General features: G+C 35.5%; 1 protein-coding gene across 1 annotated transcript; it reads left to right on the top strand.

Annotated features, from left to right (window-relative positions):
- The first annotated feature begins 13,947 nt into the window (after positions 1–13,947).
- On the top strand, positions 13,948–70,984 carry ASZ1 (ankyrin repeat, SAM and basic leucine zipper domain containing 1). Its single transcript, XM_019418039.2, has 13 exons — positions 13,948–14,101; positions 14,500–14,599; positions 18,639–18,761; positions 21,596–21,707; positions 56,761–56,872; positions 57,402–57,536; positions 58,691–58,815; positions 59,563–59,638; positions 60,891–60,947; positions 61,922–62,031; positions 66,223–66,328; positions 67,166–67,279; positions 70,532–70,984. Exons 1-13 carry the CDS (start codon positions 13,997–13,999, stop codon positions 70,682–70,684), a joined length of 1,428 nt encoding a protein of 475 aa, XP_019273584.1. The 5' UTR covers positions 13,948–13,996; the 3' UTR covers positions 70,685–70,984.
- Positions 70,985–72,089: the final 1,105 nt, after the last annotated feature.

The following is a 72,089-nucleotide window of genomic DNA, read 5'->3' as shown; positions in this document are numbered from 1 at the left end:
CTGCTTTAATTCAGGAGCCTGTTATATTTGTTGAGCTCCTCTTACAGTTCATCAATATATTATTATTTTAAAAGTGCTCTTTAGTCAAGTAAGTTTTGGAAATGATGCTCTAGAATTTCATAATTAGCTAACTACCTTTTAATCCCTTTTTAAAAACTAGTCGTTTTTTTTGCAATGTTTCTAACACAAACTACTCAGGAATTTATGACCTGCTATTATGACCTACAGAAGCTTAATATCCATAATGTTTTATTGGAAGTAAGAGTTAGCATATTCATAAGACACTCTCTTACATGATTCCTATCTCCAATGCAGTAGCTTTATGTTATACATTAAAAATCTAGGGAAGAAAAAATAAAATAAAATAAAACTACACAGAAAAATTTATTTAAATATATAAAGGGTGCCTTTACAAGTGAAGCATAGCTGCGTAAATTCCTAGCTAATACAAGTAAGAAACAGATATAAAATTGAAGACAATTATTCCAGGAAACTAATAATTCAGCTGCAAATCTGTATCTCTCTATAATACCCCATTTTAGAGTTGATTAACACTCTCTACATTACGAAGTACAAACTGATACTCTTGATTTCAGTAGCCACCCAAACCTATGATACACACATCCAGGCTCTTCCACCCATTTTCTCCCATTGTAGTAAATTCAACCATCATTCACTCAGTTTTTCAGGACTAAGTTTTATATTGTCCCTGATCCTCTCTTTCCTTCTCATCTCACTTTCCATCTACCTGATGTCCCCACAAAATATATATAGCCTAAATCTGACATCTAGCCACCTTCAAGATAACTGCTCCAGACACAGCCTCCTATATTTTTCTACAATCATTTCCTTTTTTTATGTTAATTTATTATTATTTGGGGGGGGGGGGGTAGAGGGAGGGAGGGAGGGAGAGAGAGAGCGCACACACAAGCAGGAAGGGGCAGACAGAGAGGGAGATGCAGAATCCGAAGCACGCTCCAGGCTCTGATCTGTCAGTGCAGGGCCCAACATGGGGCTTGAACCCATGAACTGTGAGATCATGACATGAGCCGAAGTCAGATGCTCAACCGAATGAGCCACCCAGGCGTCCCTACAATCATTTTCAAACCTGGACTACATATCAGAATATTTGAAGAAATAAACATGATACAAACAAACATTTTCATTAATCATTACTTCTTGTATTATACTGGTTAATGCTTGTTAACCAATACCCATTTTCATCATTTCCTGATGATTATTTTCCTCTTTGTTTAAGGATATGTTTTGTTATTCCATCTAATCATATTCCTTAAGGAAGAAAATAGATCCAGATAAGGATCCATTCCTGTTTTAATAGCTTAACTTAAACATTCTGATTTTTTTACTTTTCCTACTGGATATAGATAATTACTCTCTAGACCTGGCCCCTGACATCTTTTTTTCACAACTTTTTTCAACCCCAGCTACATATTAAAATGATCAGAAGAGCCTTGAGAAATATCATCTATTATATCTTATCCCCAGAGATTTTTATATAATTGGTTTAGATTGGGACTGGCTAGAATCACCTCCAGAGGATTCCAATATACAGGTAGGGCTGAGGACCTAGAATGTTGTAACAACTCTTAACTGGTATTCCTGATTCTACTCTTGTTCTCCTACTCTTGTTCTTCTAGTCTTTTCTCCTTGCAGCCAGAATGACCTTTTAAAATGAAAAATCAAATCTTTGTTAACTTCCTGTCACAATAAGAATACTTCAGAGAGGTCTTCCCTGACTGTCTTGTGAATTTTAATAATGAAACATGATTTTTAATAATGAAAAAAATGTGGTTACCACTTGTATGCCTCCAAAATTATCCCTAAAAGAGGCAGTTAACCCAAATGCATCAGACAGGATTAAGAATTAAGGATCCCAACAGAATATTTCAAATTATTGAAAGTGATACCACACATATCACCATAGAAAATAAGCAAGGATTATAAAAAATGTGATAGCATTAAATTTAAAACAAGTTCCTCACAAAATACAGCATCATCATGAGTAATGATGAAATGAATTGTATTAGCTAATCATCACTAATATCTAAGGCAAGACTCAAAAGTTAAAAAACAAACCAAAGACACCCAGGAACTAAGAAGAACCTAAATTTGAGTAACATTTATTTCTCGGATCTTGCCCTCTTTGTTTTACCAGTCTCCTGTCATCAGTGAACCGAGCAGAACACTGCAGTCATTAACAACATGGGTAGGTGGCTTTCTGACCCACTCCAGGAAGTCACCATGGGGGAATTCCCAAGTCACTTCAGACAAAACCAAATCACCGATTTCTTATCTGTCCAGGAATGAGACCTGTGATTAACCTGTAAATGAATCAACGTTTACTCTGAGCCTGATTTACTAGTCAGAAGATGAAATCAGCTTGGGAAAGGAGCCCTAAAGTGTGAAAATGAAAACCCACAGGTGAAACAGATACCCCTCAGCTAAGGAGAGAGTGCTTTTGAGGGAACGCATTCCCACTCTGGAGCCAGAGAGCGTGTTGTGAATTCTCACCATCCCACTTAGCAGTTGTATGATCTTGGGTGGTTTATATAACTTTTCTGTACTTCAGTTTCCTCATCTGTAAAACAGACATATTTTATAATGTATAAAGTCTTTACAATACCACTTACCTCAAAAAGCTACAGTGAGGATTCTATGAATTAATAACTATAAAAGGCTTAGATCAGTGTCAGAGGACAGCAAAGTGCAACATCAGTGTTAGACAGACAGTAATTAAGGACTAAAAGCATAGACTGCAGTGCTGTTTCCTGAGTTAGAATCCCAGCCCTGGTAGATGACCCTGAGAAGATGACTCTACATCTTTGTGCCTCCACTTCCCTTTCTGTAAAATTGAGATAGTATTTACCTCAATGGGGCTGTGAGAGTATTAACTGACTTTGTATAGGTAAAGCCCTTAGAATGGTGACTGGCATATAGGAAGTACTATAAAATGAATTTATTGTCATTACTGCTATCATCATTATATCTCAGGCATATGTCAGTGCAAGATTTTTAAGACACTGATTTCTTCTTAGTCTCCTGCTTCTAAGATTACTATCTCTCAGGCCCCTTTGTTGCTTTTTTTTTTTTTTTTCTTTTTTTGGTGGCTTCCTAAAAAGAATAGTCATTCCCTAAGGATATATTCCTGGCCCTCTGACCATCTCATTCTATCCTTTCTCCTGTAACAATATCATTGCTCTGATATGTCCATTATTGCCTGTTAGGAAGATGAATTCTAAAGCTTAACTGATGGCCCAGGCCTCTCTGGGGAGTTCTCAACCTTATGTGGACATGGATTTTCTTCAGGCATTTCAAACTGCTTCTGTGCAGAATAAAACTTACCTCTGTTTCCTCAAAACATTGTCTTCTTCCTGTGGTTTTACCACATCAACTTTGACTCCTCTCTCCCCCTCAACCTTCACATACAGTCACCAAATCCTATTGATTCTAATTCATGATAAATTTTTAATGCATCCTCTCCTCACTGAATCTTCCCTGTCCTTCTCCAGTTCACAATTATAGTAACTTCTAATGGATCCTGCCATCTTCTGAAATCATCTTCTGAAATCAATAACACACATTATTCAATGTAAAAAGAAATGAAATATAGAACATGCTACAATGTAGACCTGGAAAACATTATGCTAAGTGATATGTATAGTGTACTGGATTAAATAGTGCCCCCCCCCAAATTTATGTCCACTCAGAATGTGTGAATGTCATCTTATTTGGAAATAGGGTTTTTGCAGATGTATCAAGTTAAGATGAGGTCACAATGAATTAGAGAGAGCCCTAAATCCAACATGACTTACAAGAAGAAAAAAATTTAGACAACACAGGCATGCAGAGATTCAGACATACAGAAAAGAATGCCTTGTAAATACAGAGGCAAAGATTAAAGTGATGCATCTAGGAACCAAGAAATGCCGAAGAGTGCCAACAGGCAATCACCAGAAGCTATGAAGAGGGGAGGAGGGATCTTATCCTAGAATCATCATAGAAAGCATGGTGATGTTGACACCTTGATTTCAGACTTCTAGCCTCAAGAATGGTAAGAAAATATATTTCTCTTGTTATACGCCACCTAGTTTATGCTAATTTGTTATTGTAGTTCTAGGAAACTAATATATATGGTACAGATATCACATTTTCTTTATCCACTCATCAGTCGGTGGACATTTGAGTTGTTTACACTTTTTGGCTACTAGGAATAATGCTGCTATGAACATTTGTATATACCTATCATCCATTTTGAGTTAATTTTAATAGAAGACATGAGGGTCAGATAGGTTCCTTTTTTTACCCATGGATATTCAGTTGATCTAGCATCATTTGTTGAAGATAATCCTTCCTCCACTGAATTGTTCTTGCACCTTTGTCGAAAATCAGTTGGCCTAACTGTGTGGGCCTATTTTTTAGCTCCTCTATTCTGTTCCATTCATATATATATATATATATATATATACATATATATATATATATATATATACACACACACACACACACATATATATATATATCCCTTTTCCAATACCACACAGTCCTGATTACTATAGCTACACAATAAGACTTAAAATCAAGTTGAGAAATTCTTCCTACCTTATTCCTCTTTCTCATAATTGTTTTAGCTATCTAATTCTTTTGCCTTTCCACATAAATTCTACAATAATCTTATCTATTTTCATGGTCTCTTTGGGCTGCTCTAACAGAATACCACAGATTGGATGACTTATAAATAACAGAAATTTATTTCTCACAGTTCTGGAGGCTACAAAGTCCAAAATCAAGCTGGTGGCAGATTCAGTGTTTGGTGAGAGCTCACTTCCTGGTTCATAGGGCATCTGGTTGTGTCTTCACATGGTGGAAGGGGCAAGGGAGTTCTCTGGGGTCTCTTTCATAAGGACACTAATCCTATTCATGAAAGCTCTGCCCTCATGACATAATCACCTCCCAAAGCCCCTCACCTCCAAATTTCATCATTGTGGGTATTAGGTCTCAACATAAAATTTTAAGGGAAAGAACACAAACATTCAGTCTATAGCAACTATATTTATAAAAAAAAAATCTTGCTGCATAAATACCCAACTTTTAATAATCAATTACATGTGGGGAGGAGTCGACAGGCGGAGAAGTAGGGGGACCCAAAATTCCTTCATCCCTCAAACACAGCAGTATTCAGGCCAGAAGACTTAGAATTCCAGGAATCAGGGCTACAGAAAGACAGAAACATTTCTATGGGCCCACGGGGACAACTTGGTGGGCCATGGGTGTGTGATTATGAACTGAGAGAGATAAAACTGGTGGTGTAGGCACAGAGGGGAGGGATTCTCCTCTATGGAGAGATAAAAGGAAGAGAAAGAGAGGCTGTGAAAGTGTAGGACTGAATTTAGACAAGAGAAAAACCATGAACCAGCGAATGGAAAAAGCGGAGAAAAAACGAATTTCTAACTGTGGGGCTTTCCCTGCCGTTAGTATGCCTGGCAATGAGGAGAGCCAGCCCCAGGCTTGGTAGCTAGCTCCCAGGTGCAGTTGGAGAGAGCAATCCTCTCCCCTGAGTGCTGTGGGAAGAAGGAATATAGCTGCTCCAAAGACAAAAGACCCTGCAGCCACCACCCCATTCCCCAACCAGCCAGAGGCCCTTTGTCGGTGGGCTGGGAGGAGTGGCACTTCCCCTAGACCAGGGTGCACGGAACAGGATCCTTAAGACAATGGGGTTTGAATCCCAGGCGAGCACCTGGGCAGCATGGGAGACTGTGGAGTGGAACAAACCAGCCCGCTCATGCCCGTGTGGCACTGTGACAACAGCCTGAAAAGAGTGCTTTAGGACACCCAGTCCGGGGAGGAGAGACTGGAGTGTCGCATTTTTCTCCCCATCACCTACAAGGTGGGGTATCAGAAAATGGACAACAGGGACACAGTGGAGGCAGGAAACCTACACCAAACCACGCACCTCCGTGCCTGGTAACTGCGTATCTACCAGAGCGAGACTGATGCTGGGAGAACCAGAAAGTCCCTCCTCTAGACCAGCACAGCCACCAGTTCCAAGGCACCATCAGATATCTGTCCCATGGTTTTGCATTCTCTGATTTGATTCTTGGTCAATTCTTATTTTATGTGTATATATACATATAATGTATATATATATTATATATATATATATATATTTCCTTCCTTTTCTTCCTCTTATTTCTTCCTTTCTCTAGTCTGGTTATTCTGGTTGTTGGTTTGTTTAAGCAGACACTTTTAATCTATTCTTTTTATACCTCTTCTGTATCTCTTTCTTCTTTCTTTTCCTCTATCTCTCCCTGGACTAAGCTATATAGTTTCTCTGATTCTCTGCCTGGTCAATTTTTTTTCTTTTCCTTTTCACCACTCCCTGTCATTTCTCTGTTTGTATGGGATAAGGCCCTTTCCACCACCCCCCCCAACTTTAAAAAAATTTTTTCCAGGGATACTTCAATGAACAAATCAAAGCACACCTGGTGGAAGATCCAAACACCACTATGAGTAGGGAGATAAAGCAACCAGATTCACAACAATAGAGAGCACAAAACACACTCCAAAAACACCTCCTGAAAGGCCCAGCCCTGGATAGCATATGACCCCTTTGTAATATAGTGCTCAAAGATGCAGGACTCATAACAAGCTATTAAAATACATAAGGGACAGAAAACTAGCCAATATGATGAAATGGAAGAATTCTCCTCAAAAGGAATTCCAGGAAGAAATGACAACTAGAGAATTGCTCAAAATAGATGTAAACAATATAACTAAGCAAGAATTTAGAATAATAATCACAAGATTAATAGCTGGGCTTTAAAAAATCACAAAAGACAGCAGAGAATCTACTGCTGAAGAGATCAAGGAACTAAGAAAAATTCACAATGAATTAAGAAATGCTATAAATGAGGTGCAAAATAAACTAGATGCAGTAATAGCAAGGATGGAGGAGGCAGAAGGGAGATTAAGTGAAACAGAAGATAAAATTACAGAAAATGATGAAGCCAAGAAAAAGAGATAAGAAAATACTAGACCATGAGGGGAGACCTAGAGAACTAAGTGGTTCAATGAAACATAATAATATCTGTATTATAGGAGTACCAGAAGAAGAAGAGAGAGAGAAAGGGGCAGAAGGTTTACTTGAACAAATTATAGCTGAGAATTTTCCTAATCTTGGGGAGGAAGTGGACATCCAAATCCAGGAGGCACAGAGAACTCTCTTCAGGTTTAACAGGAATAGATCTTCTCCGTGGCATATCTTAGTGAACTTGTCAAAATACAAACATAGAAGGAATTCTGAAAGCAGCTAGGGACAAATGGGCCTTAACCTACAAGGGTAGACACGTAAGGGTAGTAGCAGACTTGTCCACTGAAAGTTGGCAGGCCAGAAGGGAGTGGCAGGAAATATTCAATGTGTTGAACAGGAGAAATATGCAGCTAAGAATCCTTTATCCAGCAAGGCTGTCATTTAGAATAGAAGGAAAGATAAAGACTTTCCCAGACAAACAAAAACTGAAGGGGTTCATGACCACCAAACCAGCCCTGCAAGAAATCCTAAGGGGGTCCCTGTGAGAGGAATGCTGCAAAGACTACAAAGGACTAGAGACATCACCACAAGCATGAAACCTACAGATAACACAATGACACTAAATCCTATCTTTCAATAATAACTCTGACTGTAAATGCACTAAATGCTCCAATCAAAAGACATAGGGTATCAGAATGGGAAAAAAAAAAAACAAGATCCATCTATATGCTGTCTACAAGAGACTCATTTTACACTTGAGGACACTTTCAGATTGAAAGTGAGGGGATAGAACCACCTATCATGTTACTGGAAGTCAAAAGAAAGCTGGAGTAGCCATACTTATATCAAACTAGATTTTAAACTAAAGGCTGTAACAAGAGATGAAGAAGGGCATTATATCATAATTACAGGGTCTATCCATCAAGAAAAGCGAACAATTGTAAAGGTTTATGGTCCAAACTTGATAGCACCCAAATACATAAATAAATTAATCACAAGCATAAACAATCTTATTGATAAGAATACTGTAATTGCAGGAGACTTCAATACTCCACTTACAACAATGGACAGATCACCTAGGCAAAAAAACAATAAAGAAACAATGGCCTTGAATGATATACTGGACCAGATGGACTTGACAGATATATTCAGAACTTTTCATCCAAAAGCAGCAAAATACACATTCTTTTTGAGTCCACATGGAACATTCTCCAAGACAGATCACACACTGGGTCACAAAACATCCCTCAATAAATATAAAAGAAATGAGATCATACCATGCATATTTTCTGATCACAACCATATGAAACTTGAAACCAACCACAAGAAAAAATTTGCATGGAGGTTAAAGAACATCCTACTAAAGAATGAATGGGCCAACCAGGCAATTAAAGAAGAATTTAAAAATATATGGAAACAAATGAAAATGAAAACACGACAGTCCAAACCTTTTGAGATGCCACAAAGGCAGTCCTAAGAGGAAAATACATTGCAATCCATGCCTATTTCAAGAAACAAGACAAATCCCAAATACAAAATCTAACAGTATACCTAAAGGAACCAGCAGCAGAACAGCAAAGAAACCCCAAAGCCAGAAGAAGATAAATAGTTAAGATTGGAATAGAAAGAAATAATATAGAATCCAAAAAACCAGTAGAACAGATCAATGAATCTAAGAGCTGATTTTTTTGAAAAAATAAACAAAATTGATAAACCCCTCACCAGACTTTGGAAAAAGAAAAAAGAAGACACAAATAGATAAAATAATGAATGAAAGAGGACAGAACACAAGCAACACCACACAAATACAAACAATTATCAGAGAATACTATGAAAAATTATATGCCAACAAAAGGGACAACCTGGAGGAAATGGACAAATTCTGAGACACCCCCACACCACCAAAACTCAAATGGGAAGAAATAGAAAATTTGAACAGACCCATAACCGGCAAAAAAAATCGAATTAGTCATCAAAAATCTCCAACAAATAAAGAGTCCTGGGCCAGATGGTTCCCCAGGGGAATTCTACCAAACATTTAAAGCAAAGTTAATACCTATCCTACTCAAGCTGTTCCAAAAAATGAAACAGAAGGAAAGCTTCTATACTCATTTTACGAAGCCAGCATTACCCAGATTCCCAAACTAGACACAGATCCTACTAATAAGGAGAATTACAGGCCAATAGCCCTGATGAACATGGATGCAAAAATTCTCAACAAGATAGTAGCAAATCAAATTCAACAGTGTATCAAAAGAATTATTCACCACTATCAAGTAGAATTCATTCCTGGGCTGCAGGGTTGGTTCAATATTCACAAATCAATCAATGTGACATATCACATTAATAAAAGAAAGGATAAGAACCATTTGGTCTTGTCAATAGATATAGAAAAAGCATTTGACAAAGTACAGCATCCCTTCTTAATAAAAACCCTCAAGAAAGTTGGGATAGAAGGAACATACCTTAACATCATAAAAGCATAAAAAGCCCAGAGCTAATATCATCCTCAATGGGGAAAAACTGAGAGCTTGTCTCCTGAGATCAAGAACACAGCAGGGATGTCTACTCTCACCACTGTTGTTTAAACAGTGTTGGAAATCCTAGCTTCAGTAATCAGACAACAAAATGAAATAAAAGGCATCCAAATTGGCAAAGAAGTTGTCAAACTTTCACTTTTCACAGATGACATGATACTCTACATGGAAAACCTGAAAGACTCCACCATAAAGCTGGTAGAACTGATATATGAATTCAGCAAAGTCACAGGATACAAAATGAATGTACAGAAATCAGGTGCATTTCTATACACCAATTATGAAGCAACAGAAAATCATGAAATCCATCCCATTTACAATGGCACCAAAAACCATAAAATCTCTGGAATAAACCTAACCAACGATGTAAAAAATATATATGCTGAAAACCATAAAAAACTTATGAAAGAAATTGAAGAAGACACAAAGAAATGGAAAAACATTCCATGCTCATGGATGGGAAGAACAAATATTGCCAAAATGTCAATACTACCTAAAGCAATCTACATATTCAAGGCAATCCCAATCAAAATTGCACCAGCATTCTTCTCAGAGCTAGAACAAACAATCCTAAAATTTGTATAGAACCACAAAAGACCCTGAATAGACAAAGTTATGTTGAAAAAGAAAACCAAAGTGGGAGGCATCACAGTCCCAGACTTTAGCCTCTACTACAAAGCTGTAATCATCAAGACAGTATGGTACTGACACAAGAACAGACACATAGACCAATGGAACAGAACAGAGAACCTGGAATTGGACCCACAAATGTATGGCCAACTAATCTTTGGCAAAGCAGAAAAGAGTATCCAATGGAAAAAAAAGACAGTCTTTAGCAAATGGTGCTGGGAGAACCGGACAGCAACATGCAGAAGAATGAAACTGGACCACTTTCTCACACCATATGGATGAAAGACCTAAATGTGAGACAGGAAACCATCAAAACCCTAGGGGAGAAAACAGGGAACAAACTCTGACCTCAGCTGCAGCAATTTCTTATTCAACAACACATCTCCAAAGGCAATGCAAATAAAAGCAAAAATGAACTACTGGGACCTCATCAAGATAAAAAGTTTCTGCCCTGCAAAGGAAACAATCAACAAAACTAAAAGGTAACCCACTGAATGGGAGAAGATATTTGCAAATGACATATTGGATAAAGGGTTAGTATCCAAAATCCATAAAGAACTTACCAAACTCAACACCCAAAAAACAAATAATCCAGTGAAGCAATGGGCAAATGACATGAATAGACACTTCTTCAAAGAAGACATCCAGATGGCCAACAGACACGTGAAAAGATGCTCAAAGTCACTCATCATCAGGGAAATAGAAATCAAAACCACACTGAGATACCACCTCACACTGGTCAGAGTGGCTAAAATTAACAACTCCAGAAACAATAGATGTTGGTGAGGATGTAGAAAAAGAAGAACCCTCTTGCAGTATTGGTGGGAATGCAAACTGGTGAAGCCATCCTAGAAAACAGTGTGGAGGTTCCTCAAAAAATTAAAAATAGAACTATCCTACGACCAGCAATGGCACTACTAGGAATTTACCCAAAGGATACAGGAGTGCTGATTCATAAGGGCACATGTACCCCAATGTTTATAGCAGAGCTTTCAACAACAACCAAATTATGGAAAGAGCCCAAACGTCCATCAACTGATGAATGGATAAAGATGATGTATTTATATACACAATGGAATACTCCTTGGCAATGAGAAAGAATTAAAACCTGCCATTTGAACAATGTGGATGGAACAATGTGAAATATGTCAGCCAGAGAAAGACAGCTACCATATGTTTTCACTCATATGTGGAACTTGAGAAACTTAACTGAATACCATGGGGGAAGGGAAAAGAGAAAAAATAGTTTCAAACAGAGAGGGAGGCAAACCATAAGGGACCCTTAAATACAGAGAACAAAATGAGGGTTGATGGGGGGGGCAGGGGAAGAGGGAAATGGGTGATGGGTACTGAGGAGGGCACTTGTTGGGATGCGCACTGGGTGTTGTATGTAAGGGATGAATGATGATTATCTACCCCCGAAACCAAGAGCACACCATATACACTGCATGTTAGCTAACTTGACAATTAATTACACAAAAAATAAAGAAGGACCAATGGAAAAAAGATCTATTATATGTGTATAATTACCAAATTTATATCTTTAAGACAGCCTTTCTCCTGAGCTTCATACCTGAACATCCAACTACCCACTTGATAGCTACACTTGGATGTTTCATTTTGAATATGTTAATTTTGAGATGTTCATTTCATCTTCAAGTTTATCCTCTAGTCTTTCCCCAACTTAGTAAATGATACTACTAATTAGCCATATGTTCAGACAAAAACCTTCTTTACAAAAGAGTTTGAGTATCTTTACATACATACATACACACACACACACACACACACACACATCATACACATCAGAATGTCTTTCATTTGTGAAAAATATTTAATGTTAAATTGCTTTTAAAGTAAAATCCAAACTATTTACTTAAGTCCCATAAGGTCTTCTTATTATACACTCCTTCCTTCATGATGGTCCAGCCTCAGGCCTCCTTTCTGGTCCAATCAGGGCAAGGATGAAGGGGAAGTAAGTGTGGTGTCCAGGGTGCAAAATACAAGGATTGCAAGATCCTTCCCAAGAGGGAGTGCTTATTTAAATTTTGCATGTGATGCAGAACAGTATAGTTACCCTCTATACCACCAGCTTAAAGAAGCCTTACTTGCCACCTCAGTCCCAGGCCTGGGTGCAAGCTTTTTCCTGCCTTCAGGCCTTGGTACTAGCCATTTCCTTTGCCAAGAAAGCTCTGCTCTCTGATTTTTTTATGGCTAACACCTTGTCATTCAGAATTCTACTCAGGTGTCAGTACTTTATATAAAATAATGACAATATTATTAGTAGTTAAAATTTATTTACCTCTTCTGTTGAGACTGAGCCCATTGCTTTATTTACTTTATTCAAACAATATTATATTATGAGTACTATCATTATCTCCATTTTACAGATTAGGAAACTAAAGCAGAAGAAAGAGGCTAAATTGCTCAAGGGCACAGCTAATGGCAATAAATTGTTTGGCTGGGAAACCTAAGTGGTTTGATTCCAGAAACCCAGCACATTTCTCTCCTTTGTGGCACCTATAATTTGCAATAGCCTTATTTATTTGTTTACTTGCTTATTGTCTTTCTTGGTTAATATGTGAGCTCCTTGAGACAGTTTGGTTTATCTTTGATTTTGTCTTCACAATGTGCCTAGTTGTGCTCAACGATCCAGATCCATAACATTTACTGAAGGAAGGCAATTAGAAAACACAGGTATGGCCCCAAAATTACCAAACTGCTTAAAAATACCCACCTATGAAAGTCTCTGAAGTATATAATTTCAAAATCGTACACTGGAGATTCTTTACGAAAAAAACTGTATCACAAAGACTTTTAAAGAACAGTATATGGCTATTTTCCTTTTAAATCATCTCAAGGGTGTCACAAATGTGCCATATTCCTTGATGGATCTACTTTCCTGTGACAAAAATAATTAATGTATTACCATGTCATCTAGAAGTTACATGCAAAAAAGTGAGTTTGAGGTTGGTCAACTTTTACCAGGAGTTGTTTGTATTGTTTACTTGTTTTCTCAATGTCTAAATCATATCTCCTTCCTAGCACTTTTGATTCACTCTCCAACTCTTCCTTTGTTGACTTTTTTCTTTAGGGCATCCACACTGGCTGGGAAAGCGTTTCTATGCGCTGAAGTTCCCATATCTAAACTCAGATCTGAGATCACATGATATATAAAGGAAGAATTCTTCCGTTGGGATGGTATTTCCTCCCGGTTCCTTTGTCACCTCCCGTTTGTCTGATGGCTTCTTGAATGTAAGGACAGTGTTCCTAAGGGTTGTATTCCTGCCAAGAGTTGTCTGTCTCCTACAAGGTCGCATGTTTGACAGTGCGTTTGGCAGGGAGCGGATGGATGGGGTGAGGGAGAAAGCCTAGTCTTACCTGGCTTTATAGCTCCCATTATGCTCCACCGAAAGTACGGCATCCCTTTAAGGGCAAAACTTCATCGACCAAATACCCTAAAAAGAATGAAGAGTTAGTACCTGAAAGGAATTAGAAGCACCAGCTAGGAAGATGGTGTTCAAATCTTACCAGCCGGTTCAGGCACCCAGTTCCAGCTCTACCACGTTGGGCAGCGGGTTCACCCCCAGTGAACACAGGGCTGGTGGGCGGGTCCGAGGAGGCGAGGGGCGCTACGCATGCCCGCGCATCTGCGCCTCAGGGCCCAAAGCCTGTGCGCTCACATGCACGCCTTCCCACGCAACCCTGCGTGTTCCTCCAGTGCGCAGGCGCCCGCTGAGGGGGCGGACACAGCTGTGCGTGTTCGGAGAGGCTGGCGGGCATGGCGGCTGGCACTGTGCGCGGTCTGGCAGTGGCCGGTGGAGGCGAGAGTAGTGAGAGCGAGGATGACGGCTGGGAGATTGGGTATCTCGACCGGTCGGCTCAGGTAGCCCAGGAGGCTTTGTTTTGACTGCACCTGGATCAGCCTTCCCTGGCCCTTGAAGGCCTACCTCGTGAAACCTCTTATTACCTTGCCTGTGTTTCCCCAGTAGAAATAACAGGCTTTTGGACTTACAACAAACCCTCAGTTTTCCCGTTTCCCTACTGTTCTTTCCATCCGATGTGCTTCTTTAGGCTGTCAGTGTAGCTCTTCACTTGGATTTGCACCCATAGCCTTACCCATTTCCCATTTCCTTGAAAGATAATTTTAGTCATGAATTCTTTATGAACGTTGTGTGTTGCATTCCCCACCCCCAAGAAGATGTATGTGAAACCAAACTTCTTCTTGATGTAGTGGAAATGAAAATACGTATAACAATTTTTTTTAACTTTCTCCTTTTTTAGAAATTAAAAGGGCCATTACTCCCTGAGGAAAAGAATGAAACATTTAAGAAAGCATTGACCACAGGAGATATTTCATTGGTCCAGGAGCTCCTAGATTCTGGTGAGAGATAAGGGATAATTTCAATCTAACACAGTTGCCTACCTTCACAAGAGTTCCTTATTTTAAAAGGTTTGAGTTGCTTTTCCAGTGGAAGCACAATGAATGTTAATGTATCAAGTGTTCTGCATATCTTACTTGACTCTGAGTTCTCTTTGCCTTATTTTCTTCCTCTACCCTCAAATTTGGAATGTACCCCCCCCCGCCCCCCCCCCCCCCGGTTTGCTTCCTTCAGTTATTCTACATCCTTCAAGAAGCCCTGTTCTGACCAATCCTACCCCACCCCGGTAGTTCCTACACACTTTTCACAGCATTTACTATGATATGTTTCTCCAGATTTTTTCTAGGTATGTACATTTAGTTATATTTTTCCTTTGTGCTGGGCGTGTATGTGTATAATGGGGCCTGAGGTAGGAATCACAATATGTGGGTATCTGTTCCAGCTTTATTGCCTACTCATTGTGGTTCCTTGGGAAAGTCATTTAAGCTTCCAGAGCATCCGTTTCTCTATGTAAAACATCATAATTCTGTCCAGGGTCCCATAATGTTTTTCTGTGATCAAATTAAGTTTTATTATTTTCTTGAAACATCTGACATAGGAATGTGAGTTGTTGATAATAATGATTGAAATTACTGAAGGAGTAACAGGCATTTCCTATCTACTTGTAGGTACAAAACATTCACACAAAATAGATAAGTGAGCTTTTATATAGCAAAATGTTTTTCTTATATGCTAGTGACATTGCATGGTTTAGTGAAAAGGGAATCATTTTGGAAACAGTGCATTTCTGGGTTTGATTACTAGCCCTGCCATTTGTTGACTCTGTAGTCTTGATCAAGTTATCAAACCTTCCTAAGCTTTAATGTCCCCCTTTTTAAAATGGAGCTGCATAATATGAAAGGGTTTGGGGGGGGTATTAAAATGAAAGAATGCATAAATAAAGATCTTAGAACATACATACATTACATAAATATTAGCTGTTGTAACAAAAAAGCTGTGTGACTTTGTGGACAATAGAACTTGAATTTGTAATTGAAGAATGAAACTGTATAAAATTTGAGTAATAGAAACAGGCCTAATGCTTAATATGAACACAGACAGGAGCATGCATAATGCTGAGGGGAATGGAAAAGGCAGAAATTTGCTTTAGAAAAGAGAGTTGCCTTGGGGCTTCATTTTGTAATGGGACTAAGTGCAGTGAGTCCTTTTAGGTGGAGGCTCCTAAAGGATTAAGACTTAAAAAGACCTACTGGTAAAGTTTTTAGTGAGCTTTTTAAAATTTGTTTTTAGGGGCGCCTGAGTGGCTCAGTCAGTTGAGCATCCAGTGTCGGCTCAGGTCATGATCTCATGGTTCATGGGTTTGAACTCCGCATCAGGCTCTGTGCTGATGGCTCACAGCCTGGAGACTGCTTCAGATTCTGTATCTCCTCTCTTTGCCCCTCCCCAATCCATGCTCTGTCTCTCTCAAAAATAAATGTTAAAAATTTTTTTTTAATTTTGTTTTTAATTAAAAAGATTTTAAAGATTATTTTTCAAAAGCCAGTAACATGTAGGTATAGGTAGAAAGATACCTTTCTTCCTACTTTCACCCCCAGCATTCCTGAAGTCTTACTTCCTCTGGTAACTCTTCTTTTAGTGTTTTCTAGTTTCCTTCCAGATGTCATTATTTCACACTTCTAAAAATATTTTTAGAAAAAAAATAAAAATAAAAAATAAATAAATAAAAATATTTTTAGGTTTTTGCCTTTCAAAGTTATTCTTACTTTTGATACATATTTCTGCAGCAGTTGAAAATTTTAATAAAAAATGAGCATTCCCTTTGAGTCAGCTACTTCTAACAGTTCAAAGATGTCTCCAGTTTTTGTTATTCTGTTAATATGTTCAGTTATCTTTAAATTATAAAATATTTCAGACATTCTAAAAGGTATGGCAATTTCTCTCCTTACTCCTGGAGATACCACTTTCCTGTAGTTGGTATTTATCATTCCTATGCATATCTTTATATTTTTATTGAATGTGTGTGTAGCCCCAAACCAGATGGTGTTACTTTGAATGTTTTTGAGCTACAGTCATGTACTATGTCGATCCTTTTAAACTTACCATTTTACACTATGCCTAGAACATAGTAAGTGCTTAATAATTTACTTTTTTGAGCATTAAAAGGTAATGATGATGGAGAATTTTTATATTAAAGTGCTACATTTAGGGGCGCCTGGGTGGCTCAGTTGGTTGAGCGTCCAACTTTGGCTCAGGTCATGATCTCACAATTTGTGAGTTCAAGCCCCGTGTTGGGCTCTGTGCTGACAGCTCGGAGCCTGGAGCCTGCTTCAGATTCTGTGTCTCCCTCTCTCTGCCCCTTCCCTGCTCATGCTTTGTCTTTCTCTGTCTCTCAAAAATGAATACATGTTAAAAAAAATTATTTTAAAATGCTACATTTATTATCTTCTTCACATCTTTTCCTTTTTACCTTTGGTGTCACAGGTGGAGCAGTAATGTCAACAAGGAAAGAATGAGAATATAAAATGATCTTTTTTCTCATCTCATTCATATGCTTTCAGTTACAGTAGTTGGAAGAGGAAAATTGATTAGAGAAGACTAGTTAGGCTAGCAGTGTATGTATGTACTAAGATGGTTTTATTTTGTTTTCTCCCAGGAATTATCATGCACCTTTTATCAATTAAAGCTAGGCAGTTGGGAATTTGACATATATAATCTTTCAGCAACTTAGTGTTCCTACAGAAAAAAAAGTCAGATTCTCCTCCCCACCCCCAACAAGTTTTCATTCCTTTGTTGAAGACGAAAGTGATGTGACCTTCATCTTTGCAAAGGGAACACTTTATAGCCAGAGACTATAAAACCTGTAAATTATAAGGCATTACAGAGAGGCCTACAGTGTTTTTCACATACAGGTTTTCTTTCTTTGAAGCAGAAAAAAGTGGTTTTTTTTTCCTTAATATTAGCAAATATTTCTTAGTTTGAAGAGAGAGATTTCCACTTAAGACCTTATTATAGAAATGGCTTTACTGGGTTGTCTTCACTGCCTCATTGTATCTTTGTCTTCGTGTCACATTTCCTGTGCTCCTCTTCAGTCCTAGATCCAAACCTAGATCAGTTGAACCATTTTTTTTTCTTCTTTATATGACCATACCAGTCAGTGCTGTTGGAGAAAATCAAAGGACTCCAGGGATTTGTATCATTAATGATTTGAGAATTCTAAGGTCTGCTGGCTCTTGTCCTTTCTTAACAGTTATTGTCTATCTCTTCCTGTCCTGTTTTGGATAGTGGCTATTTAAAACTTCTTCTTGGGGTGTCTGAATGGCTCAGTCAGTTGAGCATACGGCTCTTGATTTCAGCTCAGGTCATAATCTCAGTGTTCATGGGATTAAGCCTTGAGTTGATAGCATGTAGCCTGCTTGGGATTCTCTCTCTCCCATTATCTCTGCCCTGCTCACATGCCCTCTCTCTCTCAAAATAAATAAATAAACTTAAAAAAAAAAAACTCAACTTTTTCTTACTCCTCAGGCCTGATACCTCATCTTTTCTTCTCTTTATTCTAGCTCAGTGCTTGTTTGATTTCTCAAAGGCAGAATCAGAGAGTCATTTTTTAATGCTTTTCCATCACTTCTTAAAGCAGCTTTAAATTCTAATGAATTTTGGAATTTTTGGAATGTCCTTTTGTATCCCTCTCTCTCTGTCTCCACTGCTCTTGCTCTGACTTTTGCATAAACATCTATCCTCATAACTGGTCTCCCTGCCTCCTGTACCACTCTAAACAGTGATACCTGTGTTGTTTTTGTAATACAAATATAATGATGTCAATCCCTGGCTCACACAATGCAGTCTGTATTTTGTAATTTCTTCTGATAAAGTCCAGGTGTAACTATTTTCTATTTTTTTCTGAAACCATTATTACTAAGAAATTCCCTTTAGTTATAAAGTATATGATATATGTCACTATGAGCAATACTTTAAGCATATGAAGGTGGCAATGATTTTTCTTTTGGTGGGGAGGCTGTTAAAAGCTTGTTTTTATATTTACAGGCCTTAGCGTAGATTCCAGCTTTCGGTATGGATGGACTCCCCTTATGTATGCTGCTAGTGTTTCTAACGTAGAGTTGGTTCGAGTCCTGTTGGATAGAGGTGCTAATGCAAGCTTTGATAAGGGTAAGATGTTTTAAACATTTAAAATATGTGAATATTTACTGTGTATGTATCTGTGTAGAAGCCTAATTATAGTCTTTTTAGGGGTGGTGATGTACATTTTCCATGTTCTGTTTTTATATATTCACTTTAAAATAAACCTTTGTCCTTGAAAAAAAAATAAGGTGAGATGTTGCGGTAACTTAACTGATTATGTTTACTGTGATTTTCTTGATTCCTAAGCAGCTCTTACATGAAGTGAAAAAAATTAAAGCAGTTTGAAAAACAAACCTTCGTATTAGTTTTATTATGTAATCAAAATACAAAATCAAATTAAAAATCATAAATATTTTGGAAAAACTCTTTCCAAAGAGGTAGTAGATTTCATTTGTATTATCTTAATAACTGGTTATGTCATTACATACCTCTAACTGTGTTGGAGAGTTTCAGTTATTTTTGAAGGAAAAATGCATTGAAAGAAAATATCAGAAAGCTGATAGTTTTGTCAAAAATTACTTGAAAATCAGTCTTTAGGGGTGCCTGGGTGGCACAGGCAGTTAAGCGTTAGACTCTTGATCTCTGCTCAGGTCATGATCTCACAGTTGGTGTGTTCAAGCCCCTCATCGGGCTTTGTGCTGATGGCATGGAGCCTGCTTGGGATTGTCTCTCTTTCTCTCTGCTCTCCCCTGCTTGTGCTGTCTCTCTCTCCCTGTCTCAAAATAAATAAATAAACTTAAAAAAATGTTTTTATAAAGAAAATCAGTCTTTAGATTTTAAAACTCAACTCTAAATTATATCACTTAAGGTTGTTTGAGAGGTACTTATTAAATCCATATGTGTTTTATTGTTAAATAATTTCTACTCGGTACTACTTTGCTTTTGAAAAAATGAGCATATGTGCAAATCCAGTTAAATTATTTTATTGAATTATTCCAGTAGGCAATTAAATTCATTTCATAATTCAGATATAAATTTCATTTTAGAACTAATTTTCATATTAATTTTGTACCTGTGTTAGATATTTGTAAAACCATTTCTATGCTGTTTTCTTATCTATGTATTTTGTACAAATTCCCATCTTATCATTAGTTTTAATCTGCTGCTATGATAGGTTTTTCTTTTTATTATGTCATTTAAAAATATCACCCCTTGGGGTGACTGGGTGGCTCAGTTGGTTGAGCATCCGACTTCAGCTCAGGTCACGATCTCACGGTCCGTGAGTTCGAGCCCCGCGTCGGGCTCTGGGCTGATGGCTCAGAGCCTGGAGCCTGCTTCCGATTCTGTGTCTCCCTCTCTCTCTGCCCCTCCCCCGTTCATGCTCTGTCTCTCTCTGTCTCAAAAATAAATAAACGTAAAAAAAAAAATTTTTTTTAAATATCACCCAATGAGGGGCACCTGGGTGGTTCAGTTGGTTAAGCATCCCACTCTTGGTTTCAGCTCAGGTCATGATCTCCTGGTTCATGAGTTCGAGCCCCACATTGGGCTCTGCTTGGGATTCTCTCTCTCTCTCTCTCTCTCTCTCTCTCCCTCCCTCCCTCCCTCCCTCTCCCTCTCTCCCTCTCTCCCTCCCTCCCTCCCTCTCCACCCCTCTCTTGCTCGTGCTTATGCTTGCTCTCTCTCAAAATAAATAAACTTAAAAAAAAATTTTTAATAAAAATTAAAAAAATACCACTCAATGAAAGCAGTACTTAGGAATGAGATTTATGAAAGTGTATAAAATACTCTGCTCAAAAAAATTAATAGTTTTCTTACCTACAGAGAACAAACTGATGGTTCCCAGAGGAGAGGTGGATGGGTGGGGGGGAGGGATGAGTTAAATAGGTGATGGGAATTAATGAGGACATTTGTTGTGATGAACATCAGGTGTTTTATGTAAGTGTTGAATCACTAACTTGTACACCCGATACTAATGTTACACTGTATATTAACTGGAATTTAAAAACTTAAACTAAAAAGAAAGAAATAAAAGCTTTCTTTCTCTGCTTCTTGTAATCAGAGGGATACCTTACAGTTATAAAATGTAGTATTTTATATTTTTCACAGCATGTTTACATAAATTCTTTTATATATTCAACAGTAGTCCCACCAGGTAAGGAGGGAAGATTCCTATCTATAAATTAGGTCTTCTGAGATGTTAAGACATCACTGGAGTGACAGTTTATCAGTGGCAGAATTGAGACTAGAATCTTTATGCCTGATCAATATTAAACCACTGATGTAAACCATAGCTGTCATGGCCTATTTTGAATTCCCCTATTCTTACCTGAAAAGTGTTTTTGTTTTTTAATATACTGTGATCTCTGCTTGTGGCATACAGGCCAAGAGAAGAAGATTTTTAGGAAACAGGTGATTTCAGAGAGATCAAGTAGAAAATGACCAAAAAGAAACCAAAGGATATGGCAGTTAGTTCATTTTCAGTAGGATGGTCTGGATAAAAACCAGATTTCACTGAGATGTCAAATGAATGAGAAATAAAGAAGTGAAATCAGATAATATCAATTCCTGTTTTTTAACTGCAAGTTCAGCAAGGCAAATTTTAGTCAGCCAAAAACTATTCACCTCCAGACAGCATCTCTACATAGAGTCCATGTTATTACCCCTTCCCTATTTTCTTGAAGAAAAGGGAATAGGGAATGGAAATTAAGAAATGAATTGTAGATGTATTTTGGAGATTAAGGCAGTTCATCTCTGATGTCATTTTTTGGTGAAGGAAGACAGTTATCTGCTAAGAGTAAGAGATTTGGAAACAAGTTATAAAATGTTAAGAGTATGGTAAGTATTTAGAATCTTTTGAATGGTCAAAGAAGTCTGTTAGATATACTTCTTGATGTTGGGGGGGTCCTCACTTTTCTTTACAGATAAGCAAACTATTTTGATAACTGCATGTTCTGCACGTGGCTCAGAAGAACAGATCTTGAAGTGCGTAGAACTACTGCTCTCAAGAAATGCTGATCCAAATGTTGCTTGTAGGTAAGAGCCTTAATACGTATTCAAAAATTATGGATATTTTTATTTGATTATTAGCCTGTTAAACATTTGATAGCATGATTTTTTAAAAATCATGAACAATTTGTGTTTACTTGGCCATTTAGTTGAATGAAAATAGGTCATACAGTCATGGTTCCAACTGTATAAGATTATCACAGGAAGGGCATATCATGAAGGTAGTATTTCAGATTTTAATTTTTAGAGGAATGTTCTAAGAATTTGAAGTAAGAAGGAAATGAAGACAATGAACTATATCATTTCCTATGAATCATATACTCCAAGGAACAGTTAAGCTATAATATTTAAACCTTTAGTATTCTCTCTGTATAACAGTTACCTGCTAACCAATTCTACACAAATATTAAAAATTTCAAATAATACATTGAAATGTTTTAATTTTCCTAAGAATTTTCCAATTATGTTATTTCATATAGGTAACAGTGCCCAGATGTGTAGAAAACAAGCTGTAACTGTATCTTGGATCTGTTGAAATGTCAGTAATTTAAAAAATAAATCAGAAAGCTTAAAATTTCTGTTACTAACTTCTTTCTTAACCTGGCTTTATCTTCGTGTTAAATCTCTTTCTGTTTTATTTATTCTTCAAAATTAATAGAGTAGGAAGTAGGCTTTCTAACAGAAATATGTCTAGCATGAATAGAATTATTATTCATAATTCATTAATTCAAATAATAGTGATCTAGTGCCTAATATACAGAGGTAACTTTACTTGATTATAGAAGTTTTTGTTTACCTGCTTTAGTTTCTTTGACACCTAGACAGAAAGTGTCTGTTTTGTCTCCCAGTGGACACTTGGTAATATCTGGAAACATTTTTGATTGTCACATCTGGGAGATTCTGCTGGTGTAGAGTGTACCACTGACATACTGGGTAGAGGCCAAGGATGCTGCCAAACATCCTACAGTACATTGGACAGTACATTTGTTCTCAAAACAAAGAAGTATCCATCTCAAAGTGTCCTGGTGCCAAGGTTGAGAAACTAGTGTGAGAAAAGTCAGGCTTATAGAGTGGATAATCAGTATTTAATGAGTAAAGATTTTTTAAAGATCTGGAAAGAAGCTACCTGCAAATTTTTAGCAAATTGATTCACAAGAACTTTTATTCTGTCATATATGGTAAAATCCCTAGTTAGATATAAATTTTGAATTTGACTGTACTTTGGAATATGTCCAAGATACCTAGCCAAAGTAAGCCTCAATGGGTTCTATAGTTTTAATTTTTACATTTAGAAGTGGGTTTTGATAAGAATTGCCTTTCTGGGTTCAATGGGAAATTGGGGTTTTTTTTGGCTGGTGCTCTTCAATTTTTATTTTATTTTATTTTATTTTTTACTGCTTCTGCACTGTATTATAGAGAGTAAAGCCTTTACCCTCCCAGTCACTCACTGTCTTGAAACACACTGAAGGAAGGTCAAGCAAGCCATTGTTATAGGTTCTAGACTTTGCTGCTTCCAGAAGAACTAGAAGGTATTTTTTTTTTTGATACACAGGATATATTTGGGAAAAAAAATATTTCATTTGAATTAAAATAATATAACATTCGCATCTCAAGCTAAAACTACAGGGCAGCCACATAATTTCAAAACTGAAAACTGAAATTTCAAAACTGAATCTGAAAGAATATAAAATTTGGATAGATCTGTACTCAACTAAAATGGAGAGTTATACAGCATGGTTGAAGAAAAGAACAATCTGCATTTAATTAACAAATATGAGAAATACCTGAAAAACTTTTCAATTGCTTTTATTTTCATGCTCAAATCATAAAGCAGTGAAATAATTGTATTGTGTTTTCTTGCATAAAATGAGGATCTTAATAGAGCTGAAAAGAATAAATCATGAGAAATAGTGCTTTTAGGCTGCAGATTTTATAAGGATAGCATTAGTGAACAGATGGGGATAGTGTGGTGACAGCATACAAGAAAAAAATCTCAGGACACGGGAAGTGCAATAAGATTTGGTGGAATTAAAAAAAATTTTTTTAAATGTTTGTTTATTTTTGACAGAGAGAGAGAGAGAGACAGAGCATGAGCGGGGGAGGGGCAGAGAGAGAGGGAGACACAGAATCCAAAGCAGGCTCCAGGCTCCAAGCTGTCAGCACAGAGCCCAGCGCTGGGCTTGAACTCACAGACCGCAAGATCATGATTTGAGCCGAAGTCAGTCGTTCAACTGACTGAGCCACCCAGGCGCCCCAAGATTTGGTGGAATTTTATAGATAATTCATTAGCAGTGATAAAAATCAAAACCTATTAGAAGATCAGGAATTTTAGTTTCAATCCTTCTCCTTCCTACCCCTAACCATCTTTTCTTTGTTTTGCTTCTTTGAAAAAATTTTATAATGGTAAAATGTGTGGTAAGAACATAAAATTTGCCATTTTAACCATTTTAAGCATATAATTTAGTGTATTTTTCTACTATAAACTGTTGCCCCAGGCATCTGAAGTTTGCAGCCTTTTGAGCACTGCTCACTTTTCTAGCCTGAGATCCGAGCTGAGCTTAGTAGAGACAAGTAACTTCCATTTACTTCCGATACCTGTGACTATCTACTTTTTTTTTTTTTACCTACTGAATTGTTTTTTGGGAAATCACATTTGGTGTTTGTTGCTGTTTGTTTTGCTGAAACACTTTAATGCAGCTTAGTCATATTTAGCCCTAAACACAGGTGGCCTGCAATCATACTACTTGGAATTCGGCAATTGTGCCATAGCGTGGACTAATATTCCTTTTTTTTTCTTTTTATACTGATAATGTAGTTACCAGTGACATTATAAATTATTAAAGTTTAAAAGGTCTATATTAGATTATTGGATATATGATAAAATTTGAAACCTTCAATCTAGCCTTAAATTTGGAGTTGAAATTTTTGTTAGAGTAATAATAGTAATTATAAAGTAAATATAATTAACATTTCAGTTTTTAGGAATTGTGTGGGTTTTTTTCCTTCAGGTGTTCTGAAACATTTTCTTATATTAAAAAAGGATATGTATTTTTTTACATTAAAGGAGAAATTTTTCTGGCAGAGAAGTTCATTATATTCAGATTGCTCAGACATGAGATAAAGGTTTTGTAAAATCATGTGGCATTTTAATTTTCATAGATGTTTTTATTACCGTTGATAAGACAGTACACATTAACTGATATCCAAGGTTTTGACGTAATCATCGTGGGATTGTTAACTTATTGAATGTTACTGCCTGTGTTAATAGACAGAAAATACTCTGGGAAAAATTTTACTTTCTTTCTCAGAATATAAATTTAGTTGTAAATGTCACTGGAGCAGTTTGGTAGATTGAGGTCTAATTCTGGATTACAAGATTAACTTGTTTTTTAGTCATAAGTAAATATGTAACATATCTTTGCTCTGAAAATATAGACTGAGGGCACAATAATAGTCTCAGAAAGAATTTTTTAAAAGAGCTTATTTAGAAAGCAGTACTTGAAATTGTTATTTTGTGATTTTTTCCTTCATGTAGATTTTTATAAATCACCTATGCATATCCTTTGTGAATCTTTTTATTTACCTGTGTTTTCTTTATCACACATAGCAGCTTTGTTAGCAGTTTTATACGTATGCAAACAGTGACAAATACCTTAGTGTTGCCTTGCATTTAGGGCATGGCATTAATGTTGCTGTTCATATACCTGCAAGTCTAGTTAGTCCTTTTGGAAGCACAGAATGGAGAGGATAGAGGTGAGAAAAGCTAGTTGATAAAAGCCCTTGACACTAACCTCTGAAAACACATGCATAGAAACCAAGACCTTAAAACAAACAAATACCTTCCAGATTCTTACTTGACTTTGTTTTATTGGTGTCTAGCGCCAGTGGTAAGTGGTGTGGTGGCTGCTAAAGCTTCCACTGGGAAAAGACCCATAGCATTTCTTCGATTTTATTGTGATCACATGGTCATATCTAGCTTCAAGGGAGTGAGGAAGTATAATCTTACTGTGCCACAGGGGAATCAGCAATATTGGGTGGACCGTTCTGATGGTTTACCATGTCACCTTAAGTGTATTTTCTTCAGGGCATAACAATTGTATTTCCTTTTTACTGTATGTTCAAAGTAATAATTAATTTTGAGTTTTGAACATAAATTTGTGATGAGGAAAATTGGTATTTATCTCAAACTTTTTCATTCACTTTTATATATAATCTGTCCCTAATTTGTTCTTTATAATGTCTCTTAAAATTGGGGCCCCTGAGTAGCCCAGTCAGTTAAGTGTTGGGCTCATGTCCTGATCTCATGGTTAGTGAGATATTGCCCTGCATGGGGCTCTGTGCTGACAGTGTGGAGCTTGCTTGGGATTCTCGCTCTCCCTTGCTCTCTGTCTTTACGCATGAGCACGTGCACACAGTCTCAAAATAAATTAAATAAATAAATAAACAAACATACATTACAAAAATGTTATAATGTCTCTTAAATTCTTTGCAACTTTGATATTTATAATTCTACCTTAAGGGGTACTTTAATAGCCTCCTAAATGATATTTTTGACGGCGCTATGTCTGTACTTCAGTCAGTCTCGTCTCCGGTTACCTATAGAACACACTTCCTTTTGTCTATTAAGTAAAAGCCAAAATTCTCTGCAATTTGATCCCATCTTAATTATTTCTCACTACTCTCTAGTATCTAACTTCTTTTTCATTTTATTTCAACATTATTCCTCAGATACACAGCCATTCCTACCTTTATGTTTTTCCTTTTGTTATTCTTCAGTTTGGAGTATCTTCTTCTTCCCTCACTGTGCATTCAAATTGTGTCTTCAGGTGCCAGATTAATAGTCTATGATGCTTTCCTGTGTTATTAAGCCCACAAGAGTACTTTTGTTCATAAGCTATGATTTTGGATGGGTGGTTATCTTATTGAGGACACTCTTCTACATCTCATTGTTTTTTCATTGTTTTCCTGTAGGAAAGTCTGGATTTCCCTATGAGCCACTTGACTACCCTAGTACCATACATAGTTTTTTATTCCTTCACAGTTCTTTCATGTGATATTATCAAGTTCTTATTGATTTTAATAGATTTGTCACGGAATGATCATTTGTCTCTTTTATTTCCAAAACGTAACTGTGTTTGTGAAGTAATTCACAGTATATGTGAAGTAATACATTAATCCATTTATACCACAGAAAACATGAAACATGACTTAGATGCTGAATGTCTGGGTCCAAATACTATCTCAACAACTTGTCTAAGCTAATATAACCATTAAGTCTTTTTGAAACATTTAAGTCTCAGTTTCTTCTGTGATTGGTCGATGTGATACCTAACTAGCTAGCAAGGCAGCTGTGAGAATTGAAATAGGATAATGAATATGCAAATACTTAACATGCTGCCATTTCATAGTAGGTGCTTACCAAATGTCACATTTACTTAAATTGGTAGTATTTCCTGTGCTTTTATAAGAGCCACAATTTCTGAAATGCATATTTCTTATTGATTTATAAAATTAAACTGATGAGTTTATTTTACTGTTTTCCTTAAACATTTTTACCATTTTAACAAAACGTGCATAAGTGAGCAAGTATATTCTTATCTTTTGTTTTGACTGAAATTTAAAGATGATAATTTAAGTATTTCAATATGATGAATATCTGGATTATTAGTATGGTGGGGTTAGGGGTAAATGAGAGTAGCTTAGCAAGAAAGAAAAGATACAGGATGGTGGCTAAATGGGAAAGTCAGGTACGCTATGACTTCAACAGTTAGTCTTTTAACTCTCTTCTAACTGCTGAAAGAATGATTTTTTTTTAAAGTGAAGCTGTAGTTTGCCTAACACTCCTCAAAAAGATGACCCAAGTAGTGAATATAATATTTTCAAATGCTTTGTAATTAGAAATTATAATCTGTGGGGGTGTCTTGGTGGCTCAGTCGGTGAAGCATCCAACTCTTGATTTCGGCTCAGGTAACGATCTCATGGTTCCTGAGTTCAAACCCTGCATTGGGCTCTGCAGTGGCAGTGTGAAGCCTGCTTAGGCTTCTTTGTCTCTCTCTCCCTTTCTCTCTGCGTCTCCCTGTTTGAGTGCTCTTTCTCTCTCAAAATAAATAAACATTTTTTTAAAAGAGAAATTATAATCTATCCTCTTCATATGTCTCTCTTTGAACTTTGGTATTGATTAGGTTTAGGTCACCATATACATTTTCACACACAAAATCATTAATTTGAAATAAAAACCAACCATATTTCACGTATTCTGACACATTTTTTCACATATCAGTTAACATCTCTGAAATTGGTTGTGTCTCCTGAAATTGATGGCGTCATACATCATATGAAATATGGTCACTTTGTTACTTACCTATTTAGTAGTTTTGTCTCCGGTTATATTTTTTGAACTCAGGGTTGTCCAATGGTACTGGAAGTCCTGGAAAAAGTGAGCAGTGTAAAAATAACATTTTAAGGTTTCTATTATGATTGAAGTTTTTTTTCTTAAATATACTCTATTTCAGCGTTTTCCCACAAGAATAGGTTACTTTCTACATATTAATAGTTTAATAGTTTCTACATATTAATAGTTTAATAGAAGGATGGGTTGCTGACGCATTGAAGCATTAGATAAAAAGAAATGATTTATCTCTCCATCATGCATCTTGTACACACATATACATGGTATTTTCATTATTTAGAAGCATACTGCTACAATTATATTTCTTTTTGAAAATTTTCCCCACATTCAAGTGTTACAACAGCCTCATGAATACCTACACATAGAAATGAATCCATTCTTGTTGGGAAAGTTTAATATCTCCTGTTATATGTCTCTGTACAACTGTGCACATTATAATTAGGATCTTCACTTAGTCAAGAATTTACTGGGTCTTAATCTTACCAAGATACTAATTTTTTTTTAACGTTTATTTATTTTTGAGACAGAGAGAGACAGAGCATGAACAGGGGAGGGGCAGAGAGAGAGGGAGACACAGAATCTGAAACAGGCTCCAGGCTCTGAGCTGTCAGCACAGAGCCCGACGCGGGGCTCGAACTCACGGACCCTGAGATCATGACCTGAACCGAAGTCGGACGCTTAACCGACCAAGCCACCCAGGCGCCCCCCAAGATACTAATTTTTAATATCCATTGGTACTTATTAAAGCCTATATAAGACTTATTAAGAATAAAGAAAAAACATACCAAACTTCTGCATATCAAAGATATACCTCTTTTAGTCTTTGAAAAGCCATGTTTTGCCTAATGATTCTAATACTGCTTTAAATATGTTCAGAAAAATACAGTGTAATTAAAGACCTTGTGCATCTTCCCCAGGGTCATATTCACTTCACTTCTTTCTTCCTTGGAGACAGCAAGTCTTATAATTTGCATGTATTTTTCCTGTTCCAGTTGGGTTTTATATTAATATATAAGTATTTATATAAATATATATAGAAATAATATATTTATTTATAATTCTTTCTACAGTAAAACCTTGGTTTACAAGCATAATTCATTCCAGAAACATGATTGTAACCCAAAGCGCTTGTATACATCAAAGGAAATTTCCCCATAAGAAATAATGGAAACTCAGATGATTCGTTCCACAACCCAAAAATACTCATATAAAAATGATGATGGGGCACTTCGGTGGCTCAGTTGGTTAAGCATCCAACTTCAGCTCAGGTCATGATCTCGTGGGTTTGTGAGTTTGAGCTCCGCATCGGGCTCTGTGACAGCTCAGACAGAGCCTGGAGCCTGCTTTGGATTCTGTGTCTCCCTCTCTGTCTGCCCTTCCCCTGCGCACGCTGTCATTCTCTCTCTCTCTCTCTCTCTCTCTCTCTCCCTCTCTCTCAAAAATAAACATTAAAAAAGTTTTTTTTAAATGATTACAGTACTGTAATACAAAATTGAAGAAAAATAAATTAATCTGCACTTACCTTTGAAAACTTTTGTGGTTGATGTGAGGAAGCCAAGAGAGAGGAGGGTTATTGTATAGGACAACTTTCACTGTCATTAACAAAATCACTGCTGTCTATTGGCTCGTTGGAATCTTTTTTGCATGGTGGCCATTGTATATGTTTGCACAGATGTTGGCTACAGTGCAATATTAATAAACTCTTATTGTATACTGTATTTAATGTAACTGGCAAAAAAGGAAGCAGAGGAAAGGGCCTCTATCTGCAGGCAGCCTGACCTAGAAGAAGCAAAGCATTCCTAAGCTTACTCTTAAATGGAAAAGCAAAGAACTGTCCAAAGAACCATAGGTTCTTTGAAGTGACAAAAAATACACTAGTGCCTGTTGTGGACACCTTCCAATGTTCTGAAAAATCACTGATTTCTGCCAGATACCGCAGCCTGAAACAGAGCATCTGAGCATGGGAGACAATCATCCACAATCCCACAGCGAGAGAGAGAGAGAGAGAGAGAACCCTTGGCTCATTTGTGATCATGGGATGTTTGGCCTTACGTACTGCTCATACTACAAGATATCACACTCATTTATCAAGTTAAAATTTATTAGAAACGTTTGCTCATCTTGCATAACACTCGTGAAACAAGTTACTCGCAATCCAAGGTTTTACTGCATTTATATAATTATCCACATGTACTTACATGTAATCATCCATATATCTGTAAAAAATGTATAATTTTATCGTACATTTTCATTGAGATAGAATTTATAATGTGAAACGCAGAGAACTTATGTGTACAGTTTAGAGAATGACAAATAAATATACCCATGTAGCTCACACCCCTTTCAAAATATAGACCATTTTGCCATTACCCTAGGAAGTTCCCTTAGGTTCCTTCCAGGAGGATTCTCTGAACCATAGAGGCCACCACTGTTAGTTTTTCTACCTTGGTTAATGTTTCCTTTAGTGCATCATGCATTATATATTCTTAATATCTGAATTCTTCACTCAACATAATAATTTTGAGATACATCCATGTATTACGTATCAGTAGTTTGCTTCTTTGTATTGCTGATAAATAGTACAGTGTCTGAATATATCACAGTTTTTTTCATCTCTTAGTTTTCTTTTTGTTATTTATTCCACTGTGGTCAGAGAACATAGCTCTCTATGATTTCAAATCTTTACACCTTGTTGAGATTTTCTTTATGGCCCAGAATGTGGCCAGTTTTTGCAGATGTTCCATGTTCACTGCCACTAATAATTTGGCAATAGTTGGGAATAATAGTCCATGTGTATTAATTAGACATTTATTTGTTGTCATCAGATCTTCTCAATGACTGCTGATTTTTTTTTTTTTTTTTTTTGCTTGTTTGTTCTGTCATTTACTGTGATTTCTATATTGGCCAATTTTTCCTTATGTTTTAAGGCCACTGTATTCCTGATGCATTGACCTTTTATTCTTATGAAGTGTGTTCCTCTCTCGGTTTAGTAGTGGTTCTTTATTATAGTACACTTTGTCTACTGTTAGTATGGCTATATAACCTTTCTTTTATGTTCGTATAGTATATATTTTTCCGTCCTTTTGCTTTCAGCTTTTCTATATGGTTGTGTTTAAAGTAAGCAGCTGGAGCGCCTGGGTGGCCTAGTTGGTTGAACATCCAACTCTTGATTTCAGCGCAGGTCATGATCTCACAGTTTGTGAAGTTGAGCCCCTTATCAAGCCCTTGGGAGCCTGCTTGGGATTCTCTCTCTCCCTGTCTGACCCTCCCCAGCTTGTATACTCTCTCGTTCTCTCTCAAAATAAACAAACATTTAAAAAATAATAAAGTAAGCAACATATACAGGTTTTTCAAATCCAGACTGATTAACAATAGTTTCCTTGTAATTGGAATATTTAGTTCATTGGTATTTAGGGTACATATTGCTATGTCTGTTTAATTTAGTGTTGTTTTTCCCCAAGACTGTTTTTGGATTAATCGCTTTATTATTCAGTTTCCTATCTTGCTAGTTATTCATTCTTCTATTATTCTTTCAGTGGCTACTCTAGAGATTGTAGCATGTACTTTTTACTTCTAAGAGTCCATTATTTACCAGTACTTTGACAATTCCTGGACAATGTCAGGAATATTTTAACTTTAACTTTAGAATATTTGAACTTGGTTTGTCCATACACTCCTACCTTTCTGGTGATGTTGTCATATATTTTAAATCTCTATGTATTTTAAACCTCACAGCACATAATTACCATTTTATTATTGTTATCAATTATGTTGTTGTTATATAGACTCTTAGTTAGATTGACTCATACATTCATTCTTGTATTCTTAATTCCATCTCACATTTTCATGTTTCAATCAGGGATCATTTTTCTTCTAAAAACCTTTCTTTTGTGTAGTTGCTGGAGATAAAGTCTGTTTTTGTTTGAAAACTTTTTTACTTCACTTCAATTTTGAAAGTTAATTGAGCATAGACTTCTAGATTAGAAGTTAATTTCCTTTTAGTAACTTAAAGCTATCATTTTGCTATTTCCTGGCCTCCTTTGTTTCTATTGAAAAGCTAGCTGTTAGTCTTATTGTGGAAGGTATTATGTTTGAGGGTATTTTATTCTCTGATGGTTTTTATGATTTTCCATTTGTTTCTTGTTTTAGGCAACTTTGCTGTAATTTCTAAGTATAGTTTTCTTTGAATTTGTTCAGCTTAGGGTTTATAGAACGTCTTGAATCTGTTTAATTTGTTTTGTGAGTCTGGGAAAATTTTCAGCCAATATGTCATCAGATGTTGCTTTTGCCTCATTCTCCTTCTCTCTTCAAATGGAATTTAGACCATTACACCCGTATCACATATGCCTCTTAACAATCTTTCTTTATTTCCATCCTTCTTCCTCTCCATATTTCACCCTGGGTATTTTCTCCTGGTCTCCTTCTAACCTCCAGGTTACTAATCTGCTGCTGCTGCAGTTAATCTGCTGTTAAACTCATTTATTAACTTCTTAATTTCAGTACATCTTATTTTTAAGTTCTATAATTTCTGCTTACCTTTTATCTTCCCTAAAATTCAGGTCTCTAGGGGCGCCTGGATGGCGCAGTCGGTTAAGCGTCGGACTTCAGCCAGGTCACGATCTCGCGGTCCTGAGTTCGAGCCCCACGTCAGGCTCTGGGCTGATGGCTCGGAGCCTGGAGCCTGTTTCCGATTCTGGGTCTCCCTCTCTCTCTGCCCCTCCCCCGTTCATGCTCTGTCTCTCTCTGTCCCAAAAATAAGTAAAAAATGTTGAAAAAAAAAAAAAAAAAATTCAGGTCTCTAAATTCTTTCTTTGTCTTCTGTTTTCTGGGGCACATTAATCACACTTATTTTGAAGTATGTTTCTTATAACATCTAGAGGTCTTTTTAATTGTCTCTTCCTCTTTTAGTCACGTGGTTTGTCTCCTTAGAATACCTAGTAATTTTTGATTGAATGCTGGATATTATGTATAAACTTTTGTATAGGCCTATTTACTTCCAGAAAATAATTAATTTTCTTCTGACTGGGAGTTAGAACCTTGATCCAATCAGGGATTATGATAGTTCAAGGTTGGGTTTCAGGATTAATCTATTTCCCCTACAACCCTTCAGTGATCTCAACTCCAAGTGGGGATTTTACCTGAGTCACTCACCCTTTAAGAAGACAAACTTTATTATTCTTCTCAGTTTTATGGGAATGCTAAAAGCCCTTCTTACCTCTTCAGCCTCTTAGCAGCTGTTTGAGGGTCTTCCTCCCTCCTCCCTCCTCCCCACACATAATTCATGTTTCTTAGGAATTTTCATATGCCTTGAAGGTAAAAGCCCAGCAGAATATCACTTCTCTTCAAGGTCCCTTTTATTTTCTGCTATTCCTTTTTTTCCAGACAATTCTTGAAGCTCTTGGTTGGTAGCCCTGAACTCCATTTTTTGTGTCTCTAGCCCCATAAGAAGGCTTGTAAGCCCTGATTTTTGCTTATGCTACTCAGAAATTGGCAAATGTCTCAAGAGAAAAAGTGACAAAGAATTTAAGACTCAATTCAACAAATGCCTCTTTTCTCCCCAAGATATTGGCTTCTCATATTCTGGCTGCCTTGGTTTTCTACAAGGCCTTCAAACATAGTTTGTATTTTGTCAGCTTTTATAGCTTTTGTTAGTAGGAGGTTAATATAATAAAATTACTCTGATAGCTGAAAATGGATGTCCAATTCATAGCATTTTATTGTCCACATCTCCTTTTTCATAGTTTCATTAAACTCCCAGCTAAAAGCTGATTATTTTAAGCAGAGTTAAAAAAGTAGATAATACTGAACTGTACAGTAAAAATGTGACATGAAGACAAACCATCCATTTTACCCTTGGTACAGAGAAGTAATAAATACATCGTTATGAAGGTACATTTTTTTTCCCCGTCACATTGAGAGTTTTGTTTCTGCTTTTCCTTGTATGCCCTCTAGTGGAAGTTTTATTGAAATGAAATAATTTAAAAGTGATGAATAAAAAGCTCTGCATCATCCAGGAAAAAAAACTGTAATTATGGTAACAATGTGTAAACTTACTTTTTTAAATTAAAAAAAAATTTTTTTTTATTCATTTTTGAGAGACAGAGAGACAGAGCATGAGCAGGGGAGGGGCAGAGAGAGAGGGAGACACAGACTCCAAAGCAGGCTCTAGCCTGTGAGCTGCCAGCACAGAGCCCAACACGGGGCTCAAACTCACGGACTGTGAGATCATGACCTGAGCCCAAGTCGGACGCCCAACCGACTGAGCCACACAGGCACCTCATAAGCTTATTTTTTTTTTTAACCGTCTCTTGGCCATTAACAATTTGAGGAACTTTGATAGATGAAGGAGAAAAAAACAATATCACTAGTATATTCAGCTGGGTTTAGTTAAACAATATATGCTAAGCCCTAGGAGATACAAGGTAACATCCATTCTCTGCCTCAAGAATTTGACAAAATAATATAAGAGATTATAGGACTTTGAACATTTATAATAGAGTAAGACTAGAGGTAGTAGAGGATGTCCCTAGGAGTAGAAATTGGGAGAAAATTTAACTGAGATGAAGATGTCAAGTGGAAAATTCCTATAGCTTTTTCTTGAGATTTGAAGAATGAATAGGATTTAGTCAAAGGAAGATGATAGAAAAGAATATTCAATGTAGAGGGTGGCACCTCTAGAAATGGATGAGAGCACCTTTTATTCAGGCAATTGTAAGTTATATAACCAGATCATACGGTATTAGAGTAGAAATGGAGTCAGAATTTGGCAGTGGCTAGATAATAATCTGTGAACTATGCTAGAAACTATGAATTTCATCCTGAGAGCTATTAAACAATTTTAAGAAAAAGGAATGTATTAGTATTTTATAAAGGTTATTCTGTTAGTAGGTTGAGGATCAGTTGGAACCAAAAGGTCTTGTTAAACGACTGTTGCTCTTGCCAGAGACTGTATATTCAGAATTGAAAACAGAAGTAATTTTGCCTGAATTTGAAGAACATTTGGGTTTCAGGGTTAATCGTTTCCCCTATAGTCCTTCAGTGATCTCAACTCAAAGTTGGGATTTTACCTGAGCCACTCACCCTTTAACGGCCATGAATGATAAATTTCCACTGTACCTCCAGATAGTTATCAAAATGCATTTTTAGTTAAAATTCTGATCACAAAAGGTTCTGGTTAAAAATTTTTTAAAATATGTAACTTAGAAAGTGAAAAGTCTTCTTTTTTCCTACTCCATAGCAGGTTATTTTATATTCTTACAGAATTTCTTCCATTTGTTAGCATTTTTTTTTTGGTTTTCTTTTATCTTTAAATAGGATTATATACTATATAGTGTATTTCAATTGCTTTTTTTCACCAGTGTTTCAGAGACGCTGTACTGCCAGTATGTATACCTACAGTTCTCTCTTTATAATGGCTGTATAATCTTCTACTATATGGATGTGTTATCATTGCTTAGCCTAATATTTTACTGAAAAACATTTGGATTGTTTTCAGTTTTTTAGTATTACAAAAAATGCTATGGTCAACATCTCTAGAAATATGAGTAAGTTTTCTATGGAACATATTCCTAAAGTGCAGTTGCCGACTCAAAGATAATGTATATTTAGAATTATGATAGGTGTTGCCAAATTATCTTCTGAAAAATTTGGATTACTTTATACTACCTTCAACAGTTTTTGAGAGGACCTACACAGAAGTATCACTGGATATTTTTGATATTCTAAATTGTCCAATCTGATTCGTATGTAATGGTACTTCACTTTAGTTTGCATGCTTTTCAATAATACTTAATTGATTAGTCTTCCACATTTTTGTTAGTTGTTTATGTTTCTTTGTTAGTTAATTTCCTGTGACCTTTGCCATTTTTCTGTTTGATGGTCCACATGTTCTTTACTGATTTATAGGACCTTTTGGAAAATTGGATCTTTTAGCTTTTTATTGTTACATGTGTTGAAAATGCTACTTCTGGTATGTTTTTATTTGTGCTTTTTTTGTTTTTAGTTTTTATGTTGTGATTTCTTTCTTTTGAGGAAAATTGTCAGAAAGCTAACTTCCAAAAATGGTCCTAAGCTCAGAGAGTGGAACAAGTTACTACTTTTTAATTACGAAGGAATAGATTACACCAATACAATTTAAATATTTTCAGAGTATAAAAAAAAGGGAAGCTTTTCAGTTGTTTTTTATAAAGCAAACACTAATTCTGAAATCCAGTAAAAAAAAATCCACTCCAACAAACTTTATAAATCAATCTCAGTTACAAATATAAATACAAAAATCCCAGATTCTTAATGAAGTGTCAGCAAAATGAATGTTATCAGCAAGTATAGTGATCATATGAGATTCATGTCAACAAAAAATGGCTCAATATTAGGGAAATCTATTTTATAATGGGTCAAGAGATTTTTAAAGGGGGATATACCATCATGATTGATGCCAAGAAGGGTATTTTTATTTTTATTTATTTTTACTTTTATTTATTTATTTATTTATTTATCTTTAATGTTTGTTTATTTTTGAGAGAGAGAGACAGAGCATGAGCAGGGGAGGGGCAGAGAGAGAGAGAGGGAGACACAGAATCTGAAGCAGGCTCCAGCCTCCAGTTGTCAGCACAGAACCCGACGTGGGGCTCGAACCCACAAACCACGAGATCATGACCTGAGCTAAAGTTGGATGCTATACCGATTGAGCCACCCAGACGCCCCTAAGAAGGGTATTTTTAGAAAAGTTAAAATCGAATCCAATTTTTATGACCTTAATAAAATTTGATTAGATGAATAGTTCCTTAATTTCATAAACATGTAACTAAATCCAAACCAAGTTATGTGCTTAACAGAGAAACTGTAGCAGCATTTGCATTAATGCCAAGAAGATCTTGGTCAGGATGCCTATTATAAGTTGTCTTTAACACGGTCTTAGGAATTGTATGGCAATTCAGTTGTGCAAAAGAAGAAAATAAGTGGTACAAATAATAAACATAGGTAATAATGACAGAGCATTTATTTCATGCTTAGTACTCTTCTGGTTGTGAAACATTATTATCTCATTACCCACAAGTTATGATAATATCACAAATAGGTGCCACAGATGTAGAAACTATCACGCCCATATAAAGTTATAGAAACTGAGGCAGTAAGAGTCTAAGAAACTATCTTCACCCAATAAATGCTGAACACTAGATTTGAACTTAGGAAGACTGACTGACTTTATACTTACAAGTATAATACTTCTGCTCTAAACCGAGGGTTTGCAAACCTCTAAAGTTTGACTGCAGCAAGGCTGTGCTCATTCATTTATGTATTGTCTGTGTCTGTTTTTGTGCTATAACAGTAGACTTGAGTGGTTGTGACACAGCCTTGCATGCCCCATAAAACCTAAAATATTTACTCTCTTGCCCTTTACAGAAAAATTTTGCCAAATCCTGTTTTAAACCATTTAACTATGACTGATTATCAAACTATTAGGCTTTTTTATTAGGAAACAGGGGATAAAATGATAGTATTTTAGATTACATGAGTATATGCTTGGTAAACCCCAAGATAATCAACCCAGAAACTGTTCAAAATAACCATAAAATGAAGTCGTTTTTAAAAATACTAATAGGCAAAATTGATTTGGCTTCCAACTTATAAATAATAACCAGCTTGAACATACAGTGAGATAATAGATCCCAATTTCAAGAGCAAAAAACATTAAATATCTAAAAGTGAGAGTACAAGACATGTCAAAGACCCAAATGAAGAAAAGTTTAAAACTACACTGAAATAAAAGGAGATTGAATAAATAGATGTGTCCTTTTTTTGGCTGGGATGACTCAGCATTAAAAAAGAAATTTGGTGGTTTTGTTTTTTGTTTTTTTTTAATCTAAATCAGTTTGTAAAATTAAACATCTCATTCAGAGATCCAAGGGGATTATTTTAACTTAATGAAGTGATTTTATTAATTCTGAGAGAAAGACATGACAGGAAAGAAAAGACCAGGAATTTTCTGAAAAATAGGTTTGTGACTTCAAGATGTTAAACTGAACATATGCTAAAAGTCCTGCTCCTCCACAACAAATTTTAGATATCCATAAAGTTTTAGTAAAGTCTTTTGAAACAGGAAAGGTAGTTATCTGTGGAATGGAAAAGGAGTAACTTACTAAAGAAAGAAACAGATAGGAACCCTCTCTGGCAATCCCTAAGAACGACAGTACTGATAGGCAAGGCCAGGGTTGCTGGCTTGAATTTTCCATGCTTAGGAGGCTTTTACATGCCAGAAGATGGGTACACAATCATAGATCATCAAAAACTGGAGAATGTAAGCATCATAAAACAGGGACAACAAATTCCACAAAAGAGCAACTTAGACTGGAGAAAGTAGGAAAAAAAAAACCCAGAAGAATTTTAAGAGGTCTTTATTTTTCTGAGCAATAAAAGAAGGATTTGCCTCCACTAAATGACAGACCTATTGTTGAATATTAAAACTAAGTATCTGAATAACAGCACATGGGATTCTGCTGAACTGCTGATTAACGAACTGGAAGATAGATGTGAGGAAATCTCCTAGAATATGACATGAAGAGTTACAAAGGAAAAGATACGACACATGGAGATCCTCACCAGAAATTCTGATATCTAAGAAGAGTTCCAGAAGAAGAAAATGAAAGAGACTATATTTGAAGTACTAAAAGCCCAGGGGTGCCTGAGTGGCTCATTCAGTTAAGCGTCCAACTCTAGATTTTGGCTCAGGTTGTGATCTCACAGTTTGTGGGTTTGAGCCCTGTGTTGGGCTCTGCACTGACAGTGGGGAGCCTACTTGGGATTCTCTGTTTCCCCCATTCTGCCTGTCCTTCACTCACGCTCTCTTTCTCAAAAATAAATACAAAAGAAAAAAAAATAATAGCCAAGAATGTTCTCAAAGTGAAAACCCATATCCTTAGGTTTGAAAGATCTTTGAAAACAAGATTTATACACATACACACATAGATAAAGATATATTTTTTTAATTAAAAATTAAAATATATGGGCACATCATAACTTCAGAATATCAAGAATAAAGGCAAAAATCCTAAAAGTTACCTGTAGAAAAGACAATTTATCAAAACAATTTCTATCAACAAATGACTATCTGATAATAGAGTTCTTAATAACAGCTATATATGGAAGAAGATAAATGGTCTGAGGAATAAACTTTGAACCTGCGAGTCTGTATTTAGCTATTCTATCATTCAAAAGTGAAGGTAAAATAAAGACATTTTCATGTATATGAAAACAAAGTTGTTTCAGCACAGGCACAATTGACATTTTGAGTGAGATTGTACTGTGTATTGCATAATATTTAGCATCCCTGGCCCTCACCCATTAAATGCCAATAGCTTCCTCCAGTCATTTTGATAAACTAAAAGGCTTCCACATATTTCATAGGAAAGTGTTCCTGGCCAAGAATGACCATTCTTCTGACTCTTAAAAATAACATCTAAAAAGTGCTGCAAAAAGAAAAATAAACCCAGAAGAAATAATGGGATGTAAAAAATAATGTTGAATGAGAAATGAATAAACATATTGGTAAATCTAAATAACTATTGGCTGTTTAAAAGAAAAGAGCTTTTAATGATAAAATGACAAGTTACACTAAACTTCCATGCTGACAGTTTTGGAATTTGGGTGGCTGAGGAGAGAATGAAGTAAAATAAAAGTAAACTTGCCTTTAGATGAGACCACAGTTATTGATTAACTCTTCGTTAAATGGTAAGAGTAAGATTGTTGGGAAGAAGCTGAGAAGGAACTAAAAGTAAATACTAAAAGAAAAGGGTGTTGTAAGCTTTCAGATGAAGGGGATAGGGATGAGGGTAGATAGAACAAATAGAATTTCATCTAACAAGACTGAAAAGGAGTCATGGAAGCATGTATTTATCATGGAAACATAGTAAATAAAAAGCACAATGTCAGAAATAAGTCTAACCATATTAATAGAAAAAGTCATCTAATTGGTAAAACTCAGTGACTAAAATATAGTAACTCTCATATTGGCTGAAACCAAAATCCAGTGAGAGTCACAAATAAAAGAATATATAACAGTTAAAAATAAAGTTATCAAAAAATATGTTATTCATTTAGCAAATATTTATACCTGGTAGATACCGAAACAAAAAAGACCTCTGGGGTAAAAAGCAAAAATTTACAAGATAGTTTCAATATGTGTGGCTTTAAAATATATAAAATGAAGCTAGTAGAATTTTTAGAAAGGATAGATGTATAATCATATTTGAAGATTTTAACGATTAGATAAAAATAAAGATACAGGAAAAAAGTAAGATGGGAAATGTGACACACTTAGCAAGTGTATCTAATTGATATTTATCAAGAATTCTGACTCTTCTTTTTCTTTTCTTTTTCTTTTATTTATTTATCTATTTTTTTAATATATGAAATTTATTGTCAAATTGGTTTCCATACAACACCCAGTGCTCATCCCAAAAGGTGCCCTCCTCAATACCCATCACCTACCCTACCCTCCCTCCCACCCCCCATCAACCCTCAGTTTGTTCTCAGTTTTTAACAGTCTCTTATGTTTTGGCTCTCTCCCACTCTAACCTCTTTTTTTTTGTTTTTTTTCCTTCCCTTCCCCCATGGGTTTCTGTTAAGTTTCTCAGGATCCACATAAGACTTAAACCATATGGTATCTGTCTTTCTCTGTATGGCTTACTTCACTTAGCATCACACTCTCCAGTTCCATCCACGTTGCTACAAAAGGCCATATTTCATTCTTTCTCATTGCCACGTAGTACTCCATTGTGTATATAAATCACAATTTCTTTATCCATACATCAGTTGATGGACATTTAGGCTCTTTCCATAATTTGGCTATTGTTGAGAGTGCTGCTATAAACATTGGGGTACAAGTGCCCCTGTGCATCAGTACTCCTGTATCCCTTGGGTAAATTCCTATTAGTGCTACTGCTGGGTCATAGGGTAGGTCTATTTTTAATTTTCTGAGGAACCTCCACACTGTTTTCCAGAGCGGCTGCACCAATTTGCATTCCCACCAACAGTGCAAGAGGGTTCCCGTTTCTCCACATCCTCTCCAGCATCTATAGTCTCCTGATTTGTTCATTTTGGCCACTCTGACTGGCGAGAGGTGATATCTGAGGGTGGTTTTGATTTGTATTTCCCTGATAAGGAGTGACGTTGAACATCTTTTCATGTGCCTGTTGGCCATCTGGATGTCTTCTTTAGAGAAGTGTCTATTCATGTTTTCTGCCCATTTCTTCACTGGGTTATTTGTTTTTCGGGTGTGGAGTTTGGTGAGTTCTTTATAGATTTTGGATACTAGCCCTTTGTCCGATATGTCATTTGCAAATATCTTTTCCCATTCCGTTGGTTGCCTTTTAATTTTGTTGGTTGTTTCCTTTGCTATGCAGAAGCTTTTTATCTTCATAAGGTCCCAGTAATTCACTTTTGCTTTTAATTCCCTTGCCTTTGGGGATGTGTCGAGTAAGAGATTGCTATGACTGAGGTCAGAGAGGTCTTTTCCTGCTTTCTCCTCTAAGGTTTTGATGGTTTCCTGTCTCACATTCAGGTCCTTTATCCATTTTGAGTTTATTTTTGTGAATGGTGTGAGAAAGTGGTCTAGTTTCAACCTTCTGCATGTTGCTGTCCAGTTCTCCCAGCACCATTTGTTAAAGAGACTGTCTTTTTTCCATTGGATCTTCTTTCCTGCTTTGTCAAAGATGAGTTGGCCATAGGTTTGTGGGTCTAGTTCTGGGGTTTCTATTCTATTCCATTGGTCTATGTGTCTGTTTTTGTGCCAATACCATGCTGTCTTGATGATTACAGCTTTGTAGTAGAGGCTAAAGTCTGGGATTGTGATGCCTCCTGCTTTGGTCTTCTTCTTCAAAATTACTTTGGCTATTCGGGGCCTTTTGTGGTTCCATATGAATTTTAGGATTGCTTGTTCTAGTTTCAAGAAGAATGCTGGTGCAATTTTGATTGGGATTGCATTGAATGTGTAGATATCTTTGGGTAGTATTGACATTTTGACAATATTTATTCTTCCAATCCATGAGCAGGGAATGTCTTTCCATTTCTTTATATCTTCTTCAATTACCTTCATAAGCTTTCTATAGTTTTCAGCGTACAGATCTTTTACATCTTTGGTTAGATTTATTCCTAGGTATTTTATGCTTCTTGGTGCAATTGTGAATGGGATCAGTTTCTTTGTCTTTCTGTTGCTTCATTGTTAGTGTATAAGAATGCAACTGATTTCTCTACATTGATTTTGTATCCTGCAACTTTGCTGACTTCATGTATCAGTTCTAGCAGACTTTTGGTGGAGTCTATCGGATTTTCCATGTATAATATCATGTCATCTGCAAAAAGCGAAAGCTTGACTTCATCTTTGCCAATTTTGATGCCTTTGATTTCCTTTTGTTGTCTGATTGCTGATGGTATAACTTCCAACACTATGTTAAACAACAGCAGTGAGAGTGGGCATCCCTGTCGTGTTCCTGATCTCAGGGAAAAAGCTCTCAGTTTTTCCCCATTGAGGATGATGTTAGCTGTGGGCTTTTCATAAATGGCTTTTATGATGTTTAAGTATGTTCCTTCTATCCTGACTTTCTCAAGGGTTTTTATTAAGACAGGGTGCTGGATTTTGTCAAAGGCCTTTTCTGCATCGATTGACAGGATCATATGGTTCTTCTCTTTTTGTTTTGTTAATGTGGTGTATCACGTTGATTGATTTGCGAATGTTGAACCAGCCCTGCATCCCAGGAATGAATCCCACTTGATCATGGTGAATAATTCTTTTTATGTGCTGTTGAATTCGATTTGCTAGTATCTTATTGAGAATTTTTGCATCCATATTCATCAGGGATATTGGCCTGTAGTTCTCTTTTTATACTGGGTCTCTGTCTGGTTTAGGAATCAAAGTAATACTGGCTTCATAGAATGAGTCTGGGAGTTTTCCTTCCCTTTCTATTTCTTGGAATAGCTTGAGAAGGATAGGTATTATCTCTGCTTTAAACGTCTGGTAGAACTCCCCTGGGAAGCCATCTGGTCCTGGACTCTTATTTGTTGGGAGATTTTTGATAACCGATTCAATTTCTTCGCTGGTTATGGGTCTGTTCAAGCTTTCTATTTCCTCCTGATTGAGTTTTGGAAGAGTGTGGGTGTTCAGGAATTTGTCCATTTCTTCCAGGTTGTCCAGTTTGTTGGCATATAATTTTTCATACTATTCCCTAATAATTGCTTGTATCTCTGAGGGATTGGTTGTAATAATTCCATTTTCATTCATGATTTTATCTATTTGGGTCATCTCCCTTTTCTTTTTGAGAAGCCTGGCTAGAGGTTTGTCAATTTTGTTTATTTTTTCAAAAAACCAACTCTTGGTTTCATTGATCTGCTCTACAGTTTTTTTAGATTCTATATTGTTTATTTCTGCTCTGATCTTTATGATTTCTCTTCTTCTGCTGGGTTTAGGCTGCCTTTGCTGTTCTGCTTCTATTTCCTTTAGGTGTGCTGTTAGATTTTGTATTTGGGATTTTTCTTGTTTCTTGAGATAGGCCTGGATTGCAATGTATTTTCCTCTCAGGACTGCCTTCGCTGCGTCCCAAAGCGTTTGGATTGTTGTATTTTCATTTTCGTTTGTTTCCATATATGTTTTAATTTCTTCTCTAATTGCCTGGTTGACCCACTCATTCGTTAGTAGGGTGTTCTTTAGCCTCCATGCTTTTGGAGGTTTTCCAGACTTTTTCCTGTGGTTGATTTCAAGCTTCATAGCATTGTGGTCTGAAAGTATGCATGGTATAATTTCAATTCTTGTAAACTTATGAAGGGCTGTTTTGTGACCCAGTATATGATCTATCTTGGAGAATGTTCCATGTGCACTCGAGAAGAAAGTATATTCTGTTGCTTTGGGATGCAGAGTTCTAAATATATCTGTCATGTCCATCTGATCCAATGTATCATTCAGGACCCTTGTTTCTTTATTGACCGTGTGTCTAGATGATCTACCCATTTCTGTAAGTGGGGTGTTAAAGTCCCCTGCAATGACCACATTCTTATCAATCTTATCATAAGGTTGCTTATGTTTATGAGTAATTGTTTTATATATTTGGGGGCTCCGGTATTAGGCGCATAGACATTTATAATTGTTAGCTCTTCCTGATGGATAGACCCTGTAATTATTATATAATGCCCTTCTTCATCTCTTGTTACAGCCTTTAATTTAAAGTCTAGTTTGTCTGATATAAGTATGGCTACTCCAGCTTTCTTTTGGCTTCCAGTAGCATGATAAATAGTTCTCCATCCCCTCACTCTCAATCTAAAGGTGTCCTCAGATCTAAAATGAGTCTCTTGTAGACAGCAAATAGATGGGTCTTGTTTTTTTATCCATTCTGATAGCCTATGTCTTTTGGTTGGCACATTTAATCCATTTACATTCAGTGTTATTATAGAAAGATACGGGTTTAGAGTCATTGTGATGTCTGTATGTTTTATGCTTGTAGTGATGTCTCTGGTACTTTGTCTCACAGGATCCCCCTTAGGATCTCTTGTGGGGCTGGTTTAGTGGTGACGAATTCCTTCAGTTATGTTTGTTTGGGAAGACCTTTATCTTTCCTTCTATTCTAAATGACAGACTTGCTGCATAAAGGATTCTCGGCTGCATATTTTTTCTGTTTAGCACACTGAAGATATCGTGCCAATCCTTTCTGGCCTGCCAAGTTTCAAAAGAGAGATCAGTCATGAGTCTTATAGGTCTCCCTTTATATGTGAGGGCACGTTTATCCCTTGCTGCTTTCGGAATTTTCTCTTTATCCTTGTATTTTGCCAGTTTCACTATGATATGTCGTGCAGAAGATTGATTCAAGTTATGTCTGAAGGGAGTTCTCTGTGCCTCTTGGATTTCAATGCCTTTTTCCTTCCCCAGTTCAGGGAAGTTCTCAGCTATAATTTCTTCAAGTACCCCTTCAGCACCTTTCCCTCTCTCTTCCTCCTCTGGGATACCAATTATGCGTATATTATTTCTTTTTAGTGTATCACTTCTCTAATTTTCCCCTCATACTCCTGGATTTTTTTTATCTCTCTTTCTCTCAGCTTCCTCTTTTTCCATAACTTTATCTTCTAGTTCACCTATTCTCTCCTCTGCCTCTTCAATCCGAGCTGTCATCGTTTCCATTTTGTTTTGCATTTCGTTTAAAGTGCTTTTCAGCTCCTCGTGACTGTTCCTTAGTCCCTTGATCTCTGTAGCAAGAGATTCTCTGCTGTCCTCTATACTGTTTTCAAGCCCAGCAATTAATTTTATGACTATTATTCTAAATTCACTTTCTGATATATTTTTTAAATCCTTTTTGATCAGTTCATTAGCTGTTGTTATTTCCTGGAGATTCTTCTGAGGGGAATTCTTCCGTTTGGTCATTTTGGATAGTCCCTGGAGTGGTGAGGACCTGCAGGGCACTTCCCCTGTGCTGTGGTGTATAACTGGAGTTGGTGGGCGGGGCCGCAGTCCGACCTGATGTCTGCCCCCAGCCCACTGCTGGGGCCACAGTCAGACTTGTGTGTGCCTTCTCTTCCCCTCTCCTAGGGGCGGGATTCACTGTGGGGTGGCTGGCCCGTCTGGGCTACTTGGACACTGCCAGGCTTGTGGTGCTAGGGATCTGGCGTACTAGCTGGGGTGGGTAGGCAAGGTGCACGGGGGCAGGAGGGGCAGGCTTAGCTCGCTTCTCCTTAGGTGATCCACTTCAGGAGGGGCCCTGTGGCAGCGGGAGGGAGTCAGATCGGCTGCCGGAGGTTTGGCTCCGCAGAAGCACAGAGTTGGGTGTTTGCGCGGAGGAGCGAGCAAGTTCCCTGGCAGGAACTGGTTCCCTTTGGTATTTTGGCTGGGGGATGGGCGGGGGAGATGGCGCTGGCGAGCACCTTTGTTCCCCACCAAACTGAGCTCTGTCATCCGGGGGCTCAGCAGCTCTCCCTCCGTTTGTCCTCCAGCCTTCCTGCTTTCTGAGCAGAGCTGTTAACTTATGACCTCCCAGAGGCTAAGTCGCGCTTGCTGTCGCAACACAGTCCGTCAGGCCCCTCCGCTTTTGCAAGCCAGACTCGGGGGCTCTGCTTGGCCGGCGAGCCGCCCCTCCGCCCCGGCTCCCTCCCACCAGTCCGTGGAGCGCGCACCGCCTGGCCGCCCTTCCTACCCTCTTCTGTGGGCCTCTCGTCTGCGCTTGGCTCCGGAGACTCCGTTCTGCTAATCCTCTGGCGGTTTTCTTGGTTATTTAGGCAGGTGTAGGTGGAATCTAAGTGATCAGCAGGACGCGCGGTGATCCCAGCGTCCTCCTATGCCGCCATCTTCCCTCCTCCTCAAGAATTCTGACTCTTAACATAATTTACACACAGGGATTCTTTTCAAATACATGTGGATTATTTTTAAGATATGGTGATGTTCTAGGCCACAAAGGAAGCCTTAATAAATTCCTTTTAAGAAAGTGATCTCTTTCACTTCACTAACAACAGTGTAATGAATTTAGAATTTAACAACCAAAAGCCTCTCCAATGCATAAAACTGGGTACTTAAAATTAAACATAATAATTTGTAGATTAAAGAAGAAATCAAAATAGAAGTGATAAAACTTAGGCCTGAACAATTGAAGCCTTGCAATAGCAATTTTTGAATGAAACTTGCGTGATTGAGAAAAAGCAATACTTAGAGATAAGTTAGAGTCTTAAATTTATTGGCAAGTCAAATATTGCATGAATAGCATGATTTATTTATGTTTAAAATTGCCATTTTTTTGCATATATTTATACATGTAAAATTTATTATTTTCCTTTGCTAAGATCTAGAAAGATAGCCAATTCATAACAGTGATTATCTGTAGTGTTCTTAGGGAAAAATGCATATATGTATGAATTAAGTAATTTTTAAAAATTAATACATCTTGTTAAAGAGTAATGATATAGAGGGGCGCCTGGGTGAGTCAGTTGGTTAAGCATCTGACTTTGGCTCAGGTCATGATCTCACAGTTCATGGGTTTGAGCCCTGCATTGGGCTCTGTGCTGACAGCTCAGAGCCTGGAGCCTACTTCAGATTCTGTGTCTCCCTCTCTCTCTGCCCCTCCCCCGCTCATGCTCTGTCTCTCTCTCCTTCAAAAATAAGTAAAAACATTTTTTTTAAAAAAGTCATCATATAGAATTAGCCTTATATTAAAAATAAATCACAATAATTAAAGCAGTGTGGTATTCGTGGAAAGCTGGCTATCACTAATCCCTAGAAGGAAAACAAAAGAAATCTAAAGCAATTCAAGAGTATACAAAATTATTATATATGATTAATATGGCATTTCAAACTAAAGAAAGAAAATGGATCCTTATTTTGGTGCTGGGGATTTGCATAGCTATTTGAAGGAATAAAAAATGCTGGATTTGAACCTCGCACCAAAATTATTTCATATGCCTCGAAATATTTAAGTATTAAAAAACATAAAAAATTACTAGTCAAAATATTGCATCTAGGTGGTTCAGTAGGTTAAACGTCTGACTTCGGCTCAGTTCATGACCCCACAGTTTGTGAGTTGGAGCCCCACACTAAGCTGACTACTGTCAGCACAGAGCCACTTTTGACCATCTCTCCCTGTCTCTGCTCCTCCCCACCTTCCCAAAAATAAATTAACATTAAAAAAATACTAGATGAAAATGAGTATAAATATATATTGGATTGGCAAAGGCCTTTATAAACATGGCACAAGGATATCTGGGAATTTGCAACCAAAACATCATTCTCTTCCTTTTTGTTCTCAACTCTAAGCTACTTGCCTTTCCTGAGCCTTAGACTGCTGAGAGTTTAAGACATCTGGGTGCTTAGGAGGTCTCAGGGTCTTATTCTTATCCTTGCAAAATGGTGGGAAGTCATCAGGGGTAAGTCCAGATGGAGAGCAGCTAATCCTATAAAAGCTTGACATTAGGAGATTTATGGACCTGGGATGAAGCCGATCCTGCATGAATATCTTAGGTTTCCAGACTCCTAAAGACTTGAAGCTAAACAAGTTGTCTCTGTCAGTCAGGTTGGGAGAATTTGGGAAGATAGGAAAGCAGAGAGAATACTCTAGTACTCCTAGGGGGAGCCAATAACCTGCTCTTAAACTATGAACCCACTGCACAAGAAATTTCTTTGATTTTCAAAATCTGTAAGGATTTCTGCCATTAAGAATATTCCAGATTGGGGGTGCCTGGGTGGCTCAGTCGGTTAAGCGTCTGACTTCAGCTCAGGTCATGATCTCACAGTCTGTGAGTTCGAGCCCCGTGTCGGGCTCTGTGCTGACAGCTCAGAGCCTGGAGCCTGTTTCGGATTCTGTCTTCTTCTCTCTCTGTCCCACTCTTTGCACTCTGTCTCTCTCTCTCTCTCAAAAATAAATAATAAACATTAAAAAAAAGAATATTCCATATTGGTAAGAGGACGTAAAACACTCAGTATTTGCAGATGACAAGATACTAAATACAGAAAACCTCAAAGACTTTGGGAAAAACAAATACTACAATAGATAAGTGAATTCAGTGAAGTTGCAGAATACAAAATCAATGTAAAGAAATCTGTTGCATTCTCATACACTAATAATGAAGCAGAAGAAATGGAAATTAAGAAAACAGTCCCATTTACAATTGCACCAAAAACAATCAAATATGTAGGAATAAACCAAAAAGGTAACTCTGAAAAGTGTAAAGCACTGATGAAAGAAATTCAAGACAATGCAAAGCTATGGAAAGACATTCAATGCTCATGGATTGGAAGAACAAATATCATTAAAATGTCTATACTACCCAAAGTAACGTACACATTTATTGCAATCCCTATCAAAATACCAAGAGCATTTTTCACAGAACTAGAACAAAAAATCCTAAAATTATTTATGGAACCACAAAAGGCCTTGAATGGCCAATGCAAACTTGTGGCAGGTGTCACAATTCCAGACTCCACATTATATTACAAACTGGTAGTAATTAAAACATGGAACTGGCATAAAAATAGACACATAGATCAATGGAATAGAATAGAAAACCCAGAAATAAACCCACAATGATATGGTAAATTAATCTTTCAGAAAAGAGAAATGGATATCCAATAGAAAAAGGACAGGCTCTTCAAATGGTAATGGGAAAACTGGACTGCTTTCTTCCACCATACATAAAAATAAACTCAAAGTGGATTAAAGACCTGAATGTGAGACGTGAAACCATAAAAATCCTATAAGAGTGAGCAGGCAGTAATTTCTCTGACATCAGCCATAGCAACATTTTTCTAGATATGTCTCCTGAGGCAAGGTAAAAAAAAAGCAAAAATAAACTATTGGGACTACATCAAAATAAAAAGTTTCTGCACAGTGACAGAAACAGTTAACAAAACTAGAAGGCACCTGCTGAATGAGAGAAGATATTTGTAAATGACATATCTCATAAAGGGTTAATATCCAAACTGTATAAAGAACTTACATTATTCAATACCCAAAAAACAAATAATTCAATTTTTAAAATGGGCAGAAGACACAGACATTTCTCCAAAGAATACATACAGATGGCCAACAGACATGAAAAGATGCTCAACATCATTCATAATCAGGGAAATGCAAATCAAAACTATAGTAACATATCACCTGTCAGAATGGCTAAAAGCAAAAACCCAAGAAACAACAAATGTTGGCGAGTATATGGAGAAAAAGGAACCTTGCACTGTTGGTGGGAATGCAAACTGATGCAGCCACTGTGGAAAACATTATGGAGGTTTCTCAAAAAATTAAAAATAGAACATACCCAATGATCCAGTAACCACACTACTGGGTATTTACCCCAAAGATACAAAAACAATAATTCAAAGGGATACATGCACCCTTGTGTTTATTGCAGCACTATTTACAATAGCCAAACTGTGGAAGCAGCCCAACTGTCCATTGATGAATGAACAAAGAAGGGGTGGTATATATACAATGGAATATTATGCAGCCATAAAAAGGATTAAATCTTGCTATTTGTAACAACATGGATAGAGCTAGAGAGTATAATGCTAAGTGAAATAAGTCAGAGAAAGACAAATACCATATGATTGTATTCTTGGAATGAGCGAAAAGACTTGAGAAAAGACTAAACAAAAAAAGGAATCAGAACAGAGACCTCAAGAAGACAAAGGATGAAAACAAGAGGAAGCAATGAAGAGAGATGAACTTTGATGTATGTGTACTTAACGGATAATATTAGACTGTCTGAAAATGTGAAGTATGAGTGCTAAATAAGGTTTTTGGAAACAGACAAGACAAAATACAAGTAAAACTCAAATAAGTACTAAATCATACCAGCAAAAATCTAAGAGCTATAGTTTACAGAGAGTGGGTGCAACTTAAGAGTAACTAAGTATTCAAAAGATCTCATCCTATTAGACTAGAAGCACGAGAAAATTATGGCATGGTACTGGAGGAGACCATAGTCTCATTAGGAGAAATAGATCTTATCTTGCTTACACATCATATGTATTTTACTAAGAGCAGAGAAAGATGATAATGTTTAATGACATTTTTTTAGAAAAGGAAAAGCAGAGTCATATTTTCAAGGCAGAAAAATGTAGTGAATAGCAATTTTATTGAACCAACGAAAATGAAAAAAATACTGTCAATTAAATTATCAGTCATTACACTAAATGAGAATGGGCTGGATTTATCAACTGAGATATTGGCTTAAAAAACAAAAGATGGGGGTGCCTGGGTGGCTCAGTCGGTTAAACGTCCGACTTCAGCTCAGGTCATGATCTCGCAGTCCGTGAGTTTGAGCCCCGCATCGGACTCTGTGCTGACAGCTCAGAGCCTGGAGCCTGTTTCAGATTCTGTGTCTCCCTCTCTCTCTGACCCTCCCCCATTCATGCTCTGTCTCTCTCTGTCTCAAAAATAAACATTAAAAAAATTTTTTTTTTAAAAAAACAAAAAAACCCCAAAAGATGGCTAAATGCTCTTTACAAAAAAAAAAAGAGAAAGGAGTATGAAAAACCCTTTACAATGAAAGCAAACTCATGGAAATCAAGATTGTCAGCATCAGGTATTACTAATGTTAAATGCAGTATATAGAATAAAGAACTTTCTATTACAATAAAAGGCAAAAATCAATGAAAATATAAAAAGCATAAACTTGGACACACCAGACTACATGGCCACTAAATCCATAAATCAAAGCCTATTAAATTCAAGAAGCAGATCCAATATAGATATATATAAAATGAGTAAGGACATAGATACATTAAAAATACAATAAATAAACATGTAATTATGGAATAGAGAAGAAGGTCCTGCCTGTATTAAATGTAAGCATGACACAAAACATAGAAACAGACCATTCATTATACTAGTTGCTGTATGGATTGGGTGTGGATACAGATACAGGTCAGAGCCCTTATCCTCAAAGCACTTATAATCTAGTTGAAAAAAAGAGATGAATTGAACAAATACATTTTGGCCTGATAGATGAACTGATTTAAAAAAAAAAAAAGCACAAAATACTAAGAGAACATAGAAGAGAGAGGAATTGGTATTTAAGAGGAGGTGGGGCATCAAAAAAGTAGGGGTATGTTGGCTTCTAAAATGAAACCTTAGAGGTAGATTATGAATAAGTCGGTTGACAAAAAGAGTAAAAAGACATTGCATTCAGAGAGTGCTCTGAGTATAGGCCATCCAGAGGAGAGAGAAATTGGAATCCATGAAATGCAGACATAACCTAAGTCTATTATTAGGATGGAGTAGGATTGGAGGTGCTAAAATGGTAGACAGAGGACTTAGCATGATAGATACACTTATCACAGGTATAACCTTGAAAATTTTAAATAGTGAATTGACATGATAAGATTTGCAAGTATGGAGGAAAGACTAGAGCCAAGAAGGCAGTTATCCATGTAAGAAATGATGAGACCTGAACACTTGGAAGAAGAAGAGAGAGAGAGCAAAGTGGACAGATACAAATGATAGGAAGGGGGTAAAATTCATAGGAATGCTGACTTAAATATGAAAGTATGACAAGGAGCCCTGGATAAATTCCGATTTCTGGGTTGAGCAGTGCATAGATTGTGATGCTGTTCCCAGAAGTAAGTAATAATAGAGAGAGTTGTATGTTAGAGGTAAGTAAGGTGGTGACTTCAGATTTGGATATGCGTTGCATATATGTTTTGTTAGGATAACCATGTGGCAATGACAGATATAATATTGTGCTCAGGAGCAAAGCCAGGGCTAGAGATACAGATGGAGCAGCCATTAGTGTGTTGACAGTAAAGTCAGGAGAGTAGGTGAGATCATCCAGACATGGTGTTTATGTAGTGGAAAGGGAGGAGCATTGAGGACCTTTGAAATCCATACATTTAAGTGCTAGAAAAATAAAAGGAGTCCAAATAATTGTTGACCTTTGCCAAAGCAATTTTGTTAGAAGGAGCAGGCAGAACAAAATTGGCAGTGATTTAAAGAGAGAATTGGAAGTAAAAAATTCTTTACATTAAATCTCAGGAAATAGATGGAAATTAATACTGAAAGTAAAGTTATTAGTAGCACAAATTGTTATCATGTAGACCAGTTATTATAAAGTTTTATAACTTCCCTGAAGAGTTCTTAAGATTGTTCATAAGAGTTTATAAAATTGAATAATTCATTTAGATTTTGTTAATCAGTAACAGGCAGGAAACTACAGATGTTACAAATTTCTGTAGATGTAAAACAACTGGAAGAATTGTTCTCTCCCTTCTCAAAATTGTCATGCAACATTACTGATGGTATCAATAACTTTAATAACTGTTTAGAAGCTAAGTAATAAACCTTCTAGATAATCTAGACCCTATTACAGGAGTTTGCTGTTACTTTCGATAAATTAAGCTTTTCTTAGAAGAAACCAGTGCCACATTTTAAACACATTTTTCAGTAGTAATCTGAAACTTCTTAGTAAGCAAACTATGCTGGCCCAGTACTTTTCTTATCTAGGAGGAAGTAGGCATCTCTAAGAAGCAATTTATGTCCATGTGAATTGGCCAAAAATTATAATCTCTGCTGGTTCAAGATTCTAAGAGATATTGATATTTCAAAGAACCTTAATTTTCAGTGCAATTTCAGAACAAATTTCAGTACAAAATCAGAAAATTCACTTACAGTTTTCAATAATGAGGTTCAAGCAAATGCGACTCAACACTTTCATGTCACCTTCTCTGGATATTCTGCCAGAGTGTCACTTCCTTCAGATTATATTTTAGCCAACCTTATTTAGTTTTCCAATTTTGCCATATTGTAGAATGAGAAAAAGAGAACTTTAGATTTCTCTTTATCAGGATAGATTGCAAAAAGTAATTTTCAGGAGATGGGGGGCAGTAAACACAAAAATCTTAGTTCAGTCACACACTAACAGTGATCTTTCAGCAAAAGCTACTTATTTCTAAACCTGTTTTCTCATCTCTAAAGTGAGAATAATTTCTGTTTAATAAGGTTGTTGTGAACAGTGAATGAGATAACTGCTTAGCCATGCATAATGATTTTGTTTCTCTAATAGACAGTTAATGCTGAGGTTACAAAATTTTGATGATTCTGTGTTCTAAATTGGTGTTTACACGTAAGTTTTTTATTGGGGTTGAACTATATGAACTAAATTTTTATAAATTAGAAATTATTCTGCCTGTGGATTTTAAAAATTCTCTGTAGTAATGGCTTATCATGAATTCACAAATTGAAATAATAATTTTAACGTTTATTTATTTTTGAGACAGAGGGAGACAGAGCATGAACGGGGAGGGTCAGAGAGAGAGGGAGACACAGAATCTGAAACAGGCTCCAGGCTCTGAGTTGTCAGTACAGAGCCCAACGCGGGGCTTGAACTCACCAGCCGTGAGATCATGACCTGAGCTGAAGTCAGACACCCAACCGACTGAGCCACCCAGGCGCCCCTTGAAATAATAATTTTAAATAATGCTGTGTATATTCCATTAGATCTTGTATCCTGCAACCTTGCTAATTCATTTATTAGTTTTAGTGCTTTTTTGGTAGATCCCATAGGGTTCTCAGACTGCTGTCTGTGAATAAAGACAATTTTACTTGTTTTTCTACCTGGATGCCTGTGTTTTTCTTGTTGTGTTGCATTGGCTAGAGCTTGGAATACAGTGTTGAATAGAAGTGATGGGAACAAACATCTGTCTTGTTTCTGATCTTAGGAGGAAAGCATTCATTCTTTCACCATTAAGTATGGTGTTAGCTGTAAAGTTTTCCAGTTGAGGAAGTTCTCTTCTACTCTTAACATTGCTAAGAATTTTATTAGATGTTAGATTTTGTGAAGTACTTGTTCCGCATTTGTTGAGATAATGGTGGTTTTTCTTTTTTTGGTCAGATGTTAAACTAATCTTCCATTCCCAGGATAACTGTACTTGGTTATGATGTATTATCCTTTTTATGTATTTTTGGATTCTGTTTGCCAAAATTCATTGAGGACTTTTGCATCTATGTTCAGTGAAGATTATTGGTCTACATAGTTTTCTTTCCTTGCACTGTCTCTCTCTGGTTCCTGCTAGTAGAGTAAGTCTTGCTAATAGAATGAATTGGGAAGTATTCTTTCCTTTTCAGTTTGCTGGAAGAGTCTGAGTAGAATTGGTGTTACTTTTTTCATTAACTGTTTGGTGAAATTTACCAGTGAAGCCATCTAGACCTGCTCTTTTCTTTGTGTGTGTGTGTGGGGGGGGGGGGGGGCAATGGGTTATTTACTAATTTAATTTTTTATGAATATAAGACTATTTAGGTTCTTTTTAGTGTGTTTTGGTAGCTTGAATCTGTTGAGAAATTTGTCCATTTCATCTAAGTTGTCTTACTAGCAGAAATTTGTTCATAATATTCCATTATACTTTTAAAATGGGGAGAATCTGTATTGATGTCACCTCTCTTATTCATGATACTGGTAATTTGTGTCTTCTTTTTATCTTGATAAATTTGGTTTTGTTTGTCAATTTTATTGATTTTTGCCTCTTAATGGGGATCTGAATAAGGTGAAAAAGTATGCAATATGAAGTTCTAAGAAAAGGCAGAGGGAACAGCACTTGCATGGTCCCTGGAAGGGGAAGAACTGGGCATTTCCAAAGAGAATAAACTCTAAGGGGCCAGGACAGAAGCATGGAGAGTAATTATGAGGCTATTGCAATAACACAGGTCAGAGAAAGATGATGATGGCTTAGACTGCTTACAGTAGCTAACAAGATGGTGAGAAGTGGCTAGATTCAGAATATTAATTATGAAGGTGGAGCCAGAAGGACCAGCTGATGACTTGTATATGGAGTGATGGAGAAGAGTCATGAATGATGCTTAGTCTTAGGCCTGAGTTATATAGTTAATGGTAGCTTTGTGAAATAGGGAAGACTGGAAGCATATTTGGACTGTTAATAGAGAAGGTGGGGTGGAGGAGAGGCATCAAGAGATTTAATTTAGACTTAGTGGAGAATTTGAATTAGTCAACTCAAATAATTTTGTTCTATTGTGTGTGTTTTCATTATTTGTTTAAGTTATCCAGGCAATTCCCTCTTTACTTTGTAAACATTACCTGTCTAATGAAGCCAGTGTATAGGAGATATTCAAGATAGAAGAGGCAATGCTTGACAGCTACCTTAGCATACAGTTTCCAATAAAACATTGAAATTGTAATATCTTAGGAAATAGAATAAAGAGAGAAATGTGTGAATCTTTTTGTGCCAAAGACATTAGTAGGAAGTGACCAGATTCAGGATATACCTTATGTTAATAAGCCTTATAGAGAAATATTATTTATAGGTCGTGTATGTAATGTGAATAACCAAGATGAACTTCCTGGAGATCAAAACAGATTTCTGAAATTATTTACTTTGTTGTTCTTTTGTGAAGTTCTTTATATATAAATCAGATATTTGAGCCAATTCAGGAAGATTGAGCCCAGAATCCCAGACCACCTTCAAAACTGACCATGATACAGTTCAGCCCAAGTAGAACTGATAGAATCTTTCTGGTATCCTTTGTAATAGAACAAGAAGCTGACTAACTTCCAGGAGGAGAGGGATTGAATCTCTATTTTGAGAAATGATACACGAGAGGGAAACCACTGTGCTCTCCCAGAAAATAGTCTGAGAGTCTGGCTAAACTATTAAACTAATCTCTTTCTTAACTAGAGTAAGCCTCCAAGTCAGGGTAAAATTCTTTCAGGCTTATACTAAAATAGAATCATAACAGACTACATTACGAAATAAGATAAAGTTTTAAACTTATATTTTTATTAAATGTAATAAATAAAATATAATAAGAATTTAATAAGTATGAGCTATCCTGAGAGGACAGGGACCTTTTTTGGGTCTTTCATCACTGTATTCCCAGCATAAACACAGTACTCTGATACTCTCCTACATGAATATGTAAATTATTGAAACCTCATATTAGAAAGTGTGGCTTTTTGTGTGATTTTTTTTTTAAACACGTGTCTTCACTAGAGGGTGCTGTGTAAGCATTCAGTACTTTTAAGTGTCTTCTTCCTTCACATTTATTTGCTGGGAGATTGGATTTTTAAATCACCTGATTTTTTAAAAGCTTTCATTTCCTTTTCTTTGATTTCAAAACAATACATTGGTATTGTGTATGGTAAAATTAATGAAATTGAGTAGCTGTTAATGTTGGCATTAACACAGATGTTTCTTTTCTTCCTCCTTGTTAGGAGACTTATGACTCCAATCATGTATGCTGCGCGAGATGGTCACCCTCAAGTTGTTGCTCTCCTTGTTGCCCATGGAGCAGAAGTTAATACCCAGGATGAGAATGGTTATACCGTGAGAGTTGATTGTACAATGTTCCCTTTTCTAAGACATTGGTATCTTATCAGTAGTGCACAAAAAAGTTTTTAAGAAGTAAAAATTACAGAGGGGCTGGGATACAATTGCTGTTTGGTGAAGAAAAGCAACAGCTGAAACAAAAAAGGAACTATCTGATTCTCCTTGTCCTCACCCTTGGCACAAGAAGCTGTAACACACAGCAAAGCCTGGGTTCTAGAATACACATAGAATTCTATTTTATAGAAAACAGTTCAGTGATTGGCAAATAAATTATTTTATTCTATAAAGCACTTGACTGGGTAAAATATTATATGATTTGTAAAATCTGTGAGCACTGGCAGTCTGCTTTGCACTTACAACTTTGGAAATATGTTTACTTTAGATTGTAAAATGAAGAGATCGCACCATTCTGTTAATTAACTATGCTCACTGTTTTATTGTGCCATAAATACTGTTGAAAAGTTTTCCTTTCTGTCTCATATACACTCCCTCTCTTTAAACAATCTTCTTTTCCCCCCACTTACAGGCTTTAACATGGGCAGCACGTCAGGGTCATAAAAATGTAGTTTTGAAGTTGCTTGAACTTGGAGCTAATAAAATGTTACAAACCAAAGATGGAAAGACACCGAGTGAGATTGCTAAAAGAAATAAACATCTAGAGGTATCCTATATATTAATTTTTCTGTGGCATGTTATGTTATTATTTCTAGAACTTTTGTATTATTTTCTTAGAACTCACAACTGTCATAATACTGTATCTGGCTATTATTAAATGTTTACATATGTAATTCTCCTCTGGCCAGGTAACGTAAACTTTATTTTCCTAGAGTATTCACGTTTACTAAATAAGAGGCATATATAATGTGGTAATTTAAAAGCTATAGAAATGAATAATAAAATCTTATTCTGGCCCTAGAAATAAAATTGTAGTAGACTATTTAACATTTCAGACTGGTCCAGATTTTTAGAAATTAATTAGTGTATTGAGAAAGCTAATAAAATGCCAAAATTTGAACATGTAATTATTGAACATGTAATTTTAATTAGTACATATTAGACATTTTAAAAAATAAGTAATTTAATTTACTCCTATACATGTGACAAGGTATTTAATAAAGAGATAACATAGTTGAGTAGATGATCTACTGTCATTCACATATTAAAGTCAGTAATAAATATTTGCCATACATTAAATCACTTTATTGATAGGAAGTTTTAGTCTGAATATTAAAACTTTGGATCAAAGGGCTATAATTTCTAAGCAAGGGTGAATACAGTACAAGTGTAAAACTAAGTTATATATTATATAGTTCAAGAGCTTCCAGACCTGAGTTTCTGAATTTGAAAGCATGTAACATTCCAGGGGTTCTATCATATAATCAGACCATGCCACTTTCACTGCATGGAAAAGAACTTTCTTTATTTTTTTAAGCAATCTGATAAACATGCCTATCATTTTCTAACTCAAGTCTACATTTACGGAAGTATTCTAAAATAATTGCTAACCACTAAAGCCCTGTGAAACTTCAAAAGAAATTTGTGGTGCTTCTTCTAAGCTTTGAAAATTTGAAAATTTTTATTTGGTTTACTGCATTATTAAATTTAAGGTAGATGACACTGAATTTGACATATTAAGAAATTTATGAATGTCAAAGATTATTTTGAGCCATAAATTGTTTCTTAAAGTGAGATTTGATTTTGTGTTCTGGTTGGTTATGTAGCATAACCCTGACTTAATAAAAAGTTAGATTTTAAGTATAAGTGATAGTATATATAATGTTAAGTATATTTGAATGGCTTGTTAACTTTTTGCAGATCTTCAATTTTCTTTCTTTAACTTTAAATCCATTGGAGGGAAAGCTCCAACAGCTAACTAAAGAAGAGACTATTTGTAAACTATTAACAACAGATTCTGATAAAGAAAAAGATCACATATTTAGGTAACAAAGCATGTTTTTGTTCAACAAAATACCTATAAATTAGTAAAACATATGTATGTTTTATTACTTTTAGTAAATGTGATGACATTTAAAATAGGATATTTTACACGATTACAATCAATTTTTGAATATCACTGAGAAATGTCTAGATTTTAAATGCTTTTTTCTACAGAATTTTAGAAAAATTTTATATATGTGTACTACTAACAGTAATGAGAATAATTTCTAACTTTAAAATATCAACAAAATTTATTTCTAAAAGTGTCTAAGATTATATTTTTGTTAGTGTTCAACTAGACTGCATCTTGCTTTCTAATTCTTTTTAGCAGATTTCTGATTTTATAAGCTAAAATTAAAAATACACTTTTTTATGACCACAGTTCAGTACATGGCCACAAAATTTTTCTGTGCTTACCTACATTAAAATTATTAAATCTTTACTTCCTACAATTAAAGAGATTTTCATGTATAGAAACCCCACAAGGAATATACATATTGGCAACTAATTTCATTCTTAGGAAAGATGAGCTACATTTTACTGTCGTCATTTTCTCTGTTAATTTATATCTTCACTCAAGAAACCTTCCTTATTCCACTGATATAACATAGGTCTAGTGTGTAAATTTGCAACTATATTACATATAGATACATTCTTACTCATTCTTATTCTGTATCTATATTATAAATATATATTGATTGTGCATTTATAGTCCGTTCTGAAATTGACGTTGCTATAAATGTGTCTAGTTCGTATACAGCATTTGGAGACCTGGAAATATTTTTACATGGTCTTGGGCTTGAACATATGACAGATTTATTAAAGGTAAGATTTTGTATAAGCTACAGAGAATTATAGATGTATGTTTATTTGTTGGTTAACTAAATATTAATGCTTAAGCATGCTTAAATAAAAATGCCAAATACACTTTTCTCCATAATTTATACTAGATCCCATTTTAAGGCTACAAGCATTTGAAAAATTTATTATTCTAGAAATTTAAAAAAAATTTAATTTGGCTGGAATAAACAGCTTTTATTCACTGCCTGAAACTTCATAGAACTCCTCCTTGTACATCTAAGCCTTTAGATTGTTTTTTTTTTTTAATGTTTATTTATTTTTAAGAGAGAGAGAGCATGAGAAGAGGAGGGGCAGAAAGAGAGGGAGACACAGAATCCCAAGCAGGTTCCAGGCTCTGAGCTGTCAGCACAGAGCCCAACGTGGGGCTCAAACTCACAGTGAGATCATGACCTAAGCTGATCAGACGCTTAAGCAACTGAGCCACCCAGGCACCACTGCCTGGTGCAGATTGTTTTTAGAGTTGCTTCCTGTATAGAATATTAGAAGCATGATTTTAAGTCAAACAGATCTGGTATCAGATTCTTGCTCTAATGATTGTTTAACTGAAATATGTGACTTAAGTCTCTTTTTTCAATAATACCTAGTGTAGGATTGTCATAGATATTAAATTAGATCATATGCCAAGCACTGTTTTAGGTACTTTAGGATGCATTATGGGGTTTGAGTTATGGTACGTTAGGTATGCATTATAGGGTTTGACAGTTAACCATTTAGCTGAATGAAGCAGTAAAGCACTTTTTAAAATAGGCTCTCCTTAGGAATGGGCACATTCTGTTTAGGTAGTTCAGAATTGTGCTTCATTGTACAATCTTGAAACTTCTTCCTATTTGAGAAATACTGAGTAAAACTGAATGTTATTGATTGTTTAATATGATGCAGTTAGAAATTTAAAATATTCATAAAACATAACTTCCGTGAAATTTTATAGAGCTACCTTCCTTTTTATGTGAGCATATATAAACTGTAATAATTTTCTTTGAATCTGGGAAACCGGTTATGTTTGTACTTTTTTAGGTAACCATTTACACATGTTAATGACACTCATCATCTAGCCAGTAGTACAATTCTATACCTGCATATTCTATCCCCTCCTAGAACTGAAAGTTGACTGACTATAACTGACTAATTTATAAATGACTAATTTATGACACTTGCCTACTTTCCTTTCTAATGTTTTACTTATATTAAAAGGTGGTGTTTTTTTTCTTCTCTACAGGAAAGGGATATAACTTTAAGACATCTTTTGACCATGAGGAAAGATGAGTTTACAAAGGCTAGTATCGGTTTCAAAAACTCCAGACCTTCATATTTTAAGAATTGTGGATGTTTTTATTTTCTATTTTAAAAATTCTGGGGCTACAGACCGTAAATGATCTTTTACTAGTTTCTTTGATTACATATGATTATGGATAACCATATCTAAAATCTTCTGTTACAGTATTAAGTTGCTTTAAGAACATTGAAGGACTTAGAGTTGTTTTTCTTTCTTCAGATTAATCATGAGAGCTCAACTAAAACTGGTTCTTCATTTGTAAATCTGAAATAGTTTTGTAAAAGAGGTTACTTAGAAATAAGAGGTGGCTTTTTGTATATGTAAGTATGAATATGTGTCATCGAAATTCTGCCTTTTGCTGGGTTCTCAAAAGATCAAGACCTATTATTTTGCCATCTAACATTATTAAGTAACAATTTGAAAATAGCTTTGAAAATAACAATTGAAAATATTAGAGATATTTAATACTAATAAATAGCATACTAAAAGGTAATGATTTTCCTCCACACACACGTTGGAAACTTGAAATCTTCAGTATTGTTGAAAGTCAAAATAAACATACTACTTAGCTAAACCCAAAAGAGAAAATTTAGTTAACACCAATGGTAGAATGAAGACAAAAGACATAATCCTTCTTTAATCACTGGTAATATTTTAAATAATACTTTGAAGGAAAATTGTTTTACTGTGGTGGTTTTGGAAAGGTTATTTTAATATCTGATCATTTGTTTTTAAGAGTTTTGCAAAAAACATTGACTATAGTCACTATATATCTAAATAAAAATCTTAATGACATAACCTTGTCAGTCACAGTTATAAGCAAACCATCTATTTTTCAGTATGTTTCTTATTTTTCTAATATGTATGTTTTTTCAAGATATAAATTAATCAAGGAGAAAACTTTTCAGTAATTTTGGATATTAAATTACTCAAGTATGACTGTCTTGTTGCACCTTAAAATTATTTCTACTTAGAATGGAATTACCAATAGAGATCAGCAGAAAATTCTGGCTGCTCTTAAAGAACTCGAGGTAGAAGAGATAAAATTTGGAGAACTACCTGAAGTGGCAAAGTTGGAAATCAGGTAAACTTAACATTAATATTGTTTAGAATGAGCTGTTCTTTAAAAAAAAGAACTAAAAAGTTTAATTTTGATAGTTTCTGGGTCTTTTTACTTGATATTATCATTTTACCAAGGAAATGGATAGTTCATTTTATCGTCTATTGTGTTCTGAAATGGGAAGTCATTTATAAAGTCAATTTTTATAAGGTCATTTTACCAAGAAGCAAAACAATGCATCTTCTTAACTCAGCTAGAAACATTCTTTTATTTTTTAATTGCATCTTGTTAAATGAACTATATGAGATGCCATGCTTCTCATAGTATAGCTCTTACTCTCTTTGAGTATGACCATTATGTGTCAAGTTGAAAATTCAAAGTAGTAATTTTTTCACATAGGGCAGTAAGAAAGCATTTCTTAATGTAGCTCAGCCCCCATTTTCAGCCTATTCTTAAGGAATTAAGTTGTCAGTATATAAAGTTTGGTTTCAATATTATAAATTTGTCAAGCACTGATTATTAGTAATATTAGTAATCTAAAATCCATTTTTAAAATAATTGTATTTGATTTTATTAATATTTTCTGGGGCAGTAAATTGTTCAACTTTTTATTTGAAATCATTATAGAATCACAGGAAATTGCAAAGAGATGTACAGAGAAGTCCCATACAGTCATTACCCAGTCTCACCCAGTGCTAACATCTTGTATAACTATAGTACAATATTAAAGCCATAAAACTGACATATATGGTACAATGCACATAGTTTATTTGCATTTCACTGGTTATACATGTGCTCATTTGTGTGTACATGTATAGGTCTATTCAGTTTTATTGTATGTGTATCTTTATGTAACCATTGCCACAAACAGTACATTTAACATACCATTACCATAAGGCTCCCTCACACTACTCCTTTATAGCCATACCCATCCCCCCAATCCTTAACAACCAATAATTTGTTATCCATCTTGATAATGATATTCATGAATGTTACTTAAATGGAATCATACAATGTGTATCCTTTGTGATTGGCTTTTTTCACTCATCCTAATTCCCTTGAGGTTCATCCAAGCTGTATCTTATAAAATATGCTTACAAGTACAGTACTATCATCACTAACGTAGCCTATCTAAAACTAACATTGCAACTATAATAAACATGAATTAAAAATGATAGATTTCCACACCATTTTAGAATTTAGAGCGGTTTTACATGGGATAATTTAGATGATCCAGATTTCTTTAAAAAGCTTATTGCAAAATTAACTTATTTCTGTTTCTCTTAATCTGCCTCCTTATAATAAGATGATCTGTATTCAAAATAATGCCTCATTGTTTCCAAATAACATTCTAACTCTTAAATATTTAAACACACTTAAACATTTAAAAGGATTTTAGTTGCGAGGACTTAAAAGCAGCAAACCTTCTTGAATCTCTGTTAATTTTCTTAATTTTTAAATTTATTGTGTCTATGAAGGAATATTCTAAGTTCTACATGACTAGCTTGGAAATTAAAATTTTTAATATAACTTATTTATATGATGGCAGAGTTGCCTTTAAGAATTTACTTTGAGGAATTTATAGACTTAAAGAATGTGCAGAATCCTGAATGGTTCACTTATTAAAACTGCTGAATTTTTTAAAAAATATAACTGGCAGACATATATTCCAGGAATTTGACCTTGTTATTAAATCACAGACTGTGTTTACAGGCTGTTATGAAAAAGGTTTTACTTCCCATTTGTTCAAAGTCATTCTTTAAAGAAGAAATTAGTCATTAAGTCATAAGAAAACTAACAGCAGGAAAAGTTGAACTGATTGATTATAATCTTCTGGTAATGTGACTTCACCAATCTAGCTACTGATTTATTTTATGATACTTTCCTTCTATGTGTTAAATTTTCTAAGATAGTCTGTTACAAGAACATATATGCACAGTCCTTTTACTTTTTTTCTACACTTAATCTTATGTTTGCAGAATTAGAGAATTCAATTTAAAAATAATAACTATTCCATTACTACCTTGAGATATTTTGAACAGAAATGGTAAGCATTCATCCATATCTTGACATTTTCAACAGTTTCTGTCCAGACCTTTCCTCTAAGCCCACCTGAGTGCTACTCAAGTCTGTCAAAAGCATCTCAAAATTATGTCCATTAAGAAAACTATTTCTCCTCCAAAAAGAAAAAGATAAAGAATTTTATGTAAAAATATATTGTTCACATCTATTATTTATTAAACATTCTAAAATTGGAAACTTGAAATATTTAACATTGGGGAATGATTGAATTACATTGCATTAACATATTTTATTCTGTCCTTAAAATTATTTTGAGATTTAATATCATAGAAAAATAATAAGTTTAAGAGACAAATATTAAATGGAGTGTGAAGCATAGTGCCAGTTATATATATGCATACGAAAAATACTAGTAGAAAATATTCTGGAAGAAAATAGTACCAGTCAGTATCTTTAGGTGATAAGAGTAGTGGTAATTTTAATTTTTCCATATATTTTATAATAAGCACATAGTTTTGGAGTACCTTTATTTAAGGTGTGAATTCTATCCTAACACTTCACATTCTTTTTTTCAAATTTTTATTTAATTTCTAGTTAGTTAACATATAGTGTAATATTTCTAGTTAGTTTTCTAACTAATTTCTAACTAATTTCTAGTTAGTTAACATATAGTGTAATAATTGGTTTCAGGAGTAGAATTTAGTGATTCATCACTTACATAAAACACCCAGTGTTCAATACAGTAAGTGCCCTCCTTAATAGCCACCATCCATTTAGCCCATCCCCAACCCACCTCCCCTCCATCAACCCTGTTTGTTTTCTGTAGTTAAGAGTCTCTTATGATTTGCTTCCCTCTCTTTTCTTTTTCCCTTCTCCTATGTTAATCTATTTTGTTTCTTAAATTCCACATATGAGTGAATTCATATGGTACTTTTTTTCTCTGACTTATTTCACTTAGAAAAATACACTCTAGCTCCGTCCATGTTGCTACAAATAGCAAGATCTCATTCTTTTTAAGTTTGAGAGAAACAGCATGAGTGGGGAGGGTCAGAAAGAGAGGGAGAGAGATAATCCCAAGCAGGCTCCACAAGGTCAACATAGAACCCTACAAGGGGCTCAATCCGACACACCATGAGATCATGATCCGAGCCAAAATCTAGAGTCGGACACTTAACCAACTGAGCCACCCAGGCCACCCCAAGATTTCATTCTTTTTGGTGGCTGAGTAATAATTCCATTACAGATATACATCGCATCTTCTTTATCCATTCATTAGTCAATGTACATTTGGGCTCTTTCCTTATTTTGACTTCACATTTTAAAAACAGCCTGTTGTTTTAGTCAGCTTACACTATGTTATGCTTCAGTAACAAATAACTTCTAAATCTAAACAACTTATAACAAAATTTATTTCTTGAGTACCCATATTATGGCTGTACCTGCAGTGGATCTCCTTCTTGTTATTACTCTGAAAACAGGCTGGATAAACAGCCCCAACTGGGACTTGCTGTTCTTATAGCACAGGGAAAAGAGAAGTATATTGTAACAAGAGGTATATTATACAGCTCTGGGGTAGGCAGTGGGCAGCCAGCCATTCAGGGTATGTAATGAATGCATACTATAGAGTTGTGATTTTTACAACTTGCCTGTTGATATTCAGTGGCCCTGAAAATTATACATCACAAGAAAGGTATGTATTTTCCTTATATTCATTCAGACTGATAAATTTGTATTCAAGTATCTATCATCTCTGTGAAGCATTACTAATTATCTATTCCCATTATACTACATTCATTATCTCTGAGTTTTGATGTCTCAGCTACAAGCTAATGTTAACATCTACCTTACAGGAGTCATTGGGAGGAGCTAAAAGAATAATAAATGTAAAATAACCAGTGTAGTACCTTCACATAATAGATACTCAAATATTGACACTTTTATATTCCTTCTTTATATGTCCCTTTGAATAATGATGTTACAATTCCATGTCTGCCTCAAATGCTGAAGCTTGAGATCCTCAAGATTTGAGACCTGTTATACTCAATGTCTATTTCAGTTGTTAATATATATTAGCTATTCTATAAATATTTTTAAAGAATTTAGTAAATATTATGGCTAGACATTAACTGTCCCAGTAGAATGAAGTAAATTGCTCATATTAGTGATTCCTATTTGTTTGTTTCCTCTATTTAGTGGTGATGAGTTCCTCAACTTTCTTCTGAAATTAAACAAACAGTGTGGCCATTTAATAACAGCAGTACAGAATATCATTTCTGAGTTGCCTGTAAATTCCCACAAGGTATTCTATAAAAGTTGTTAAGTGAAGAAAAGTATGAATACTGAAGAACATTCCAGATAAGTTAATGACAATTCAATAAACAGTTATCTGGTAAAATTGTATCTTTCTTCTACAATGTCACATAAAATCTAAATAGGTCAATTTGTTTAATATTACTTTTACTATATCTTTTATTTTTAATTAATTGAAAAACTCTGTGTTCCAGCTCTCAGGAAAAGGAAAATGAGTCAGACCAAAAATTAAACTGATCTGTGTATTAAACTTAACATTTGTTCTTAAAGGGAATTTAGTTGTTTAAAATACAAAGTGACAGGAGACCCAAGTGAAGGTTGGAACAAAACAATGTGTTGAGTGTTATTAAAAACCATATCAATGTAAGGTTTTTTAATGAAGGAAAATTTAAATAGAGAAAGTGTAAGTGGCCTGTAAAAGCAAACTTTTTTGTAGAGTTTTTCATGTGGTTTGGTTTTAGCTATTTGTTTAAAAAATTTTTAATGCACTTGTTTTCCTCTGATTTTTTATAGAATACTAATCTAGGAGTCCTATCATTCTTAAAATCTTCATGAATTTATTTATTCACCATAAATATTATTACTGCTAAATATTAGTCTCCATGAAGTCATATATACATAATCTTAGTAAATGTATTCAGGAAACTAAGATTTGACTGTTTATAAAATCACGAAGTTCTTTTTGGTATCAGAATTTATTCTGAACAAAAAATGCTTTTCAGTTACATAATTTAAAGAGTGAGAAAACTGTATCATTTTTGTAGACACAAAGTTGTAAAAAGTTGTTTCCCATTTTTTAAAATGTAACTTTTGAAAATATTCACAGATAGTACTAGAATGGTCTTCTCCCCGGAATTTTACTTCCGTTTGTGAAGAACTGGTTAGTAATGTTGAAGATTTGAGTGAAGAGGTCTGCAAACTAAAAGACTTAATTCAGAAGGTATACATTTAACATTTAAAAAGGGGGAAATGATGTACAGCATAATATGTTAGACGATGAAGCAATTCTGACAAAAGCAACTTGCTTCCCCTAGACAAGTGGGAAAAGAATAGTTTCCAAAGGAAGACATAAAGATAAAAAACAAACTTTGTGGGTCATTATAGAAATGCAGACTAAAAGAATAAGATCTATCCTTTTTCATCTTTTAAATTAGCAAGGGAGAACGTTGGTGATTCACCAAGCTGACACTTTCATGTGAGACTGGTGTCTCAACTCCTTTCAAAAATAGTTTGGCAAGATGTGCCAAGGACCATAAAAATATGTGCATCTTTCAGTAGCTTAATGATTCCAAAAGTGTTACGTACCAGAAGTATCGTGTGCCAGGAGAATGATTTAATAAATTATGGTACAACCACTTGTTACAATGATACGTAGCCAGTCAGAAAAACAATGAAAATCAAATATTTATGAAGTTATAGATATCATAAAGAAATGAAGTTGTATTTGTAGAATTTATTTACATATAAATATGCAGATGAAAAATTACGAAAACGACAGGTTTATCAGCTCTGTTAATGATACAGGTTTTTAGATGAAATATTCTATTTTCTAGAGTTTCTTAAAGAGTGTGGGCCTTTTTGGTTGTTTTTTCTGTACTCATAGAGGTGTACATCTGGATTTAAGGACAGATGATTTTCCCTCGTTTAAGAAAATTGGCTGTAACAAAATCCATGTTGCTAAAATAGGAAACTCTGTTGAAGATAATAAAAAAAGGAAAACATTTTCATTTGACTAAATAACTCACTTGTGAGTTCTCCAAGTCTATTTAATAAATATACTTGGCATCTGTAAACTTTTTGTGAAATAGCTGAAGTGAATGTCAGATTATGCATTAAATTTGTATAACTTCAACCCATAAGCCGCTTGATATTTTTGTTAATATTTTATCAAGAAAAGTTCTTCTCAAAATCAACTTTATACATGTTCCAAGTAATTTGTCATTCTAGCTATTAACATATGTTCGATTAAAAGGAGTCTTTTTAAAAAGTGAACAGAAATTGTAAAGCAAGTTTTACAAAATAGTAGGGGAATAAATAAAGATAAAATGGGGCAAATGAGTAATAGATCTCAAAATTCTTGTAGAAGATACCTCCCTTCTAGAGAAAGAGGCATCTTAGAAGTTGTATTATCTTTGACATTTATTCATCCACGGGCGTGAGGGTGCCTGCTGTATGTCAGACAACCATGCTACACATCAGTCTTCTAATTATTCTACTTCCACTTTTGTGTTCCTTTAATCCACAACCACTCCTCAAACAAACTTTCTCATACAAAAGTCTGATTTTCTACTTTCTGAACTTGTTGATAACATGAGGACTATAGCACTGCTCGTCTTTACTACCTTCATCGTCTCCAAGAAGTGAAGGAAAATGGTATTGATTTGACTTAGGATAATATCTTTCATGAGGATCCAGGGGAAATTTGGAAGGATTTGTGTAAAGATACTTCCTGCAAAGCATCATCCTTTAATGTTTAGAGTAGGAAACTCTCCCAGGACATCTTTGCCTCAGGATTGGTAATTATTTGGTTTCTCTAAGATGAACTAAAAACATTTGGGGACGGGGAGGAAGACTGAGATGAAGCTAAAGAGAGAGGACAGGTTTTTCCTAAAAGAATGAAATAAAGAAACACTGCTCTAGGGGTGACTTTGACTCTAAAACATAAACGATTTGATCAGGTACCCTAATATTTATTTTAATAACATATACCTATAAGGAGAAATTTTAGCTTTCTTTAGCTAATGGAAAGTCTTTTTTCTGTGGCCTTCTCTACCTTGAATTTATACATTTCTGTATAAGAACCAGCCTCGAAAACACATTTACTGATTTATAATAATTGCAGATATAGTTCTTTGGTCAGGAAAGTCTTAATTTTAGAACAAGCTATTGCAGTGGTTTTTCTGGATTAGTCTTCAGTAGTAATCACCATAGTGAGACTTGATTGAGAGAACTGTGAAGGCTTCCAGATTTGGGAGTATGCTATTATCTGATATTTCAGTTTACCAATAATAACTGAAGCAAATTAAAAAACATATGAGTTACCATCAATAAGTGTATGGAGGTAACAAAGAGGGAGGGTAGGAGAGGTCAAGGCTAGACTTTAACACCACATCACTCTCTTTCAAAGCAACACACTGACAGGCTCCTGTCAGAAAGGGTCATTCTAAGTAATTGGTTAATAAAAGGAATGGCTGTCTCAGGATTCAGTAAATGGAGCATCAGTGTCAAAAAGGAATCTGTTACTGAATGAAGCCATTTGGAAGTTAGGCCAAGAATACAGTATTAATGAGATTGGCATTGAAGTCTGTTTTCTGCTGTAAATTTAAAATTAATTTTGCAGGCTTTTTAAATTAAATATTTACACTGTAGATTTTAGAAGTAGTTATTCTTGCTAATGTTGAAAATATTTATGTCACCACTCCAGCCCAGGATGTTTCTAGTATATATCACTCTATAAATGTGCCTGATTCTTTTTATCTTTTGAGGATCTTTTGGCTTTTACTCATTCTCCCTCTTCTGCCCCTCCCCCATCAACTATCTTCTCTCTCTCTCTCTCTCTCTCTCTCTCTCTCTCTCATACACACAATGTACACACACAAGTTGGGGGGCCTTCTGTAGCAACAGAGTTCAGTGTATAAGTATTTATAAACTTACTGAGCCTGTACTTTAATTGCTGAGAAGCGCTAAAAGATCCACTTAGGTTTTTGTTAGTATTTGTTCCTGCAATTATATTTAAATAAATGATTAAACTTCTGGCAGTTGCATCAAACCTTTGAGTTTTTGTTAAATTTAATGTTTTGTAGGTATAAGAATGGCTCACTTTTTTCAAGAAATCATTTGATATTTAATGTTGAAGGGAAAAATAACAACTGTCATTGCTTGTAGGTAGAAATAAAGACTTTAACGTTCAAGGAACTTTAGCTCCTGATACAAAAACATGATTTTGAAATGTAATAATCTATGAAAGTATTTATTCTTAATGTGAAACTAATAATTTACTATAATGGGATCCTGGGGAAAAGCGACTGTTTTTTGAGACATTTAAGTGTTCACTTTAAATCTTGCATGAGAATCTTGCTTTGGCTGCTTCTACATCAGCTGAATTAACGTGGATATTTTTAAAAATCAAAGATACTTTTATTTTCAGTGTACTTTACATTAACTCTTTTCATTTTCTCATACTAAATATTAGTTGCAAAATGACCGAGAAAATGATCCAACTCATATACCATTAATGGAAGAAGTATCTACATGGAACAGTAGAATTTTGAAGAGGACGGCTGTTACAGTGTGTGGATTTGGGTTTCTTCTTTTCATTTGCAAGCTGACTTTCCAGAGAAAATAACCCTAATATTGTGTTTTGAGTAATATCTTATTCAAATTACCTACAAATGTTGCTTTTAACTATTTGTGGCACAGCATAACTACATTCTTTGCTGATACTCCATAGGAGAAATTATAATAGCATAGAACAGAAAGTTTCCTTAGAAAGTGGTTTGTCAGTTTGAGTTAAAAATGTAATTTGTTGTATTTTTATGTTAATTTTGGTCAAGCAGTAAATTATGTGATTCATAAGTTTAGCACTATGATTCTAAATCACATTCAAAATAAAAGTTTTATCTAATATTATTTGACACTTAAAAAACAGTGTGTTCCTGACTCTCTTAACTACAGAGAACAAAATTGATGGTTGTTACCAGAGGGGAGGTGGGTGGGGGATGGGCAAAATAGGGGATGCGGATTAAAGAGTACACTTACCATGATGAAAAAACTAAAACAAAAAAAGAAAAGTGTGTTCCACTGTCACAGTGAATCTTACAGAATGTGTAAAATGTTCATAAATAAGTCCCTTTCTTTTAGTCCTTATTTTTCCCTTCCATTATTATGTAATAAGGAATTTCTTAATTTTTTAGTTCTGTAACATTAGGAAATTAATGACTTTGAAACTATTTCAGAGCATGCAAAGAATAAAGATAAAATGAACAATTTTTGAATTATGGATTAAAAACCTAGGGAAAATATCTAAAATGTAAATTTAAAAAAATTTAGGGGTGCCTGTGTGGCTCAGTAGGTTGAGAGTACGACTCTTGATTTCAGCTCAGATCATGATCCCAGGGTCCTCAGACTGAGCCCCGCATAAGATTCTTTCTCCCTCTCCCTCTGGCCCTCTCCCCTGCTCGTGCACTCTCTCTCTAAAAAAAATTAATTGAAAAAATAAAAAATTTTAGACAATAGTGTAGAAAGTACACAGTACATTAAAATTTTTTATGTACTGTACCTATGGGAACTGTAACAGGTACTATGTGTAACATTCTTGAAGATGTTATGACAGTGAGTGGCATGTGGCATGTGATGTCTATCAATCTAAAAAGTAATACATGATTATGTGGGGTTTTTTCCCAAACCAAATGATGATACTCAGATTTTAAAAGTGAAGGTAAAAAAGGGCAGGCCTGATTTCACAGGGAACGTGGCAGTTAAATATTGCTTGACTTAGTGGATCTACAACAACAGATGCAGTGGATCTACAAAAAAATTGTAGAAAAGAAGAATATAATTAGTGGTAATTTCTGCTCTTTGTTATACCAGAGCAGCAAGACTCGAATAATTCCTTTTCTGAGAATACACTCAACCATATATCACTGGAAGGAACTGGTATCTGACATTTTTACCAAAGTGCCATAGCAAGACATTTTTTTTTTATGATATCCCTCAATTTAAGTGGGTTCAAGACCAGGATTGGGGTAGGA

The sequence above is a fragment of the Panthera pardus genome, unplaced genomic scaffold (assembly GCF_024362965.1).
Source record: "Panthera pardus isolate Hobbes unplaced genomic scaffold, ASM2436296v1 HiC_scaffold_8, whole genome shotgun sequence".
NCBI classification, from domain to species: Eukaryota; Metazoa; Chordata; class Mammalia; order Carnivora; family Felidae; genus Panthera; species Panthera pardus.
This window is presented reverse-complemented; position numbering and strand designations above follow the sequence as displayed.

What these genes read in the sequence shown, in the direction of transcription:
- ASZ1 (XM_019418039.2), top strand. Translation starts at nt 13,997, where the DNA reads ATGGCGGCTGGCACTGTGCGCGGTCTGGCAGTGGCCGGTGGAGGCGAG. An exon ending in ATCTCGACCGGTCGGCTCAG is followed by an intron (nt 14,102 to 14,499) that starts GTAGCCCAGGAG and finishes CTCCTTTTTTAG; the next exon opens with AAATTAAAAGGGCCATTACT. An exon ending in CCAGGAGCTCCTAGATTCTG is followed by an intron (nt 14,600 to 18,638) that starts GTGAGAGATAAG and finishes TTATATTTACAG; the next exon opens with GCCTTAGCGTAGATTCCAGC.